Source organism: Saccopteryx bilineata, chromosome 11, assembly GCF_036850765.1.
Source record: "Saccopteryx bilineata isolate mSacBil1 chromosome 11, mSacBil1_pri_phased_curated, whole genome shotgun sequence".
NCBI classification, from domain to species: Eukaryota; Metazoa; Chordata; class Mammalia; order Chiroptera; family Emballonuridae; genus Saccopteryx; species Saccopteryx bilineata.
Window position 1 is genome coordinate 71042593 of NC_089500.1, and position 66925 is coordinate 71109517.

General features: G+C 54.3%; 6 protein-coding genes and 2 pseudogenes across 7 annotated transcripts in view; 4 read left to right on the top strand and 4 right to left on the bottom strand.

Annotated features, from left to right (window-relative positions):
• The window catches only part of LOC136315079 (ferritin light chain pseudogene), a 13992-nt pseudogene extending 13321 nt beyond the window's left edge, over nt 1-671 (top strand).
• An 8936-nt stretch (nt 672-9607) lies between these two features.
• Nucleotides 9608-23096, top strand: EPS8L3 (EPS8 signaling adaptor L3). Of its 2 annotated transcripts, none has more exons than XM_066247303.1 (19): nt 9608-9763; nt 11938-12003; nt 12158-12222; nt 14097-14255; nt 14518-14667; nt 14772-14827; nt 15184-15326; nt 15398-15507; nt 15799-15919; nt 16001-16062; nt 16298-16372; nt 16875-17023; nt 20248-20329; nt 20571-20605; nt 21062-21260; nt 21408-21536; nt 21830-21903; nt 22382-22514; nt 22781-23096. In XM_066247303.1, the coding sequence occupies exons 2-19, from the start codon at nt 11973-11975 to the stop codon at nt 22790-22792; spliced, it is 1785 nt and encodes a 594-aa protein (XP_066103400.1). In that variant the 5' UTR covers nt 9608-9763; nt 11938-11972; the 3' UTR covers nt 22793-23096. The 2 variants fall into 2 exon arrangements, with proteins under 2 accessions (XP_066103400.1, XP_066103401.1); XM_066247304.1 differs by having other exon boundaries at nt 15187-15326.
• Nucleotides 23097-25529: 2433 nt separating this feature from the next.
• Nucleotides 25530-28900, top strand: GSTM3 (glutathione S-transferase mu 3). Its single transcript, XM_066246471.1, has 8 exons — nt 25530-25649; nt 25987-26062; nt 26425-26489; nt 27181-27262; nt 27355-27455; nt 27737-27832; nt 27922-28032; nt 28707-28900. The coding sequence occupies exons 1-8, from the start codon at nt 25593-25595 to the stop codon at nt 28803-28805; spliced, it is 687 nt and encodes a 228-aa protein (XP_066102568.1). The 5' UTR covers nt 25530-25592; the 3' UTR covers nt 28806-28900.
• Nucleotides 28901-34274: 5374 nt separating this feature from the next.
• LOC136315080 (ferritin light chain pseudogene) lies at nt 34275-37169 on the top strand (annotated as a pseudogene).
• A 1494-nt stretch (nt 37170-38663) lies between these two features.
• LOC136315372 (glutathione S-transferase Mu 1-like) lies at nt 38664-44768 on the bottom strand. Its single transcript, XM_066246916.1, has 8 exons — nt 44427-44768; nt 44134-44209; nt 43681-43745; nt 43288-43369; nt 43092-43192; nt 42164-42259; nt 41969-42079; nt 38664-39659 (listed from the first exon to the last, which is right to left on the bottom strand). The coding sequence occupies exons 1-8, from the start codon at nt 44460-44462 to the stop codon at nt 39570-39572; spliced, it is 657 nt and encodes a 218-aa protein (XP_066103013.1). The 5' UTR covers nt 44463-44768; the 3' UTR covers nt 38664-39569.
• Nucleotides 44769-48746: 3978 nt separating this feature from the next.
• Nucleotides 48747-54008, bottom strand: LOC136315391 (glutathione S-transferase Mu 1-like). The gene is made up of 8 exons (XM_066246938.1): nt 53850-54008; nt 53557-53632; nt 53107-53171; nt 52714-52795; nt 52519-52619; nt 51586-51681; nt 51390-51500; nt 48747-49268 (listed from the first exon to the last, which is right to left on the bottom strand). The coding sequence occupies exons 1-8, from the start codon at nt 53883-53885 to the stop codon at nt 49179-49181; spliced, it is 657 nt and encodes a 218-aa protein (XP_066103035.1). The 5' UTR covers nt 53886-54008; the 3' UTR covers nt 48747-49178.
• Nucleotides 54009-58169: 4161 nt separating this feature from the next.
• On the bottom strand, nt 58170-63675 carry LOC136315383 (glutathione S-transferase Mu 1-like). The gene is made up of 8 exons (XM_066246933.1): nt 63281-63675; nt 62980-63055; nt 62530-62594; nt 62137-62218; nt 61942-62042; nt 61008-61103; nt 60813-60923; nt 58170-58691 (listed from the first exon to the last, which is right to left on the bottom strand). Exons 1-8 carry the CDS (start codon nt 63314-63316, stop codon nt 58602-58604), a joined length of 657 nt encoding a protein of 218 aa, XP_066103030.1. The 5' UTR covers nt 63317-63675; the 3' UTR covers nt 58170-58601.
• Nucleotides 63676-66724: 3049 nt separating this feature from the next.
• LOC136315384 (glutathione S-transferase Mu 1-like) overlaps nt 66725-66925 on the bottom strand; it is a 5537-nt gene continuing 5336 nt past the window's right edge. Inside the window, exon 8 of the mRNA XM_066246934.1 lies at nt 66725-66925. This exon is cut by the window's right edge and continues 322 nt beyond it. The gene's annotated coding sequence lies outside the window, so the exon portion shown is untranslated.

The following is a 66925-nucleotide window of genomic DNA, read 5'->3' on the forward strand; positions in this document are numbered from 1 at the left end:
CAGGGCCGCCCCTTCACCCCGCCTCCGACCACCCTCCGACCTCTTTCCGGGCACCGCCTTCAGAACAGCCTCAGCACCCTCCGCCAACACGTTTTCAGACCTCAGTGCCTTACTGCCCAACAACCATCAGCTCCCAAATTCGTCAGAATTATTCGCCAGGTGGAAGCTGCCACCAACCGCCTGGTCCGCCTGCATCTGTGGGCCTCCCACACCAACCTCTCTCTGGGCTTCTGTGTCAACTGCGACCATGTGGCTCTGGAGGGCACGGGCCACTTCTTCTGCGAGTCAGCTGAGGAGAAGCGCGAGGACGCCTAGTGTCTCTTGAAGATGCAAAACCAGCATGGTGGCCGCATTCTCTTCCAGGACGTGCGGAAGCCTTCCCAGGATGCAGTGGGGTGACACCCAGGACGCCACGAAGCCACCATGGCCTTGGAGAAGAACCCGAACCAGACCCTTTTGGATCAGCACCCCCAGGGTTCTGCCCGCACAGACCCTCGCTCTGCGGCTTCCTGGAGAACCACTCCGGGTGAGCAGGTGGGACTCATCAGGAAGATGGGTGACACCTGACACCCCCGCAAGTTGGCGGCCCCCAGGCTGGGCTGGGCGAGCATCTCTTTGAAAGGCTCCCCCTCAAGCAGGACGGGGAGCCTCTGGAGCCCAGAGGGCTTTGAGGGGACCCCTGCATCCCCCTGGAGTCTGGCTTCTGTCTGAGCCTCTCCCTGCAACCCCCAGGCATCCTTGTAACGCCCCTGGAGCCGCTCGCATGCATCAGACCAAATGGAAACAACAAAGCTGCTTGCAGGAAAAAGGGGGGCACTGGGACCATCCCACCTGACGCACTCCGCTGGGCCCACGTCACAGAGCCGGCGCTGAGGAACACTTAGATTCACATGCTGACGTTCTTTTCTATGTTTAGAATTTCATGACTACAATTCTTTTCTACAAAGTTGAGTATTACCATTTTGTTACAAGCCTCTTCACCCAATACTACATCAGGAACATTTTCTGTACTTAGATGTACCTGACAGCAATGTTTTCTGTTTAGATTTATAGAATTACAAGTTCTGTTTAGATTTTTTTTTCTATGTTTCCATTTATATGATTTCAGTGTATTTAGCAGACCTAGAACCTTACAGTATCTATTATTTGGGGCCTGCCTTCTCCATCTAAGGCTGCACGGTGCCCTTTGCCCTACATCACTGAATAGCTTTTGACTATGGTTTTGAATGGCTGCCTTGCGGTCACCTTGGGCAGCGGCTTGAAGAGGAGGCAGGAGCTGACGGGCACCATAGAAGCGCTGGTGGAGCCTCCGCCCCTGCACAGCCGTGGCAGTCGGCGAGGCCAGGCCCAGTGAGGGCCGCCGCGGACACTGTCCCTCATGAAGAGCTGAGCCCAGGGAAAGCCCCTCCCTCCAGATCACTGAGGGCCTGTCTTCCCCGAGGCTGGTCCCTCCTGAGCAGCCCTTCCCGGCCTGGCCAATAGTTCTCCTCAGCCCGCTGGCCTGCACACCTGCTCTGAATCACAGTCCAAGGTCCGGGCCTTTGGTCAAGGGACATACCTGAGGACAGTTCCTCCAGGGCTGTCTGGGCAAGGGGGATGGGGCGAATCCAGGCCCCTGGGACCACCTGCCGCCTGGATGAGCAGTGGGATGCAGAATGTAGGGGAGGGAGGAGGAGCATGTGCAGGAGCCATCCCGTGGATCCGAAGCTAGAGGGAGGCAGACCCAGAGTCACTGAGAGACCTCAAGAATGGCATCCTGGGGCCAGGGAGTTAGAAAAGGTAGGAGAAATAAGGCCTTAGCACTGACTTTGGGTCTGAGAGTTTAGGAGACAGGGACTTGGAGCAAACTAGGCAAATTGGGGTAGGTCTGAGGTTCCCGCCGGGGCTCCAGTCCCTGGAAGGAGCAGCTTCCAGGAGCATCTAAGGCTCGGCCTTCCACCCTGAGAACTCAAGCCCCTGCCACCACACTGGCCCCAGAGAGCCAGCCATAGACTTTCACATCGCCCCTCCCCCGGCCTCCTCCTGCTGCCAGACCCCTTCCTTCCTCTGCCTGTGTGCAGGGGGGGAGAAGAGGGGGGAAAAGGAGGGGGAGAAGGAGGGGGAGAATGAGGGGGAGAAGGGGGGAGAAGAAGGGGGAGAAGGGGAAGGGGAGAGGGCGGAGAAGGGGGGAGAAAGGGAAGGGGAGAAGGAAGAGGGAGAAGGAAGGAAGGAGGGGGAGAAGGAGGGGGGAAAAGGGGAAGGGGAGATGTAAAGCCAGTAGCCACGGCCAGGGCCACTATCACAGCAGCCTGACCCATGCAGGTTCGCATTGGATTCGGACAGTCGGTAAAGAAACAACGGAGCCAAGAACTGATGGGCTGTCATCTTTAATTCTAGCTTGCACCCGACGGGCAAGTAAAAACACACACTGGGCTCCAAAACCCACTCACATTCAGTGCTCACAAAGCTACTGACTTATCCGAGTTTCCTAGAATCAAAGGTTCCTAGCTCACCAGACTTATTCACCTCTGTTCCCCATCTCCTTCCTTCTCCAGTGTCAAACTTGGCACAAACTGGCCTCTCACTCAATACTCCGTCATCTTGGCTGCTTCTCCTGGCCACATGGCCTCTTTCTGCTCTCTGCTCTGCTCTCTTCTCTAAATGATAATCTCAGGAACCAAGAGAGCAAGCTCCCGTTCTGCCCCTATTTTATAGTGTAGAAATCCAAATCTTTAATCCAATATACAAAATAGGGAAGTCTCTAATACAAAGTCACTTCTCTGAGGCATGATTGGATTGTACCATCCCACATCAAAAAGGGTGGGATGCCTGACCTGTGGTAGTGCAGTGGATAAAGTGTCAACCTGGAAACACTGAGGTTGCCGGTTCAAAACCCTGGCTTGCCTGGTCAAGGCACATATGGAAGTTGATGCTTCCTGCTCCTCCCCTTCTCTCTCGCTCTCTCTCTCCCCTCTCCCCAAAAAGGAATGAATGAATAAAGCGGTAGAGCGTCGGCCTGGCGTGCAGGGGACCTGGGTTCGATTCCCGGCCAGGGCACATAGGAGAAGCACCCATTTGCTTCTCCACCACCCCCCCTTCCTCTCTGTCTCTCTCTTCCCCTCCTGCAGCCAAGGTTCCATTGGAGCAAAGATGGCCTGGGCGCTGGGGATGGCTCCTTGGCCTCTGCCCCAGGCGCTAGAGTGGCTCTGGTCTCGGCAGAGCGATGCCCGGAGGGGCAGAGCATCGCCCCCTGGTGGGCAGAGCGTCGCCCCTGGTGGGCGTGCCGGGTGGATCCCGGTTGGGCGCATGCAGGAGTCTGTCTGACTGTCTCTCCCTGTTTCCAGCTTCAGAAAAATACAAATAAATAAATAAATAAAAATTAAAAATAAATAAAAATAAAAAAAAGGGTGGGAAAGGCTTAATCCCAAAACCAAGCTCCAGGCTACAACGATCCCCAACACACATTAATATCACCTGGGCAACGGCCTCCACGTGGGCAGAGTCATCTTTAACAAAGTGAGCATAATACATTTTATCTGCCCAACAGGAGAGGAGGGAGAAGGAAGGAAGGAAGGAGGGGGAGAAGGAAGGGGGAAAAGGGGGGAGAAGGAAGAAAGGAGGGGAGAAGGAGGTGGGGAGGAGAGGAGGGAGCACAGCAGAGGCTGCAGAGGGCACCAGCCCCCGCTGGCTCCGGTCCCTTCTCTCCCGCAAGGCCATCACCGCCATCTAAACTCCGGACCCCATTCTCTGGCCCCTTCCCAAGGTCAGCGTCTTCCAGTGTCTCTGCTGTCTTGCTGGTAGCTTCTCCCCACTAGCAAACACGCTGTACTGTCTCCCCTCCTGAACACATCTACAATGAGTTTCTGTATCTCACCCCGGCCCCACCATCCCATTCCCAGTAAAACCTCTTGCACTACCCACCGTCTACACTCATTGTCCACACTCACCATCACAGGCACAGACGCCAGCTCCTCGCCCCCTCTCACTTTTCATCCCTCTCCGGTCCCCACTCCAGGGCACCGCCTTCATCCGGACCACCCATGACCTCCACCCACATGGTCAAGTTCACAGATAACTTCTCTCTCAGCATCTTCCTCCACCTCTCAGTTGCCCTTGACCCAGGTGGCTCCCTCCTTCTAGAAACACTCTCTTCTGGTTCCCCTCCAAGCTCAGGGGCTGTCTGCCAGTCTCCGTAGTGGGTTCCTCTTCACCCCCCAACCTCTTACTGTCCCAGCTCCTGGGCTCAGTCCCAGGTCACCTCTCCTTCTCTGTGTGTCTTCCCCAGGGGGCCCCTGCAACCTCGGGCCTCTGAGTCATTTGTGTACTTACAACAGCCAAGCATTCACCATTTTGCACCCTGCCTTCCTCATCTGATGCTCACGTGCACTTCCCCCTGGCACCAGCCTTTTGCCACAGGTTTTGAATGGCAGCAGCGTGGCCATCACTCCACCCTGAACTCTCACTCCGAGCTCCTGCGCCTTCCTGTCTGCATCTCCATCACAGGCCGCAGAAACCTCTTCCCTGAAGCCTCCGAGATGGAACCGGAACTCTTCATTCCTGCCCGGCTCCCACACCTTCTCTGCCCGTATTGCCCATTTCACCAGGTGCCACCATAACCCAGCCTGTTGTCCGAAGTCCTCTCTCCCCTCACCCGCACTCCATCCATAGCGCCTCCCACCCGCCCCGCCCACCCACGAGTCTCCACCCCACTGCCCCCCATGGCCCAGGCCTGTCACTGCGCTAGCTGCTCCTCGGTCCCCAACCACCCATTCTCTGGTTAGAGCATTGTCCCAGTGTGCCAAGGTTGTGGGTTTGATTCCCAGTCAGGGCACCTACAAGAGTTAACCAGTGAACGCATCAATAAGTGAAATGGCAAATCGATGTTTCTCTCTTTCTCAAATCAATAAGTAAAAATACGAAATAAATAAATAAATAAATAGATAAATAAATAAATAAAACACAAATCGGATCCTGCCACTCCTCTGCTTAGAGCCCTCAGTGTCTTCCAACCGTCCTTGCAATAAAAGCCCGACTCCTGGCCGAGGTCTGTGGAGTCCCGCTAGGTGGCTGCCCTCCGTGCCCCTGCCCCTCCCCCACTCGTTCCACTGGTCACCCTTCCCAGAGATAGGTCCTTTGTCTTGCTGGCCCCCTCCAGTGAGCACGTCACACCCTGGCTCCTTCCCACCCCCCATCTCAGCCCAGAGCGCCCCTCCTCAGGGAGGTCATCACCCATTGCACCCACCCAGAGTAGCCCCAGCCCCGTGCCCTCCGGAATACCACCCTCTTGATGACTGTCACTTATCAGGGCTTCGATTACCTTATCTTCACAGTTGTTTGTTTCTTCTGCCTCTGGAAGGTTGGCTCCAAGTGCAGGGCTGTCATTCCACATTGACTCTTCTGTCTGGCTCACAGAAGCCACGTGTCCCCAGGAGCCAGGGCTGGCATGGTGCGGTCTGTTTCTGTGACTCCCCAGGCATCATCCCCTGTCCGTGACCAGCAGAACTCAGGCCCCAGCCCCTGGTCTGACATCAAGGCCGCGCCTCGCCCACATGGTGCACCAGAGAGAGCGGTGGCTGGACCCTGCCCTAGCATTCAGTTCCATGAGCCTGAGGTGCTCCTGGCTGGCCACAGGGGCCCATCCCCAGGGGCCTTTTGAGCACAAGCAGGCCCCTTTCCCAAATAGCATAGTCCTGCCCTGCCTCCCTCCCTGCCCTTCATGAAAGCAGAGCTCTCGCCTGACCAGGCGGTGGCACAATGGATAGAGCGTTGGTCTGGGACTCAGAGAACCCAGGTTCGAAACCCTGAGGTTGCCGGTTTGAGTGTGGGCTCATCCGGCTTGAGTGCAGGCTCACAGCTTGAGCGTGGGATCATACACATGACCCCATGGTCACTGGCTTGATTCCAAATGTCGCTAGCTTGAGCAAGGAGTCACTGGTTCAGTTGAAACCCCCTTGCCCCCCCCCACCACTAGGTCAAAAAAAAAGAGAGAGAGAGAGAGAGAGAGAGAGAGAGAGAGAGGAAGAGAGAGGGAGAGGGAGGGAGAGGGGGAGAGAGGGGGAGAAAGAGGGAGAGAGGGAGAGGGAGAAGGAGAGGGAGGGAGGGAGGGAGGGAGAGAGGGAGGGAGGGAGGGAGGGAGAGAGGGAGGGAGGAAGGGAGAGAGGGGGAGGGAGGGAGGGAGGGAGGGAGGGAGAGAGAGAGAGAGAGAGAAGGTAAGTGTTGGGCAGATAAAAATATATTATGCTCACTTTGTTAAAGATGGCACTGCCCACGTGGAAGCTCGTCACCCAGGTGATATTAATTGCCCTTCTTACTTGGAATGGGCATGATAATATTAATGTGTGTTGGGGCTGGCTGTGGGTAGGCAGGATCCTTGTAGCCTGGGGCTTGGTTTTAGGACTAAGCCTTTCCCACCCTTTTTGATGTGGGATGGTGCAATCCCATCATGCCCCAGATAAGTGACTTTGTATTAGAGACTTCCCTATTTTGTATATTGGATTAAAGGTTTTGATTTCTGCACTATAAAGTGGGGCAGACCGGGAGCTTGCTCTCTCCATTCCTGAGATTAGGTTGATGCTTTATCCCATTGCGCCACCACAGGTCAGGCCGTTCCTGAGATTAGCATTAGAGCAGAGAGCAGGTTGGAGAGCAGAGAAAGGCCATGTGGAGGAGGCCAGGAGAAGCAGCCAAGATGGCGAAGTGCGAGTGAGACGCCAGTTTGTGCAGAGTTTGTGCAGGGAGAAGGAAGGAGATGGGGAACAGAGGTGAATAGGTCTGGTGAGCTAGAAACCTTTGATTCTAGGAAACTCGGATAAGTCAGTAGCTTTGTGAGCACTAAATAAGTGGGTTTTGGAGCCCAGTGTGTGTTTTTACTTGCCTGCCAGGTGCAAGCTAGAATTAAAGATGATAGCCCACCAGTTCTTGGCTTGTTATCTCATTACCGACTGTCCGAATCTAATGCGAACCTGCACTGGCCAGGTGGCTGTGATGATGGCTATGGCAACAGGCTTTACACTGCCCGAGGTTTCAGGTGCATCTCTGCAGGGGGGTGTGCCCCTGTCCCTACCCTGCTCCAGCCCCAGCCTCAGCCCTGCCCCTGCCTCAGCCCCTGCCCTTGCCCCTGCCCCTGCCCCTGCCCTGCCCCTGCCCCTGCCCCTGCCTCAGCCCCAGCCCTGCCCCGCCCCTGCCCCTGCCTCAGCCCCAGCCCAAGCCCTGCCCCGCCCCCCGGCCCCCCCCCCCCGGCCCTGCCCCCGCCCCTGCCCCGCCCCTGCCGTGCCCCTGTCCCTGCCCCTGCCACTGCCCCTGCCGCTGTCCCAGGCCCTGCCCTGCCCCTGCCACTGCCCCTGCCCCTGTCCCAGCCCCTGCCCCTGCCCCTGTCCCAGCCCCTGCCCCTGCCCCTGCCCTGCCCCTGCCCCAGCCCCAGCCCCTGCCCTGCCCCTGCCCTGCCCCAGCCCCTGCCCTGCCCTGCCCCTGCCCTGCCCCTGCCCTGCCCCTGCCCCTGCCCTGCCCCTGCCCTGCCCCTGCCCCTGCCCCAGCCCCTGCCCTGCCCCTGCCCCTGCCCTGCCCCTGCCCTGCCCCTGCCCTGCCCTGCCCCTGCCCTGCCCCTGCCCCTGCCCCAGCCCCTGCCCTGCCCTGCTCCAGCCCCAGCCCTGCCCTGCCCCAGCCCCAGCCCCTGCCCCTGCCCCTGCCCCTGCCCCTGCCCCAGCCCCTGTCCCTGCCCCAGCCCCAGCCCCTGTCCCTGCCCCTGTCTCTGGCCCTGCCCCTGCCCTGCCCTGCCCTGTCCCTGCCCTGTCCCAGCCCCTGCCCTGCCCCTGCCCCTGCCCCAGCCCCTGCCCTGCCCCAGCCCCAGCCCCTGCCACTGCCCCTGCCCCTGCCCCTGCCCCAGCCCCTGTCCCTGCCCCAGCCCCTGTCCCTGCCCCTGTCTCTGGCCCTGCCCCTGCCCTGCCCTGTCCCTGCCCTGTCCCAGCCCCTGCCCTGCCCCTGCCCCTGCCCCTGCCCCAGCCCCTGCCCTGCTCCAGCCCCAGCCCCAGCCCCTGCCCCAGCCCCTGCCCCAGCCCCTGCCTCTGCCCCTGCCCCTGCCCCTGCCCCTGCCCCTGCCCCTGCCCTAGCCCCTGCCCCTGCCCCAGCCCCTGCCCCTGCCCCTGCCCTAGCCCCTGCCCCAGCCCCTGCCCCAGCCCCTGCCCCTGCCCCAGCCCCTGCCCTGCCCCTGCCCCTGCCCCTGCCCCAGCCCTGCCCTGCGTCTGCCCCTGCCCCTGTCCCTGCCCCTGCCCCAGCCCCTGCCCCAGCCCCTGCCCCAGCTCCTGCCCTGCCCCAGCCCCTGCCCTGCCCCTGCCCCTGCCCTGCCCCTTCCCCTGCCCCTGCCCTGCCCCAGTCCTGCCCTAGGCCTCTACTGTGCTCACACTGACCTGGAGGAATGGCTGTAGGAAGGATGGGGCCTGGTCTGAGCTGGACAGAACAAGGTCTTGGCTGGGCACCCAGCCAGGGCTGGGACTGGGGGAGGCAAGGAAGGGACAGGCTGTCTTGTCCTGAAAGAAGCTGAAGGACCAAGAGACTAAGAGCCAGAGAACAGACAGCAGGGAGGTCAGGAGAGCTGGTTCCCAGAGGCCACGCTAGGGGCTGGCACCTGGTCCCTGGGCCCTTTAGCTGACTGCCCGACGGACTCTCACAGGTGGGGAAACCCTGACCAGGATCCAAGCCCTGGACTTGAGGCCTTCGGGAAAAGCACTGGCTGAGGTGGGGGCAGGGAGTAGGTTTTCCTGGGATGGCCCCGGAGAAGCCGAGGAAGGGGGTGAGGGTGTAGGCTGGGCTCCCAGACCACAGGACTCTCCGTCACAGGCCCTCCCACTCACTGGGGCCCTGACCCGCTCCCCCCTCCCCCACCCACAAGATCTGCCACCAGGCTGGCCCCTCCCTCCTCTCCTCTCCCTCCCACCCTGCGCCCTTGCTTCCCTCGTTAGACTGAGAGGGCAGAAGGCAGGCAGCGTGGCCCACCACGGGTACCAGGAGAGTTTCTAAATCAAATCAAGTATAGAGACTGGGCAGGCTCATGAAGAGGGACAGAGGCAGGCCTCAGTTTCCCATTCTCACTGAAGCCAGCCAGGCATCACCCAGAGGTCTGAGGGCATGGCTCTAGGGTGTGGCAGCTAAGAGAGGAGAAGCGCAAGAATGGGGGCGGGTCCCTGCTGGCGGGAGGGGACAGAAGAAAGGATGGAATGACTAGGCCCTGCCCAAAGCAACTCTCAGGCCTCCATGCAATGCCTACAGTGGTCCCAGTGCCCGTCCCCGTCTCGTCTCACGTGACCCAGGCCCCGTCCCAGGCCCCAGCTGGGCACACACGGTCACGCACCCACACACACACAGGCACACACACCTGCCTACAGCTTCCCTGAACACTGGGGCACCTGCAGCCGCCTGCCCCCTGACCGCAGAGGCCAGACTCTCCTGGGCCGTGGGTGCCTTCTCTTTCTGGTCCCTCCCCAGTGCCAGAGACAAGCAGAGGAGGCGGGACGCAGGGTCTCTGGCGGAGCTTGGGACACCTGTCAGTGCTCACAGTACCACGGTCCAGGCTCTGGAGTTGGACAGGTGGTGGCCCCACCTACCAGAGTCCAAAGAGCACAGGTGTGGCTGCCTCCTGACCTCATCACCATTAGGCCCGCCTGCTTGGCCAGGGCCTGCCTCATCACAAGGCACCTGTGGTCACTAGCAGAGCAGACGCTGCCCTCCTACCACCAGCCCGAACACCAGCCTCCTCGGGGGGGACCAGCCACCAGGCCCGACTGGAAGCCAGGTAAGGCCCGGCCCCCAGGAAGGTCAGGGCCCAGATAGCTACAGGGGTCCCCAGGGGGGTGGGGGCAGCTCTGTGGACTCCCAGGCCAGGGTCTCCAGCCTGCTTCCAGATGCAGCCAGGAGGAGCCCCAAGAAGGCGTGGGGCTCGGTCGGGGGCTGGATGGCTGGAGAGAAGGAAGGGAGCCAGGGCCCACAAGTTTCTCCCAGGGGCCGTGATGTAGACACCCCTTCCCTACTCCAAGCCTCTAAACGCGGGGGCAAGTGGAGGAAACGGGGCCACTGCAGCCTCCTTCCCCGCCAGGGACAAGACAGGCCAAAGCCAGCCTCTCCCTTCTCCTGGTGTCAGGACCTTGAGCGGCAGAAGCTGCGGCAGGACCCACGGGACCCTCAGGACCTTCGGGACCTTCCTGGTGTGGCGGGGAGTGGGGAGCAGGGTTGACCAGTGCAGGGTTATTTTCTCTTCTGGTGTGGCGGGGAGTGGGGAGCAGGGTTGACCAGTGCAGGGTTATTTTCTCTTCTTCCTCTTCCGTATCCAGAGGCAGGAAACGCTGCAGCGGGGGGAAGGGAAGGGCTGCGGAGAGGGGGAGCCGGCCTCCAGCACCCCTTACCCTCAGAGGGGAAGGGGGTCCTCCCACACAAGGAACACAGAGACCCAGGGCCTCCTCCACGGTCCCTTAACTGTTCAGTAGCAACTGTTTCTGTTTCCCCATTCTGAGTCATCTTATCAGATCCTCAGCTATTTTCATAACAGTCCCAGTAAACAGGGGTGTGGGCTGCTCTCTCCTTACACTTTGCCCAGGATACTCCACGGCTTCTGAACGGCCCCGGCGTAGCCTGCTGATGCATGGAAACCACCAAACGGATACCCAGTCGTGATGCATAGACACCTCATTCAAATGACGCATACCCTCCACCTACCCCCTCGACCAGGTCGCACCCCGCCCCGCACAAACACACACACACACACACACACACACACACACACACACACCTCCACCCACATCAACATCTGACTTCCAGGCCCCTCTGTGCCAGGACGACACTGGGGAGAGTCGGGGCAAGACAGGTCTGTCCTCAGAAGCTCACATCGCAGTGACAGGCACACATACGAACAACCCAAGCACGGAGCTGGCAGCCAGACAGCGGGGTCCATCTGCTATTAAATACTCACTTGTAACCTCAGGCCTATTACACTCTTTGAGCCTCAGCATCCTCATCTAGTAAATGGGATAATAGTACCACCTGGTGAGGATGTTCTGAGGATTAAATGAGATGATGAAGGTAAAGTCCGTAGAACAGTTCTGGGCACAAGGAAGTACGAGTGGTAGTGGTTATGAATTCAATGACATGATGTTCGTCGGGGCCTTGGCACCAGGCTCACAGCACCAACTGGGTGGCTTTTGTCATTAGAGAGGAACAGACAAGGTTCCAGGTGGCATTAGAAGGGTACTCTGGGATGTGGGGGAGTGGAGAGGTCAAGGAGGGCTTCACTGAGGAGGAGATCTTTGAGCTGGAATTTAGGGTTGAGTGAGAGGGGCTCTGGGCAGAGGGTTCAGAGTACGGAAAGACAAAGAGATGGTAGACTTGGTAAGACTTTCAGGGGAGGACAGATCACTGACACGGGCCCCACAAACGTGCGTGGACACTTGCGCACATGCACGCGCGCGCGCACACACACACACACACACACACACGCACGCACCCCTCCGGAGTGGCTCCCCAGCCTAAGAGCCAACATAGACCTCCTCCCAACTGCAGAATTGAAACAGGCTAGGACAGAGGCTGGTTCTGGCAGGAAGGCTGCTGACCCTATGCCTCGCCACAGAAGGTGGGGGCAGCCCACCCCTCTGGCATTTTCACACTCAGGCCCAGGATGGGATCTGGTCCCAGGTCCCTGTCCACCCAGCTTTCCTGGGTCCACGGAAATGAGTTTTATTGTCCACAAAATGGGAGGCCAGGAGTCTGGCTTGGGGCCTTCCAGGCCCAGCCAAGATGGAAGGCTTCTCCACGGAGGGCACGCTGGAGACGGCCCCCAAAAGGCTCCTGAGGCCAGGGCGTCAGGTCCCTGGCTGGCTGTAGGTGAGGGCCGGGTCAGGACCAGGTGAACCAGCAGCAGCCTGCTTCGCTCTGCCCTGGGGCCCCTCTCCCCAGCTCACGGCTGTCCCTGTGCTTCAGTTTGGGTTCTAGGCAGTCACCTCGGAGGTGTCACCATGTCCCGGCCCAGCAGCAGAGCCATTTACAGTAAGCTCTTCCTCTGCTCCCCCCCCTGCCCTCCCCCCCCCGAGTTGCCTGAACCCCAGCCCTGCGGTCTCTCCCTCCCCATGCTGAGTTCATCCTGCATGTGCCTGTCTCACCTGGTCCCTCTGCCCCCCCCCCGTCCTGACGCTGCCCCCAGTGCACCGGAAAGAGTACCTGCACAGCCTCGCCTCAGAGCCCACCGGCCTGCAGCACAGGGTGGAGGTGAGTACCCGGGCCCAGACAGGTTCCCGATTCAACCCGTTTTCCTGTGTGCCCAGCGCCCTGCCCCAGATCAGACATCTCTGCCAAGTCCCTGCTGGAGCCAATAGCTGAGCCCCCGAGGTCGCGGTCGGGTGGGGGGCAGGCGGGCGGCCAGGTGGAGGCAGGGACAAGCAGTGGAGAGTGGAGGGGTGGGATAGGAGGCCCGTGCACCCACCCTCACCCGGCCTAACTCCCAACCCATCCCTGCCACACCCACCGGGGTCCCCAAAGAGCTGCCCTTTGCCCAGGACCTGGCTTGGCAGGAGGAAGGAATGTGTGATCAGCGGTCCCTGCAAGGGAGGTGTCTGGGCTTGGACTCAGGGCAGGCAGGTATGAGCTGCTTGGAGGCTCTGGCCTGTCTGGGAGGAGGACACTGGCACTGCGACATTAGTTGCCTGAAGGGCTGTGGGCACAACCAACACAGCACAGACCAGAATGGCGTGGTGGGAGCAAACACCTGTCAGGCGGAGCATCTGGGCATAAACCACCCTGGGCACAGTAGACTCTGGCTGCCCCGGAGAAGGACAGAGGGACACAGGGCGATGGGCTGGAGGTTCCACAGGGCAAGAGGCGTAGGGCTCCCCCAGCCGGCTGGGTTGGGACCACAGGTCCTGGGGTTCATGGCAGGGGTGAAGGTTGGGAAAGGGCTTCACTGAGGCCCAGGAGGCGAAGGCAAGGGGAGGCGTGTCCAGGATGCCAGGGCATTTGTTCATGTTGTCAGGGGCCCCAAACATGCTGGCAGCTCCTCCAGCAGGAGCTGGGACCTGAGTGGGGGAGGGGCAGGGGCAGGGAGCAGATGGCCTCCCCAACAAGGGCCTGGGGCAAGGCTGTGACATGTGAAGGCTGCGTCAGGATGGGAGGAGGGAGGGGTCTCCACAAGGAGGGAGAACAACAGCGAACACCTGTCAGGTGCTCAGACCAGCTGAGTGGGGGGCCTGAGAGGAGACTGAGCTCACTACCCTCTCATCAAGAATCAGGGGATGGGGGCCCTGGCCGGTTGGCTCAGCGGTAGAGCGTCGGCCTGGCGTGCGGGGGACCCGGGTTCGATTCCCGGCCAGGGCACATAGGAGAAGCGCCTATTTGCTTCTCCACCCCCTCCCCCTCCTTCCTCTCTGTCTCTCTCTTCCCCTCCCGCAGCCAAGGCTCCATTGGAGCAAAGATGGCCCGGGCGCTGGGGATGGCTCCTTGGCCTCTGCCCCAGGCGCTAGAGTGGCTCTGGTCTCGGCAGAGCAATGCCCTGGAGGGGCAGAGCATCGCCCCCTGGTGGGCAGAGCATCGCCCCCTGGTGGGCGTGCCGGGTGGATCCCGGTTGGGCGCATGCGGGAGTCTGTCTGACTGTCTCTCCCCGTTTCCAGCTTCAGAAAAATACAAAAACAAACAAAAAAAAGAATCAGGGGATGGGGGTGGGGGACAGGGGATGAGCAGGAGTGGGAGGGGCTACGGGGACCAGCATGAGCAAAGGCACGGAGACAGGAATGCCAGGCCAGTGAGCAGGACCACACTGCATGGTGGATCCCCAGAGGAGCAAGAGAAGCCAGGGATGGAATCTGAGGGTCCTGTACCCCACCCAGAGGAGCCCACACTGACCACCATCCATCCCCCTCTGCTGGCCTTGGCTGAGAAAGGCCTCGTCCTTTCTCCAGAGTCCTCAGCCTACTCACGGGGTCCGTCCCAGCCAGCTTCTGGCCCTGACACCGGCCCTTGAAGGCTGCTTTATGAGATGGCCCGAGGCCTTCCCCGCTGCCTTTCCCCACCCTGCCCACCCTCCACCCCAGCCCCCCGTGGGGCCCTCTCCAAACCTGCTCCCAGTCCCGGGCCTCCTCCTCTGCCCTCAGCACCTGATGACATGTAAGCTGGGCACTCAGACGGTCCGGGAGCCCAAGGACGCCGTGCGGAAGCTGCAGGAAATGGACGCTCAGGGCCGGGTGTGGAGCCAAAACTTGTTCCTGCAGGTCAGAGATGGCCGGCTCCAGCTACTGGACATCGAGACCAAGGTCAGCCCTCTCGCCATACCCGGCAACGGGTCCCAGACAGCCCAGGCTGCGGAAAGCAGATACCGGGCACGAACTCCGCCCCTCCATGCTTCCAACAGCAGCTGCCCCTCCCCACATGCAGTACACGTCTGGACTAGGAAGGGACCAGGCAAAGGCACCCGGGTCAGGGGAGTTGACAGGGCTGGGGTGACCCAAGTCAGGAACTTCCAAGAGCCACCCTGGCTCTCAGTGACCTCACAGCCACCCTCTCTGCCTGACCTAGGAGGAGCTGGACTCTTACCGCCTGGACAGCATCCAGGCCATGACCGTGGTGCTCAACGCCTGCTCCTACAACTCCGTCCTGTGCGTCACGGTGCAGGAGCCCGCCTCGACGCGCAGCAGCACCCTGCTCTTCCAGTGCCCGGAAGTGGGAGTGAGTGGGAGGGCTGGGGTGGAGGAGAGTGGGCGTGGGGCCCGATGACCATCCCTGTGTCCCAAACGCACACACATGGCCCGCCTGATTGCTGCTCCCTCCAGGCAGAGGGACTGCGGAGCAGCCTGCAGAAGGCCCTGGAGGAGGAGCTGGAGCACAGGTGGGCAACCTTGCCCCGGTCCGCCTGCAGGATGTTAGAGCTCAGGCCTGGGTGGGCCAGACCCGGGCCCAGATCTGGGGGAGCCCAGGAGCCTGCAGCCAGAGGAACCTGGGCTGGAGCTGGGGAGGGGCCAGGCTGCAACCGAGACATAGACGGTGAGAGGGAGGGGCCGGGGCCTGGCCCGGGAGCCCTGGAGACCGTCCCTGGGACCCGACATGGGGCCTGAGAGGGCTCAGAGGCAGGCAGATGAGGCAGGGTAGAGTCAGGGAAGGTTCCAGATGGAGACCTGGAGAGAAGGGTGGGCAAGGCTCAGCCCCAGGTGCGCTGTCAGACCTGTGTCCCCACCACGTGCTCAGCAGATCCAGACTTGGAGCCCTGCACCCAGGCCAGGAAGGATGGAGGGGGACCTCTCTGGAAAAGCCGTTCCCTAAGGAGCAGGGACCCGCGCTGGAGCAGGGGTACCCTCCAGAGCAGCCCTACCGGATGGCCTCAGAGCACAGTGAGTGTGGGGTGTCGGGGCCGTGGGAGGAGAAGGGTTCCATCAAAGGTCATGGTCCCCTTACATTGCAGGCATACCACCATCCCCAAAGCCCCTGCTGCGACACTCCAGAGAGCCAAGCACCTTCCCTCCGCCTCCTGCACGGCGGCCCCCATCCCCCCTCAACCCAGAGAGAGACGAGGTAACTGCAGGTCGCCGGCTTGCTGTGGCTTTCCAGGCCCTCCCCTTAGGAAACCAGGCCCCTGTACGGCCAAGGCCGGTGGCTTTGGGCTGAGGAAGGACAGGGAGGTTCAGGCAGGGACAGGGAGGCTCAGGCAGGGGCAGGGAGGCTCAGGCAGGGGCAGGGAGGCTCAGGCAGGGACAGGGAGGCTCAGGCAGGGACAGGGAGGCTCAGGCAGGGGCAGGGGCAGGCTTGAGAGTGCCAGGATGGACCAAATTGTTTGCTCAAGGCCAAAAGCTGTTTGTGGTCCAGGAGGTGCTGAACCACACCCTGAGGGACATCGAGCTGTTTGTGGGACAGCTGAAGAAGGCCCAGGCAAACAGCAGTCTGAAGAAGAAGAGACTGGGGAAGAAAAAGGATAAGGACCAGTGGGGTGAGTGCGAAGGGCCAGGGAAGAGAAGTGGGGGTGGTGTTGGGATAACCTGTGACCCCCGCCTTCTCCCTTCCCCCATAGCGATGACAAAGGTGCAGTACATCGACTGCTTCCAGAAGTTCAAGTACAGCTTCAACCTCCTAGTATGTGACTCCCCAGAGTTCGCAAGCCCTTCCTTGTACCGCCACGCCCTCCTCTCTGGTCTCACAGGCATCCCAGTCTTCTCCAGCCACCCCCTACCCCCGTGCCCCCCGCCAGAACCTCGCCTCTCTCTGGAGAGCACCACTCCCACCCAAGGCCCAGAACAATCAGGGCCTTGGGGTCCTAGTGAGGGTGGGGTGGGATGAGCGTGGTGACAGCATACCCCTGTGTCCCCAGGGGAGGATGGCCATCCTTCTGAAGGGTACGAGTGCCCCTGAGTTGCTGCACATCCTGTTCCAAACTCTGGACTACGTGAGTTGTGGGAGGCCAGGATGGTGGAGGGGGAAGTACAGGCTGGGGTGCAGATGGAGCAGAGGCCAGGGTGGTGGAGGGGGAAGTACAGGCTGGGGTGCAGATGGAGCAGAGGCCAGGGTGGTGGAGGGGGAAGTACAGGCTGGGTGCAGATGGAGCAGAGGCCAGGGTGGTGGAGGGGGAAGTACAGGCTGGGGTGCAGGTGGAGCAGAGGCCAGGGTGGCGGGCACAGCGCAGAGGGCAGCTGTGGGGTCTGCCCCTCACCCTAACACACCCTCCTCCACCCCAAGACCCCGTCCCCGCTGGGTACAGCAGCCCTCAGCAGACTGGAGGGGCTGGAGTCAGAGAGAAGGAGACCAGGGCTCGGAGGAGCCGGGCACAGAGCAGCAGGCTGGAGGCACCGTGGCCTTGCAGAAGTGGTCACAGGGACTCTGGGTCCTTCCCCGCTCCAGCTGAGCCTGCAGGAACCCAGGCTCCCTGATACCTTCCATTCTTCCTCCAGGTCGTGACCCAGTGCCCCGAGCGGGGCCTCCCAGCCCAGGTGATCTCACCCCTCCTCACCCCCGAAGCCATCGACCTGCTGCAGACCTATCTAAGCCCAGCTGCCAGTAACCTCTGGAAGAGGCTGGGCATGGCCTGGACCATTAGCCGGTGAGTGAAGACAGGCCTGAACCGAATTGGGGGCCGGGCACACGGGGGCACAGGGCCCGACATTGGACGTGGCCAGCTCTGCACTGTCACAAAGCAGAAACTTCTCAAAACAAATGGGCAGCTCTACACAGAGTTCCCAACTCTTTATTAGACTAAGTGCAAACAATTTATTTTTAATTTATTTTTGTTTTGTTTTTTTCATTTTTCCGAAGCTGGAAATGGGGAGGCAGTCAGACAGACTCCCGCATGCGCCCGACTGGGATCCACCCGGCATGCCCACCAGGGGGCAATGTTCTGCCCCTCTGTGGTGTCGCTCTGTTGCATCCAGAGCCATTCTAGTGCCTGAGGCAGAGGCCACAGAGCCATCCCCAGTGCCCGGGCCATCTTTGCTCCAGTGGAGCCTCGGCTGCGGGAGGGGAAGAGAGAGACAGAGAGGAAGGAGAGGGGAAGGGGTGGAGAAGCAGATGGGCGCTTCTCCTGTGTGCCCTGGCCGGGAATTGAACCCGGGACTCCTGCACGCCAGGCTGACGCTCTACCACTGAGCCAACAAGCCAGGGCCGCAAACAATTTATTTATTTTTTTTTTCTTTTTTTTTTTTTTTTTTTTTTTTTTTTTACAGAGGCAGAGATAGACAGGGACAGACAGACAGGAACAGAGAGAGATGAGAAGCATCAATCATCAGTTTCTCGTTGCGCATTGCGACTTCTTAGTTGTTCATTGATTGCTTTCTCACATGTGCCTTGACCGTGGGCCTTCAGCAGACAGAGTAACCCCTTGCTGGAGCCAGCGACCTTGGGTCCAAGCTGGCGAGCTCTTTGCTCAAGCCAGATGAGCCCGCGCGCGACCTCGGAGTCTCGAACCTGGGTACTTCCGCATCCCAGTCCGACGCTCTATCCACTGCGCCACCGCCTGGTCAGGCAAACAATTTATTTTTAAAACAACCACTTGCCATCACCGGCCACTGAAGGAAGGGCATTATCTCAGAAGAAAAGGACAATTCTCCCCAAGAAAGTAGAGTTGGCAACCTTCTACTAAAATATGTTCTCATTTTCGTCAAGGACAAAGTGAAAACTTTGTCTCAATCCGACCCGGAATTTAAGAATTACTGACCTAAGAGATGCTGCAAATGTAACCTCAGTAAGACCCGGCAACCAGCTGGCCAAGTTGCTAAGATCAAGGTGGGACTGCGTGTCCGTGGAGGTGTGAGATGGGCAACTGGACAACAAGGCCAAACCAATGAGAGCCATGGGGAGTGGGGGGTAAAGCCAGCCTGGATGTTCTGAGCAGAGGGGTCAGCAGAACATTCCGCGGAGACAGGGTGGCCGGATCGCAGGTGAGAGGTCCAGGTGGCTATGCGGGATTGAGAACAGTCAGAACAGAGATGATGGTTGGAGCCCCTACGGGTAAGCCCTCCACTGGGCAGCCTGGAAACTCCCCTTAACGAGCAAAGTCCCATGAGAGAAGAGAAGGTGGAAAAGGAAAAAGTGTTAAGGAGGCAAAGAAAAATTTCTGAAAGTTAAAAGCAGAGACATGAAAACCAAAGGAAGAGAGTTTCAGAAAGAAACGCCAACCAGGAAATAAGCCGCTCGTTCTAGCGTCTGGCCCAGTGAGTTCTTTTCAATTCAGCCCCATTTAAGGGTTTGTTGTCCAACCCACCCAAAGACAAATTATAATTCAGTGTAATCTCTCTCTTTGTGATAGAATATATATAAGATAAAATTTACCATTTTAACATTTTTCAGAGTATATTTAATCCAATGGCATTAAGTACTTAACAGTGTTGGGCAACCATCACCACTATCCATTTCCAGAACTTTCATCCTCCCTAACAGCAACTCTGTACTCAGTGCACAATTAACAAACCTGAGTCCTCCTTCTCCCCAGCCCCTGGAGATAGCCTTCTATAATACTTTCTGACTCTGTTTATCACTTTAGATACAAAATTAGGTCATATGTGCCCTGAAATGTTTCCTAAATTATTTTTTGTTATATAATTTTTATTTATTGATTGTCAAGAGAGAGGAAGGAGAGAAACAGAGAGACAGAGACATCTATCTGTTCCTGTCTAACCAACTGAGCTATCCAGCCAAGGACTAATTTCTTACAAAAGCAAAAAAAAAAAAAAAATTACTGAATGAATGAATGAAAGACAAAAATACAGAAAATAGACTAAAGAGATGTAAAAACCCTCAAAGAGTTGAATTTCAGGCAAATTGTATATAGGTGATTGATTTTAGGCAAATCAACCCAAAGCTATACATAATGCTCAATGCCGTGGTTCAGAAGGATAGGGACCACACAAGGTCATTGGGTTTGGCAATCAGGAGATTGCCAGGACTTGAGAGGAACTGGTTTCCATAGAGGAATGGCAGAGGTAAAAATCAGATTCAAGAAGCAATAAAAGAGCTAGGGGAAAAAAACATAGGCAGGGCAAATAGAGACACTCTCAAAAAACTTGGTGACACAGCCAACGGCAGACCTGAGCATGATTTTACTGCAAAGAGAAGGAACCATTTAAAAAGATTCAGAAGAGCCTGACCTGTGGGGCGCAGTGAATACAGCACTGACCTGGACTGCTGAGGTTGCTGGTTCAAAACCCTGGCCTTGCCCGGTCAAGGCACATATGACAAGCAACCAATGAACCAACTACTTCTCTTCCCCCCCCCCCACCCTCCTTTCTCTGTAAAATCAATAAATCTTTAAAAAATATATTCAAAAGAAGGAACAATTTATTTGTTCCCATTGAATAAATATTTATTAGCTGCTGCCTGTTCCCTCCTCTGTACTCGGGATAACAGCTCGCAAGGAGTTCATTATTGTCAGAAACACGGGCATGCGAGAGTCGTGTGCAGTACAGTGAGAGAAGCAATGACCCAGGGTGGCCCAAGTTCAGTGACAGTGCCGTAGAGGAAATATTCACCTCTGCCCCTGCCACTTTAAGTTGAACGCCCAGTCATGTCATCAAAGACCCAGCATGTTTTTATGGAGTTGGTGTATCTGAACTTCACAGGCAGAGGTGAAGCCGGCCACAGTTACCTGCACTGTGGGATCTGCTCATGCCTAACTCTTTGCTCCTTTGTGGGTGTCCTGGGGCCTTTCATCTGCGCACGCGGGCTGCGTCCTCCTTTACCTGGAAGACCCTGAGGCTAGGCTCCGTCTACTCCTCCACCTCACATCCCACAGCCTGGCAGCACAGACTGGACTAAGTTTGGTTCTCTCCCCAGGGACAACTGGACAGACAGTGAGCCTCCACCCTACCGACCCACCTTCTATGATGGTTGGCAGTTTCCAGAACCTTCCTTCCAGGTAACGGGAGTTTAGCACCGAGCCCTACTCAAAGCCCTGGTCTCCGGCTAGTTTCTGCCTTCTCCGTCCAAACTATGGTCACGTGGCAACTGAGTACCCACATCTGGGTGGTGGGCAGGCAGGGAGGGGTTGAGGCAGCTGTGTAGGAGGGGGCCTGTGGTCGGAACCAGCACCGTCCTCCCCTGCCGGCTGACCCCTGCCGCTGACCCCTGCCCTCACTCACTCTGCTCTGCCCCCACAGGAACCCTCAGGACAACAGGACTCTCCCTCTGCCCAGTAAGCCTGGGGCTTAGTCAGGACCATGTGCTTGTGGGGAAGGAGGGACGGCCGACCCTGTGGATCTGGGGGGCTACATCTCAGACCCTCTGGGCTCTCTTAAGCCAGACTCGTGTGTGCAAGCACATCCCTCCCCCGCCTTGGGTAAAAAAGCAGGTTTTTACCTTCCCAGGCTCCAATCCCGCCTCTCACATTACTACCCACACACGCCTCCGATTTCCCAGAGCTCAGACAGAAAAGTCCACAGCTGAAAAAGCCTTCAGAAATCAGCCAATTTCAGACCCTGGCCGCCTGCACAAAACCCCACCTAACTCTCTGACCAGCCATTAAACCCTGTGGAAACCTAAAAGTCACCTCCAGATTCCAGGCAGGGGACACTTGGGCTCTGGGGCTGGGACAGGGGCTTGGTCTCTGCGACCCCTTCCCCAGCCGTCCTGACTCTTGTCTCTGGGGGAGGGGGGAGCGAGTTAGGTCAGCAAGCGCCTCACACTCCGCTCAGGAGGAGACACACGGCCATGGCCTGCAGTCTGGGGACCCCAACCACGTGCCCTTCAACACCAGACCTGTCAATCCAGCCCTAAGAATGCAAGTCTTGTATGAGTTTGAGGGTCGGAACCCAAAGGAGCTGACAGTCGTCCAGGGAGAAGTGCTGGAGGTGAGGCTGGGGCTCGGGCCTAGAAAACGGGGGAGTGGTCGGTGGGAGCCCCAGGCAGCCTGGGGTGGGCGGCGCAGGTGAGAGGCTGTGGGAGGGGGGCCTCGAGAGGGAGGGACAGAGGCTCATGTAACCGGGTGACTCTGGCAGGTTCTGGACCACAGCAAGCGGTGGTGGCTGGTGAAGAACGAGTCGGGACAGAGCGGCTACATTCCCAGCAACATCCTGGAACCCCTAGACTCGGGGGCCCCTGGGAGCCACAGCCAGACGCCTCCTTGGGTACTAGCTAGCCTAGACTGCCCAGAAGTCTGGGTCCTGAGCCAGGGGTGGGGCTGGGGAGGATTCAGGGACAAGAGGAGGTAGTCCAGGTTCGATTGAATCTATTATCACATGCGTACCGGGTGCCAAGTTTATCCTGAAGCTAGAGCAGAGATGAACCTGGCCCTTGCCAGACAAGCAACCCACTGAGTGACATAAGTAATTAGATGCAGCCCAGAGGAGGGCCCCAGATGTTGCGGGGGGGGGAGTCTGAAAGGCGATGACCTCTGACCCCCAGTATCCCCCAATTCTAGGCTCCAGTGCTTCGACTCAGCTCAAGGCCGGAGGAGGTCAGAGCCTGGCTGCAGGCAGAGAACTTCTCCACTGTGTGAGCGCCTAGCCCCACGGGTTTGGGGGGGGAACCTTTGTAAAGGGTTCAGACGACAACCAAGGAAACCCAGAGCCCCAGAACAAACCACCTGGCCGGCGCGGTACACGACGGTCCCACGGGCCCTCCCTGTCACAGCACCGCCACAGTGGAAGACGGGCTGTGTTCGTGCCTCCGTGAGAGCACTAAGTGGGGAGCCCTTGCCATGGGGAAGGCAGCAGGACCGGGGCCCTCAGGAGGAATCTCAACTGCCCCCACACCTCCGCCACCCGAGTCTCCCCAGGGCACGGCTCCCTTCCAAGCCGGGGGCTCTGAAATTGGTTTACACCAAAATGCACATCTTCCTCCTTCAAATACCCTAGTCCACGAATTCTCCTGTCACCCCAGCCCCCAAGCCCAAACAGCTCCTTCTCCACCCGAAGACTCGGGCCCAGGTCCTTCTGCCTGCGGCTGACAGCATCTCTGCTTCCGTTCCCAGCACGGTGAAGACCCTCGGGGCCCTGACAGGGTCCCAGCTGCTTCACATGAGCCCCAGGGAGCTACAGATGCTGTGTCCACAGGATGCCCCACGGGTCCTGGCACGGCTGGAGGCCATCAGAAGGACACTGGGGGTGAGGGTCCCCTGGGGTGCTGGCTCCAGTGGAGCTGTGGGGTTCCCCCTGGGTGACGGTGACAGTGCCAGTGCCGAGGGGGCGAGCTGGCAGGCCCAGCACTGGGGAGGAACTGAGTGTGGAGGGTCCTGGGCAGAGGCTGTTGCCCTGGGGACCTGACTTCATGTGCTCAGGCATGCCTGGAGGCTCCAAGCTGAGTGTCAGCATGAGCTCTGGGGGGGTCCCTTCCCTGCCCCCAGCCTCATCTCAATCCTTTTCTTCCTCAGATAAGCCCTTAGGCACTAACTGAGACATCTCCAACACCAAGGCCTTCTCACAGCAAGATGGGGGATGTGATACTCTTTAAAGCCCCGAGAATTCCTCTTCCAGGCGCCCAGTTTGCAGCGACCCCCGACACAAAGAGGACAGAGGACGGGCGAGCCCAGAGGCTGGGCGGGTGGTGCCCTCTCTTGCTGTGTTGGGAGCCCTCTCCGGTTACCATCTATAATATTTATTGTCTCTGTCCTAAGCCTGGGGCGTGTATGCCTAGATTTGTCAGGATTCTGTTCAATCCCTCTCCTCCCCAATAAAAGCATCTTCAGTCTTGGCATGTGCCTCCCTTGAAGCTTCTCCTGGGCCTGAGGGGGCCAAAGGCAGGGAGGCAGAGGGAGCTGGGACACCGGGCACGGCACAGCAGCAGCCTCCCCTCCGTCCCTGGACCAGACTGAGCATGACTGCAGCCGGGAGAGGAGTCAGAATTGGAAAATTATGGCCCGAGCTCCGTTTACCTTCTTTCTAAACAAACTCCCAAATAAGGGCTCTGCTCACCATCTTTGTCCTTCTGTGTGCACTTCTCCCAGTATGTTCCAAGGTGCCCAGCAGAGAGCCAAGGGCACAACACTTCAAAGGTGCAGAGAGCACCAGGGCTGCTGACGGCAGTAGGTTTTGATCAGCCGCACTGGCTGATGGTCCTGAGAAGCACTAAGAAGCATGTCAAGTGCTCTGGGCTCTACTTGGCAACTTCCTCCTTTCATACAACTTTTGTCCCCTCCTGCTGGGTGAGCCAGCCTTGGGCTTCCTCCTCAGGTTGTCTTTGGTGGCAGAGCATAGGGAATATTAGACTGGAAGTCCAAAGCCCACCAACTGCCTGGCAAGACATTCCACTCTCTGGGTCCCTATTTTCTTAGAGCAGTGGTTCTCAACCTGTGGGTTGCAACCAAAACACAGGGGTCGCCTAAAGCCATCGGAAAATACATAATGCATATCAGGTATTTACATTCCGAATCATAACTATAGCAAAATTACAGTTATGAAGTAGCCACCAAAATTATTTTTTGGTTTGGGGTCACCGTAACATGAGGAACTGTATTACGGGGTCACGGCATTAGAAAGGTTGAGAACCACTGTCTTAGAGGTTAAGTGAAGTTTCAGGATTGTCTGTGGCTTCTACGATTGGGTATACTTAGCAGTCTTTAATCTCATAAATGCCATGGAATGGACTCCACACATAACAGATCGTACTTTCAGTGATTCAGTCTACATAGAAGGCTTGATGTACCTGTGGATCAAGGGCCCCTTGGGGGTTCTTAAGATGTTTCCATAAGGATTTCTTAGCTGAATTTGTCAAGACCGTAACATTGCCGAGGCCCCAGATTACCCTCATTTATGGACTGCCTATGTCATTTCCTCAAGTTCCTGGCCTCAGAAAAATCACTTCTTTTCTCTCACGAAAAGAGAAAACAGGTAAGACTCTTGGGGTCTGTCAAGGGTAAAAAGTTAGTCAGAAATGTTCATTTCTTGGGATGGGGAGGGGAGATACTTACTCACTGTCCTCTGGGTTTCATGGAGTGGAAGGAGTCCTAGAAGCAAACAAACCCTCTAGGCCCAGGGGAAAAAAAGTATTTTATCCCAGAGCTCCCCAGATTTCTCAGCAAAAACTGAAATAAGTTGAGGGTCTGTCTGGAAGTCCAAGTTCAGTGGAACTGACACAAGTTTGGCAACTAGGCGGACCTACATTTGAATCCCAGGCCACCACCCATGAGAATGTGAGAATTTAGAAAGGCAACTCACCTAGTTTCTCCAGGTCTCCCTTATCTCCTTCTATAAAACCTACTTCACAAAGTTGTGAAGTCTGAATTAGAATAAATTGGCTAACATATAAGAAATACCTAGATCAGTGTTTTTCAAACGCTGCTCTGCCAAAAATTTCGTGCCAGTCTGTGAGTTAACCACCTTGATGTTGTTATATGAAGACTACAGACCCAATGATCTTAGTCAAATTTGCTTATACTCAGGGTGATTTCTGCCTTAGCAGTCCCCAAAATAATTCTATGGTCACAAGTCTTCGCGTATAAAGAGGTTGAAAACCACTGTCCTAGATGGCTGCCTGGCACATCATCAGTATTCAATGAATCTTATACCTCAAGCTAATTTGTGAGTGGCCTTTGTTATCTTGGGAGGAGAGATTCCGGCATTATTAATTTTTCTGCCCCTGCGCATTGATTGCACTTTCTTCCTTTCTTCTTTTCAGTGAAATGTCCTTCTAAAAAGTCCCAAGGTTGCTTCAGCCAGACTAACAGAGAAATGTGATTTCCCAGACGTGGGCAAGGCGGGGAAGAGGCTTCCGGTCCTAAGTGGTGGCCATGCTGCGCAGACCCTAGGGGCCAGGAACCTTGCAAGTAGCTCTGGACTCCTGTCCAGCCCCTGGTGGTCAGAGCCACGGTCTTGCTCACCTTCCCCCGACCCCCACACACTAGATAAATATTTAGAACATGAATCTCACTCTCTCCCGCGGTATCCAGGGCTCTCACTGCTTGGGCTGTGGGCAATCTCCTCACCCTGACCGGCAGAGTCTCAAGCCCAGGTCCCCCAGCACGTGCCACGCCCCCCTCCCTGTCTCACCTCGGGGTCACGGGGCCCCATCCCCAGGGGCTGCAGAAGTCGAGCCTGCGCGTGACCCAGTGGACACCCGTTAGGAGCGGCACCAGGACGGCGGGGCGGAGTCAGGGCTCCGTTGGCCCCGCCCACTCTCGCGGCTATAAAGTCCCGCCGCCGTTGGCCCTCGCCTTGCAGGTCCCCAGAGGCACGGAAAAGGGCATCATGGCCTCGTCTAAGACTAAGTCGGCTATGGTTCTGGGTTACTGGGATATTCGCGGGGTGAGTGTCCTCTCAACGGCCGAGCCGCTTGGTCAGGGGGACGGACGCAGAGGCAGCTGGGGCTCAGGGCCCGCGGTCCCCCCCAAAGAAGGGGCTGTCCCGGGGCCCAGCCTCCCTCGCGAGTGGCCAGCCTCCGCCCCTGGGACCCCGGGGCCCCGCGGAGGAGGGGCTGAGGGCTGACAGCCGCCGGGCCGGGCCGGGCTGGGCCGGGCTGGGGGTGGTTTAACGACCACGTCGGCAGGATGCAGGGTCTCGGCAGCCCGGGTGGAGGACGTTGGAGGGTGGAGGTTCGGGGCGGTGGGAGCTGCGCAGGCGCTGACCGGGCTCTCTTCCCCAGCTGGCACACGCCATCCGCATGCTCCTGGAGTTCACGGGTACAAACTATGAGGAGAAACGGTACACGTGCGGGGAAGGTAAGACTGCCCTGGGCGCCAGGCCGGCCAAACAGCAGGCCCTGTCTTCTTGTTCCCTGAAGGTGGCATCACGCTGATGTCAAGTAGCATTAGAGCCCCAGTCACCTCGAAGCCCTCTGCTTTGTCCTGTGTTGAGAGAGACTTATCCTTTATCTGGAGTTGGGATTCTCTCTCTGCCACAGCCCAATCCCATCTTAACACTTAACCAAATAGGCCCCCCGAGATTAAACGGTTAACCTTTCCGGGCCTGGGAATGGGAGCTGTCCTGTCTGGACGAGGTTATTTCTTTAGATCTTTTCCACTGTCCTCAGGTGGGATGTTAATTAAGGAGGTTGGGTCCCACTTCCTTCTCTCTCTTACAGCTCCTGACTATGATAGAAGCCAATGGCTGGATGTGAAATTCAAGCTAGACCTGGACTTTCCTAACGTAGGTGACTTTAGGGGCCAGAAGGGAAGGCTGTCAAGTATATCTTAGCTTCTTCCCTCTCTATCTAGAGGGATCTGGAATAGGGGCTCTTAACCTAGATAAAATAAATAGAATTCAAGGGTTCTTGAATTCAGATAGAGAAAAAAAAATTGCATTCTCATTTCCACTAACCACTAAATGCAAGTTAACAATTCTATTGTGAATACAGGCAGTAAGTGACACTGGTTGTCAGCTATGTCTGTCACTTTGTCACTATTAGAAACCAGGTGTTTTTTATATTATATTGGATATGTTGTAGATGTTGTAAATAAATATTTATATTCATCATACCTTGAAATTGTGATAGTTATTACACCTGCTTGTTGCTTAATTCACTAATAGGCACATAGTTTTCTGTTACAATTTTCCTAATGTTTTTATAAATTGTATAAATAGATATATATATATAATTTGTTTTATGTACTTAAAAACCTTATTCTGCAAAAGGGTACATGGCACGCATATACACGCACATGCACAGAGATTAAGAACCCCTATGTCAGTTCAGGTGGGGACCCAATAGCTACCGTCTACTTATTTTCTTCTTCCTTCTAACACAGCATCTTCTCTCCACTGTTCTCTTCCCTGCAAGTCTTGCCTTCCCCAGGAGAGAGAGTCAGGTGTTTCATTTGACCTGTGCTTTTCCTTGTAGCTGCCCTACCTCATGGATGGTAAGAACAAGATCACCCAGAGCAACGCCATCTTGCGCTACATTGCTCGCAAGCACAACATGTGTGAGTGGGGAAGGATTGGTGAGGGAGACAAGGCTGGTTGCTCACCTGGGAGTGGACATGCCAAAAGTGATTTCTTGTCGTTTGGCCTGCAGGCGGCGACACTGAAGAAGAAAAGATTCGAGTAGACATCATAGAGAACCAAGTTATGGACTTCCGCCTGCAACTGGTTAGAATCTGCTACAACTCGGACCATGTGAGTTCCCGTAGCAGCAGGCACCGTGGAGTCCGGGTTAACTCTCCATTCTGCTGCTGCTACCTTCCCACCACCCAATCTGTCAGAATAGGGAACAGAACTCATCTTCTGTGGGGATTTGTCATTAACTCTGGTGTTGTCCCTCTTCCTTTCCAAACCCCTCCTTTCCATCCTGCCACCCCTGCCTGGTAGCAGTGAGAGGAAGTCCCCTAAGTGTCCATCACTGGCCTGTGCCCTGATTAGCTATGAACATGATGATAGCTCTTGTCACTCTCTCCCAGGAAAAACTGAAGCCTCAGTACTTGGACCAACTACCTGGACAGCTGAAACAGTTCTCCTTATTCCTGGGGAAATTCTCATGGTTTGCAGGCGAAAAGGTAGGAAGAAAGGAAAGGGGAGAATGCCTTTCTGTGTCTGCAGGTGGCTTGTGACCTCCCCAGAGCTCACCATCTTGTTTTCCCTCCAGCTCACCTTTGTGGATTTCCTCACCTATGATGTCTTAGATCAGAACCGCATGTTTGAGCCCAAGTGCCTGGACGAATTTCCGAATCTGAAGGCTTTCATGTGCCGTTTTGAGGTGATGGATACTTCCTGCATCTTTCTCCTACAGAAACAGAGGCTCCTCTGGCCCCGAGGGACCCTGTTGTGGTAGACCCTTGCCCAGCACCAGCTTTTGCCTAAAGGGATCAATTGCTGGACATCTCCAAACCTTTAAGTGTTAAGAAAGACCTGGATTCTATACCCCGAAGGCACTGTTTACAAGAAAGGGTGGAGTGGACAGGCAGCATGTGACTGCTGCTGGTTTGGAATGGGTCTGTTGGGTTGTGCTAGTCTTTTTTTTCTTTTGTTTGTATTTTTCTGAAGTTGGAAACGGGGAGGCAGGCAGATAGACTCCCACATGCGCCCAACCGGGATCCACCTGGCACGCCTACCAGGGGGCGATGCTCTGCCCATCTGGGGCGTCACTCTGTTGCAACCAGAGCCACTCTAGCGCCTGAGGCAGAGGCCATGAAGCCATCCTCAGCGCCCGGCCAACTTTTTGCTCCAATGGAGCCTTGGCTGCGGGAGGGGAAGAGAGAGAGAGAGAGGAAGGAGAGGGGGAGGGGTGGAGAAGCAGATGGGTGCTTCTCCTGTGTGCCCTGGCTGGGAATCGAACCCGGGACTCCTGCACGCCAGGCCAACACTCTACCACTAAGCCAACCGGCCAGGGCTTGTGCTAGTCTTTATAACGTTTCTGTGCTTCCCCTTCAGGCTTTGGAAAAGATTGCTGCCTACATGCAGTCTGACCGCTTCTTCAAGATGCCCATCAACAACAAGATGGCTCAGTGGGGCAACAAACAAATATGCTGAGCAGGAAGCCTGCTCACACAGCTTCTTTGTCCCCTCCTGCCCCCAGGGGCCTGTGCGCTTTCTTCTCTGCTCTTAATAAATAGCGCTTGGGGCTACTGGTGTCCCACTGGGTTTTTCTTGGGAGTAGAGGCTGGAAGAGAACGAGGGTGCATGGAGAATTACTAAGATGTGATTCAGTCCCTGCGACATTGATACCCCCACCCCCCGAAGGTGTTCAGCGGCTAGAGGGTCCTGCCCAAGACTTGAGGGTGGGCGCTGGAAATCAGAGTGAGATTGCACAGATGTAGAGGACTGGTGTGTCATGTGGGACTGGAACCCCTGGGAAGACCTGGTGATGACATTGAGCAAAACTGTTTGGTACTGCGGACTTCACAGAACTGGAGTTCAGAAACAGACCCTTATATACGGAAATCTAGTGTGATGAAGACAGTATTTCAACCCGGTGAGCTAACTTAGCAATTAAAAATAACTGAACCCTACCTCACACCACTCACTACAATGAATTCATCTGGAATTTGAGGTCCAATGCTAAATACAAGCCAGAGAAGTATTAGTAAAAATGTAAGAATGTTTGTGATCAAAGGGTGGGAAAAGTTTTAATAAGACATCAAGAAAAAGCCATAAAAGGAAAGACTTGAACAATATCACACTTTTAAAACTCTCTATGATAGTGCCCAAATAAGCAAAATTAAATGACAAATGAGATAACAAGGGACTGATTTAAAGGACTATAAAAAAGACTATATAAAGGACCCCTCCTAAAAATCATTAAGACAACTCAGTTTTTAAAAATGGGCAAATATCTATGAACAAACAATTTATAGAAATAGGGACATTGATGGCCCCCCAAAAAAGTTAAAAAGATGTTTACAAGGTTGTGGGGTCAATCCCCAATCAGAGCACATACAAGAATCAACCAATGAGCGTATAGGTGAAATAAGTCGATGTTTCTTTCTCTCTCTCTCTCTCTCAAATAAAAAAATGTTTATTATCTAAGAAACTTCAAATTACAGCCGAGAACATTTTTCCACTTGTGACTTGCTTTGGCCAATGAAATACATTTTCCAGGAAGAAGCTTTCAGAGCCAGGGCGTGCGTTGCCAGTGTATGTGCTGACCACTGTGAAGAGCAGGTGCCCGCTGAAGCCTCCATCAGTCTAGCTCTCTGTTAGATCACAAACAGCAGAGCCCCTGTTGACTACTTGAGACCTGACTCTTTTTTTTTTTTTTTACAGGAACAGAAAGAGAGTTAGAGAGAGGGATAGATAGGACAGACAGACAGGAACGGAGAGAGGTGAGAAGCATCAATCATCAGTTTTTCATTGCGACACCTTAGTTGTTCATTGTTTGCTTTCTCATGTGCCTTGACCCTGGGCCTTCAGCAGGTCGAGTAACCCCTTGCTTGAGCCAGTGACCTTGGGTCCAAGCTGGTGAGCTTTCTTTTTGCTCAAGGCAGATAAGCCCGCGCTCAAGCTGGCAACCTCAGGGTCTCGAACCTGGGTCCTCCGCATTCCAGTCCAACACTCTATCCACTGCACCACCGCCTGGTCAGGCGAGACCTGACTCTTGAGTTAGAAAAAACAAAATGTGTATTAAGCCACTGAGATTTGTTCTATCCTGACCAACGTTTCTCCAGCACCCAAGGGTAATTTATTTTTATTTTTTTAAAGATTTTATTTATTCATTATAGAGAGGGGAGAGAGGGGGGGGAAGGGGGGGAGGAGCAGGAAGCATCAACTCCCATATGTGCCTTGACCAGGCAAGCCCAGGGTTTCGAACCGGCGACCTCAGCATTTCCAGGTTGACGCTTTATCCACTGCACCACCACAGGTCAGGCCCAAGGGTAATTTAAATGTACCTATTTTAAAATCTGTTCCCCTAGGATTCCACTTTTTCTTTGATCATTACTTACCACATTGAACTCTAAATGCTTGTTTAAATGTCTGTCTCCATCACTAAACTGTAAGTTGCCTGAGAGTAAGGACTGTGCCTCAAGCAAATTCATATAGAGAGAGAGCTTGTATTGAGCCCAGCACCCACACAATGTGTCTCTTGCCTTTGTTTTAATGAGAATTGGAACAAAAGAGTTTGCTTCAAATAAGTGCTTAATGCCCTGAAGGCACTTTTTAAAATTCTCCCTTCCGGTTGGGTGACAACATGGAAAAAAAGGCAGAGCCTGTTCTTAAAACAGGTAGAGATGGTTCAGATAGACATGCTTGGAGGCAGAACAGACGTTCAGGTCCAGGGAGGTCCCAAGGACCAGCAAAGAACTCTAAGGCTGTAGGCCTGACCTGTGGTGGCACAGTGGATAAAGCGAGACCTGGAACACTAAGGTCGCCAGTTCAAAACCCTGGGTTTGCCTGGTCAAGTCAATAAAAAGCTGAAGCCTAGAAAAACAGAAGGATCGCCTGACCAGGCAGTGGCGCAGTGGATAGAGCGTTGGACTGGGATGCCGAGGACCCAGGTTCGAGACCCTGAGGTTGCCAGCTTGAGCGCAGGCTCATCTGGTTTGAGCAAAAGCTCACCAGCCTGGACCCAAGGTTGCTGGCTCAAGCAAGGAGTTACTCGGTCTGTTGAAGGCTCGTGGTCAAGGCACATATGAGAAAGCAATCAATGAACAACTATGGTGCCGCAGTGCGCAACGAAAAACTAATGATTGATGCTTCTCATCTCTCCATTCCTGTCTGTCTGTCCCTGTCTATCCCTCTCTCTGTCTCTGTAAAATAAAATAAATAAATAAATAAATAAATAAATAAGAAAAACAGAAGGATTAAATGGATGTGTGTATACTCAAATTTCCAGTGAGTAGGTGCGGTGTGCAGCCCAACCTGGAGACAGAGGGTCAAGCCAAGGTTATCAGAAGGGAGCGTTTCACATGGTCCAGAGGGACAGAAATGCATCCAACAGGATCACGTTCGTGTTGTGGTAGAAGTCTGAGCAAAGTTAGAACAGGTCTGGATCTCATTTCTGTGGTGTAGTGTGTCCATTGTATTAACAAAAAAAAAAATTTTTTTTGAACTGTGACTGAAACTCTGTCCACTTCTTTCCAAAGTTTGTTTCAAATGGGAAGGGCCCTGGAAGGGGTTAGGAAACACATGGTGGCTGCTGGGCCTTTCAGACAGGAGGCTGCTTTACCAGGGGGGTGTTGGGGCCACCCCACAGAGTGGAGTCGGTGGGAGCAGCCAGGGCTGTTTCAGTAGAAGCATGACAACTAGTGTTCACAAGCGTTGTTCTGGGATCATCAGGATTGGCTCTTCTTAGTCTCTGCTCCCAGTCTTGAGTTACCATGTGGCAGCGGGCGGGTCTCTCTATGTCTGTTATCAATAAACACTTCACTCATCACGCCACAGGAGTTAGAAAAACACAGGCTGCCTGACCAGTGGTGGGACAGTGGATAGAGTGTCCACCTGAAATGCTGAGGTCGCTGGTTCAAAACCCTGGGCTTGCCGGGTCACGGCGCAAACGAGAAGCAACCATGAGTTGATACTTCCTGCTCTTCCACCATCCCTCCACCTTTCATTCTTTCTTTCTCTCCTCTCTCTCTAAAAAATCAATAAGTAGCCCTGGCTGGTTGGCTCAGCGGTAGAGCGTCGGCCTAGCGTGCGGAGGACCCGGGTTCGATTCCCAGCCAGGGCACACAGGAGAAGCGCCCATTTGCTTCTCCACCCCTCCGCCACGCTTTCCTCTCTGTCTCTCTCTTCCCCTCCCACAGCCAAGGCTCCATTGGAGCAAAGATGGCCCGGGCGCTGGGCATGGCTCTGTGGCCTCTGCCCCAGGCGCTAGAGTGGCTCTGGTCGCAACATGGCGATGCCCAGGATGGGCAGAACATCGCCCCCTGGTGGGCAGAGCATCGCCCCTGGTGGGCGTGCCGGGTGGATCCCAGTCGGGCACATGCGGGAGTCTGTCTGACTGTCTCTCCCTGTTTCCAGCTTCAGAAAAATGGGGAAAAAAAAATAAGTAAATTTTTAAAGAATAAAGTAGGACAGGCTCTGGCCCGTTGGCTCAGTGGCAGAGTGGCAGCCCAGCCTGTGGAAGTCTCGGGTTCGATTCCCGTTCTGGGCACACAGAAGAAATGCCCTTCTGCTTCTCCACCCTTCCCCCTCTCCTTTCTATCTCTCTCTTCCCCTCCTGCAGCCAAGACTCTGTTGAAGCAAAGTTGGCCTGGACGGGCATGCTGGATGGATCCCAGTTGGGCGCATGCGGGAGTCTGTCTCTCTGCCTCCCCGCTTCTCACTTCAGAAAAATACACACACAAAAAAGTAGGACGATAGTAAAACTGAAAATGGGGGATGGAGACAGGAACCAATGCAGAGATTGGCTAATACCAATAAAAATAAAAGCCTTACTTTGCAACATCTCTTCCGAATCATCTCACCAAGAGAGGGCATCCCATGAGCATTGTAAATAAACGCAGAACAGTTTATCTGCACCTCTGAGTGCAGGCTGTTTCCGACTACATCATAGAACTCACCTAATTTTCCCTTTTTCCACCTCCCATTCCCTTACTACTGTATGCAGGGTGAATTGGCGGTCATTGACGTTACGCTTTAGTCTGTTGTTTTCAAAATATCGATCTGAATGTTACCCAGAGACTCCCAAATTTGAAAGTGGGCACAGTAGTTGATGACACTTCGCATTGTCTCTGTTTGGGGCAAAAGAGAGTGGATGTGTTTTTATTTGTACAGGGATGGTCGCATTATGTTAGGCGGGAGCATTTTCTGGTGCTGGCTATTGTAGTGATTATTTAGAAATGCACATATGGCCTGACCAGGCGGTGGCGCAGTGGATGGAGTGTCGGACTGGGATGCGGAAGGACCCAGGTTCGAGACCCCGAGGTCGCCGGCTTGAGCGCGGGCTCATCTGGCTTGAGCAAAAAGCTCGTCAGCTTTGGAACCAAGGTCGCTGGCTTGAGCAGGGGGGTTACTTGGTCCGCTGAGGGCCCACAGTCAAGGCACATATGAGAGAGCAGTCAATGAACAACTAAGATGTCACAACAAAAAAGGGCTGATGATTGATGCTTCTCATCTCTCTGTTCCTGTCTGTCTGTCCCTATCTATCCCTCTCTCTGACTCTCTTTCTGTCCCTGTAAAAAAAAAATATATATATATATATATATATATATATATATTGAAATGCACATATGGAAAGAGTGTGTCTGCAGTGGGCATCTATTCTCTGCATCTTTGAAACATCCTTCTTATAGGTGGGGAATTTCTCTTGTTCTAAGTCCCACCAATATTCGCCTCCCCATCTTCTAGTTGTCACAGAATCTCTGCTAGGCACATTACTGCCCAAGTAAAAGATGTCATTTCCAACATGATTAAGTTCTAGCCATTGAGAATATGTAAGTAGAAGTGTCGTGTTACTTTGAGGAAGTCTCCTTAGGAGGGAAAGAACAACCCCCATTCTTCCTTCTGTCTCCTGCTATTTGGAATGCAGATGTGATGGGGCTCTAGCAGCCATTTTGCGCAATGAGGTGACATAGAGCATGGAGTCCTCCCGCTGAGGATGAGGAAGCAGAAAGTTAAGAAGCTGAGTCCTTAAGGCAACTATGAAGCTAACATTACCGTTGCTTAACTGTCCACTTCCAGAGCTTTCCTTACAAGAGAAATAAGCATCTGTCCTATTTAAGTCATTGTTACTATTTAGTTTTATCCAGGAGAACTTAATTCCTGCTAATTCACTTGCTCTTCCAGCCTTCCTTGTGGCTGTTAGGCCTGGAACCCCGGCTCTGCAAATTGCACACAGAGGTGCAGGACTTGAGTCTTAAAGAAGCAGGCCCTGAGAGTTTGTTTTCTGGAAAGGATCAGGATTTTGGAGGCAGCAGTGGGGAGACACTCACATGCAGTGTCATATGTCACAGATAGGGCCTCGGGTGTCTGTGCTCAGCAGTGGCTGTGGGGTGTTCTCTAGAACAATCCCACAGGTAGTCAGGCCCCTTCCTGGCTGCCCAGCCTCCAGGGCCAACCCCTGGCCTCCCAGGGAGTCCGTGTGCTACCTGACACCTCTACTAAACCATTTCCCTGTTTCAGCAGCAAGGAACCGTGAAATGCCACTCCCCTTGGGTATATCTGAAAACAACATCTTATCTTTAATTCCTTATCCTCTGTCCTCCCTGCTTTAAACCACTGGCATAACCCCACAGTTTCATCTGGACAGGGGTCAACCTTTATACTCGCTTCTCTGGGTGTGGGAGCAAGTGCAGTTGGCCATTAAAATCCATTATTTTAAAACATGGATCTACCTCCATGACCAGGTAGAACCACACAGCTGAGCCTCACGAGCAAAATGAGGGATTGTGACATAGGCATTCCGCCTCACTTGCATAGTGGGAAGTTGCTGCGTTGGGTTTTTGCTGTTTTCCTTTCCACACTCATGGTACGGCTTCAAGCAAGGAGACGAGTTGGGGATGTCAGAGCCACAAGATGGAAAGAGCCTGAATAACTTCGTGGAACAGGGCTGCCCCAACAGCCTGGACTCCTCCCCTTCTTGGGATCTCTGTCCGCTCTGCCTTTCTCTGCTAATAATGGAGGACTAGTAGGCAGGGACTTGTAATTATCAATGGGTGATTACAGACCTGTGCAGGAGACCCCCATGCTGTGTTCTCATTCTAGAAGGGGAAGATACTCACTGAATGATGGGTGAGCACGGTCACAAGGCACCAAAGAATCCTAAGTCTTGGGACCTCTACCAGCTCCAGCCACAATCAAATCATTTTTTGGTTTGAAGTACATACATTCTACTGTTTCTACCCCAGACTTTAACCAGTATGTTTTTAGTTTTTATGACTTTGACCACAATGTTTAGAAAATAGTGGGGTTTTTTCTTTGATAATTACCTACTATATTTCAAATCTAATATATAGGTTTTACTGTAGCTATGCCCTTTTTTTTTTTTTTTTTTTTTTTAGAGAGGAGAGGGAGAGAGAGGAGAGACAGAGAGAGAGAAGGGGGGGGAGGAGCTGGAAGCATCAACTCCCATATGTGCCTTGACCAGGCAAGCCCAGGGTTTCGAACCGGCGACCTCAGCATTTCCAGGTCGACGCTTTATCCACTGCGCCACCACAGGTCAGGCTAGCTATGCCCTTTTAATCTGAGCTTCCTAGATCAGGAGTTGGGAAATGCTAGCCATCTATCTTAGAAGTTCTGTGAGAATACAGCTCCCCCCCCCCCCCCATTCATGTATATATTGTCTCTGGAGGCTTTCACACTACAGTGGTAGGTGAGTAATTGACGGAGATCACGTGACCCAAAAAGCAAAAACATTTACTCTCTAGGCCTCTACAGGAAATATTTGCCAACACCTGTTCTGGACCTATATCCACTTTACTCTGATTTCATACTTTTATTCTCTCTGCTTATCTTTTATCATACTGTCACTCCTAATTTCCATTACTTCTTCTTTATTTTATTCGTTTAATTAAGTTTAGCGAGAAAGGAAGGGGGAGAGAGAGAGAGACAGGAACATCTATCTGTTCCTCTATGTGCCCTGACCGGGGATTGAACCACCAACCTCTGCATTACGGGAATGACACTAACCAACCAGGCTATCCAGCCAGGGCCATTACTCCTTTTTTATTCTTACCCCTCCTATCTTTAAGTTAAAGTGTATTAAATGCAGTGCCCTCGGCGGCCCCGGACCCCTCTCTTGCTGCCACAGTGTTTGGACGGGACAGACGCAGGGCAGCCCCTTCATCCCGCCTCCGACCACCCTCCACCCTCCACCCTCCGACCCCTTTTTAGGCACCACCTTCAGAACCGCCTCAGCACCCTCCGCCTACAACAACATTTTTTTACTCCAACTTCTTACTGCCCAACAACCATCAGCTCCCAAATTCGTCAGAATTATTCGCCGGGTGGAAGCTGCCACCAACCGCCTCATCTGCCTGCATCTGCGGGCCTCCCACACCAACCTCTCTCTGGGCTTCTGTGTCAACTGCGACCATGTGGCTCTGGAGGGCACGGGCCACTTCTTCTGCGAGTCAGCTGAGGAGAAGCGCGAGGACGCCTACTGTCCCTTGAAGACGCAAAACCAGCATGGTGGCCGCATTTTCTTCCAGGACGTGCGGAAGCCTTCCCAGGATGCAGTGGGGTGTCACCCAGGACGCCACGAAGCCACCATGGCCTTGGAGAAGAACCCGAACCAGACCCTTTTGGATCAGCACGCCCGGGGTTCTGCCCACACAGACCCTCTCTCTGCGGCTTCCTGGAGAACCACTCCGGGTGAGCAGGTGGAACTCATCAGGAAGATGGGCGACACCTGACGCCCCGCAGGCTGGCGGCCCCCAGGCTGGGCTGGGCGGGCATCTCTTTGAAAGGCTCCCCCTCAGGCAGGACGGGGAGCCTCTGGAGCCCAGAGGGCTTTGAGGGACCCCTGCATCCCCCTGGAGTCTGGCTTCTGTCTGAGCCTCTCCCTGCAACCCCCAGGCATCCCTGTAACCCCCCTGGAGCCGCTCGCATGCATCGGACCAGATGGAAACAATAAAGCTGCTTGCAGGAAAAAAAAGTTGAATAAACTTGTGGCTTAACTATCTTTTATCTTATCATTTCCATAAGCCTTGGTTAGTTTTGCTGAACTGTTATCTTACCAGTTTTATCTTTCATAATCATTTCTTTCTTAATGACTTTTAGCATTATTCCCATAGCTCCCTTTTTATTTAATAACTGCAAGAAGTACAGTTGCAGGCAGAAATCAGCTTGACAAAAACCCAACAAGACTCTTTTCAAATTTCCTGTTATGAGCTAAAGCCTCAAGACTGTACCTTAAAAGGACCCGACTCCACTATCCAGCCAGTGTTTGAGGAGCGTGCTGGTCAGATGGCTACCTGGTGACTCCTACACTTTTGCAGGTGTCCTGACATCCAATGCCCACTCCAGCTCCTGACCACACAGCTTGGCTAGCCTCTGGCCCACCACACTGGGCCTGCCCAGGTCAGTTGAAGTTATTCAGAGAGCAACTAAAACCTATTAAATGCTTAAGTTAGAAAGAGCTAAGGGTTCATTCTCCCAGACCTGTACATTGTAAATCTTTTGAGCTTTATTTTGTAACCATGGTGGCTGAGATGAACTCAGCCATCCCAAGAATGGCTGTAGAGTTTGCCAGGGTCTTACCTAGAAATAATTCAAATTTCCAACTTTTGTTGAATAAACATTCAGGCAGTGTGATAGACATTAGAGATAAAAAGTCCAGTAAGGCCTGACCTGTGGTGGCACAGTGAATAAAGTGTCGACCTGGAAATGCCCTGGGCTTGCCTGGTCAAGGCACATATGGGAGTTGATGCTTCCTGCTCCTCCCCCTGTTCTATCTCTATCTACCCCTCTCTCTCTCTCTCCCCTCTCTCTCTAATAAAAATGAATAAATAAAATCTAAAAAAGAAAAAAAAAAAGTAAATAAATAAAAAGTCCAGTAAGACATGGATTCTCGCCCTGGCCAGTTGGCTCAGCGGTAGAGCGTCGGCCTGGCATGCGGGGGACCCGGGTTCAATTCCCGGCCAGGGCACATAGGAGAAGTGCCCATTTGTTTCTCCACCCTCCCCTCCTTCCTCTTTGTCTCTCTCTTCCCCTCCTGCAGCCAAGGCTCCATTGGAGCAAAGATGGCCTGGGCGCTGGGGATGGCTCCTTGGCCTCTGCCCCAGGCGCTAGAGTGGCTCTGGTCGCGGAAGAGCGACGCCCCGGAGGGGCAGAGCATCGCCCCCTGGTGGGCAGAGCATCGCCCCTGGTGGGCATGCCGGGTGGATCCCGGTCGGGCGCATGCGGGAGTCTGTCTGTCTCTCCCCGTTTCCAGCTTCAGAAAAAAAAAAAAAAAAGACATGGATTCTCTCCTCAACGAATTTCTGATCGAGTGGGAGAGGAAAACAACAATTATAACACAATAGGGGGTGTTTTATTGAGATAAGTTGTAAGAGCACAGAGGAGAAGCATCCGCAGCAGGGAACACTCTGGGAAAGGGTGACAGGTAATCCACTAGGACCCCACTCCAGCCGCGGGCGGCTCAACTCCCTTCCTCACCCCTGAGAGCCCCCTGAACCATGACACAGAGTACTACAAGCTTATAAGAAGTACACCACAAATGCTGAGACTAAGGGGGACCCGGGTGTAGGAGCCCCCTCTTTTGCAGACACCCCAAGCTGAGGCACACAGTACGGGAAGAGAGATAGGAGCCTCATAAGCAGACCTGCCACCCTCCCTGCCAGCACCCCCCACACACATCCCCCCACTCCAGCCCTTACAGACAGCAGAGAGAAAATGGACACACCCCAAACTTCCAACGCGGTCATTTCCGAGTCTAGTGGCCGGAAAGGAGTAACAAGACAAGCAGGTGTGAGGAGGCTTTCCTGGGGATCAGGCAGGGCTGGACAGGGGCCACGCTGGTGGCGCAGGGCCTGCACACCCAGGCAACCATGGTCTTCAGGGCAGGGGCCGGAGCTCGGGGCTGAGATTTACAGGCAAGGGGTCCGGTAGGGCTCGTCAAGCAGAGTAACCAGTGAGGCGAAGGTCAGTCTCACTGGCTTCACCACAGGGTTCAGGCGAGTGGGGTGGGAGCATCAATAGGCACAGTGGGGAGCTGAACCTTCAGAGGGCCAGGATGACATGGGGGGTGGGAAGCAGATAAGAGGGCCAGTAATGCATCCGGTGAGGGTCGGGGGGAAAGAAGGGAGTTAAAAGAAGGAAAAAAGAGACAAAGCAGATGGTTCTAAGACTACAGAAACGTCCAGCTGTTCAGTAGGACTGCGAGCTCCTCACTCCGCAAACCGGACAGGACAGGCCCTACTTGTGGTTCCACACGGCCATCTTTAGAAACAGAGGCCTGGGGAGGAAGCGGCTGGACTTCATGTAGGCAGAGATCTTCTGCAGGCCCTGACAGTGGGAAAAGGCGGAGAAACATCAGGGTCTGCACCCCACCCGGGTCTCACAGCCAACCTGCAGGCCCTCCACGTTCACAACCACGCTGTGCTGTCTTAGTAAGTTACCTCGTGTAAGCCCACACTGTGCTCGGAGCTTTATTTCCACTAGACGTTATGAAACAGGTTTATAACCCTCTGCAAGGCAGGTGCTGCTACCACCATTTATCAAAAGGGAAATGAGCCCTGGCCGGTTGGCTCAGCGGTAGAGCGTCGGCCTAGCGTGCGGAGGACCCGGGTTCGATTCCCGGCCAGGGCACATAGGAGAAGCGCCCATTTGCTTCTCCACCCCTCTGCCGCGCTTTCCTCTCTGTCTCTCTCTTCCCCTCCCGCAGCCAAGGCTCCATTGCAGCAAAGATGGCCCGGGTGCTGGGCATGGCTCTGTGGCCTCTGCCTCAGGCGCTAGAGTGGCTCTGGTCGCAACATGGCAACGCCCAGGATGGGCAGAGCATCGCCCCCTGGTGGGCAGAGCGTCGCCCCTGGTGGGCGTGCCGGGTGGATCCCGGTCGGGCGCATGCGGGAGTCTGTCTGACTGTCTCTCCCTGTTTCCAGCTTCAGAAAAATGAAAAAGAAAAAAAAAAAAAAAAAAAAAGGGAAATGAGACACACAAGCTGAAGCCCCGCCCTCAGGCCACACTGGTCCTCAGGGGAAAGGGCGAGCAGCCCTGTTCTCTCCCCCACTCTGCGCTCGCTCTCTCCCTCTCTCTCGCTCTCTCTCTCTCTCTCTCTCTCTCTCTCTCACACACACACACACACACACACACACACACGGAGCCCTGCCTGCTGCACCTCCCTACCTCCCACACAGGCGGCCCTCCCCCTTCCAGTCTGCTCACTATCCCTGCAGAGGGACGCTCTTGGCTCTCAGAGGCTGCCAGAGGAGGGCCCTGGGCAGAACAAAGGGGCTCAGAATGTGCCTGTGCAGCTTGCAGAGGCCACAGCTCCCCCAGTGACTCAGCAAAACGGAGAGGAAAGCCGACAGGAGGAGGGGGAGCAGAGCACAGGCCAGGCCCTGAGAGCTCCACTTAAAGGAGAAAGTCCAACTGCGTGGCCTGGTACCTGAGCCCAGTCTCACTGGGTCCCGATCTACTCATTCCGGTCCTCCCACAGCCCACTAGGCCTTAGACACACAGGGGTGTGAAGCCATCTTCCCAGGGCAGGGTGCCCAGTGAGTCCCACAGCACTCAGAGGTCCTGGGACAGCCTGTGACCACGGCCCGGGCCCAACAGGCACAGATGGGAGCCCACAGCAGCCCCCTCCGCCCAGCCTGTCACTCCTCCCAGATCTTGGATAATATCCAAGGCTGATCACCTCTGACCAGACCCAGAGCTGATGGGAAACAGCTGACAGAGCAGATCTCCTGATGAGGGGGAGGGGACACACTGTAAGTGGGAACCCTCTTGGACTAGCAATGCCCCAACTCCCCAAATCCGTAATAAAGCTGACTTTGTTCCTCTTCTGGGAGTTGACTAAGGGTGACTGGGATGGGCTGTGTGGTGCGGTCCAGGCTGTGGCCCTCCATCACCCAGGTGGAATGCAGGACCACACCGCTGGGACTCCTGTGCTTCTCCAACTGCACTGAGACCCAAGAGGCGGGGCTGGGTCACCTCTGCACCCCGCTGTGCCTGACACAGTGCCTCACACAGAGAAGAAAACAGCTCAGTGAACACGACTGAGAATGAGTGTCCCACCCCATCCCCGTGAGACTATCTTGGCTAATGAGAGGGAAGAAGGAAAGGGAGACAGGAGGCAAAGGAAGGGTCCACCACTGAAGGAGTAACCCCTGTCCGTTTCTTTGGTACTTATTATCAGCCTACCGTGTCTCAATGCCACTAGTTCTGCTACAAATGAACATCTGAACACCCTGCTTCATCCACCATGTCCTGAGCTGGGACCCCAGGCTGGAGAAGGGCCTGAGCTCTTGTTTCTGGCACAGGAAACGGGGAGTCTCTGACTGCTGCTCACAGATGCCGGGGCTGACTGGGAGCCCAGCACAGCCGGTACTGGCTCTGTGACCTTGAGCAAATGACTCACCCTGTCACCTCAGTACATTATCTATAAAGGACAGGTGATAAGTGTTCAAATGTAGAAATGTTGTAAAGATTTAATTTCACCCCATATCTGCATAACGCTGTGCACAGGTCCTGGCATACACAAGTCCTCAGTGAATGCTACTTATGCTCCATTTTAGCCCCAGGACTGGGAAAGCATCAGGGATTTGCAGGAAGACAGAAGAGACCAATAGGAAGAGGATCAGAGCCATCACCTCAAAGCGGACCATGAAGTCCTTCAGGTTCGGGAAGGCATCCAGGCTCTTGGGCTCGAATATGCGGTGCTGGTCTAGTATGTCATAAGCCAGGAAGTCCACATAGGTGAGCTGCGGACAGGAAAGGCATGAATGGGCGCCAAACCCTGAACCCAGGACAATGTCAGCCACCCCCCCCCAAAGCCCACCCCTTACCTTGTCCCCTGCAAACCACGACCTCTTCCCCAGAAACTGCGAGAACTGCTTCATCTTGTCAGGGAGCCCCTTCAAGTAGTCAGGCTTCAGTTTCTCCTGAGGGACAAAGGAGTTGTCACCACCCTCAGACAGACTCCCTGGGCAGAGAGGCAGGTCCCCCAGGGCTGCTCAGACCCACAGCTGTCACAAATGAGCAGCCATGTTCCCAGATTATACCTGGGACGGGGCCCAGGGTATAATTTAACGTAAACTGTGTTCATTAGTCTCGCCTGGGTACCACCTCCCACCCGTGAGAGGCAGTTGGGAAGACAAAGGGAAACACCTCACTATCCCTGGACCCGTCCCCACTCATCTCCAAACAGCCCAACCCCGGGCCAGACCCCGGAGTGCTGGGAGAACTGGGCCGGGCGCTGGACTCAGACGTCAGGCAGAACAAAAGAACACAGATCCCAAGGACCTCGGGAAGGAAATGATAAGTTTCAGTTGTGTTTGTGTTGGGGGGTGTGACCAAATGGAAACCTGAGCACTTTCTGGACCAATGGGGAGACTCTGAGAGGCAGAAAGGGACCAGGGAGAGGCCCAGAGGCCCTGTGGCTGTCCCATGCTGCCTGATGAGAAAGTGTCCTGACGCACAAAGGAGTCAGGGAGGTGCTGCTGGGATGACAAGGTGAACACTGTTCGGAACTGAACTCCCACCTAGGGAGTCTAATCACTCTCCTAACATTAAAGGGAACCGGGTCAGATTTCATTTGAGGCACTGGGGTTATGAGGGTCACATGGCTGGCGGTTTGCGACCATCTTGGAGGATCAGAAGCTCCAAGGACCAACGTAGATGAGCCCAAGGACAAAAAGTACCAATTTAGATAAGACAAAAGATCCAGTCTTCTATCAAAAGCTATCCAGCCGAGCCCTGCAAGAGAGGACTCACAAAGTCAGGGTTGTAGCACATCAATGCCAGCTTTAGTCGGACGTCCATAAACTCATTCTCCAAAATGTCCATGCGAATATTCTCCTCTTCCGTCTCCCCACCTGTGGACACCATAGTGACCCTCACTCTGAGTCCCACCCCAGTCAGCACTGAGACACAACCGCCACCCACCTGCACCCACCACTGCCCCACTCACAGAGGTTGTGCTTGCGAGCAATGTAGCGAAGGATGGCGTTGCTCTGGTTGAGCCTGTGGGCCCCGTCAATTAAGTAGGGCAGCTGGAAGGGGGACAGGGACAAGTCAGCAGGTCATAGGCTCCCCTGAAACCTCTCCCTTCATTCAAGACAGAGACGAAATCTGACCTCTCACTAGCTAGCCCGTGGGAGGCACTAAGTGAATACACTGTAAAATTAAAGACTGAGCTGGAAGACAGAGCATGGTGGGAAAGCAGTGAGGAGAACCAGGAAGCGGAGAGGCCGAGCAGAGCACCCTGCATCCTGGAACCTCTGTCTAAGCTGGGAACGAAGATGTCAGAGTAGAGACAAGCTTCTCTCTGCCCACTGTGCCCACCGCTCACACCGGCACCTACATTGGGGAAGTCCAGGCCCAGCTTGAATTTTTCACTCAGCCACTGGCTTCTGTCATAGTCGGGAGCTGTGGTGGAGAAGATAGAGTGAAACAAACATCTCCCCCAGGCCAGCCCTCTTTCCCGGGACCCTACCAAGCAGTCAGTGGCCAGGCCCTGACTAGGGGTCTGCAATCTGAACACTAAGTCTTTCGCTCAGGTTGAGGAAAGAATGCTAAAAGTCTCAGGACGTTACATGAGCAAGGCTTCCATAAAGGGTAGGCCAGCACTAGGGGAGTCGTCGCAGTTACTGACAGGGACCCAGCAATCCTCTCTGCTGTCCTGCCTGGAAGGCCAAGGTCCACCCTCAGACGGTGGAGGGTGGCAGAGATAAGCAACAGTGGCCAGGGCAAGGGTACTTGCGACCAAATCAGCAGAGGTTGGGTCGTAGTCGGAACACCACGAGGATGCCATTACCGTCCCCCAACGAGTACTTCTTCTCCTCATAGTTGGAGTCTGTGTACTCCAGGAGCAGGCGGATGGCGTGCGCCAGCTAGAGAGGGGGACGGAGGGACAGAGGTCAGCGACCCGGGGTTCCGACTGCGGGACTCGCTCCGCTCCGGGTACTGCCCCTCACCCAACACCCGGCCAGGCGGGCGACAGGGCTCGGCTCCGCCAGCCGCGAGGAGGACCCTGCAGGGACCGCCCCGGAGCCCAGGCTCTCCCCGCAGCCCGCTCCATCCCACCCGCCCATGCAGACCCTCGCTCACCCCGCGGATGTCCCAGTAACCCAAGGTCATGGCCATGGTGCTGGTTTTCGCGCACTGAGTGGAGGTCTTGAAAATTAACTCTGCCGGAGCGTTGGGACAGTTCCTGCACAGTCCACGCGTTTCTGAGTCTAGGCGCCGCCTCTACGCCCCGCCCATTACACGCCCCCGAAACCAAGTGACTCCTGGGGAGGCCGCCGTACGCGGACCTAAGGAAATAGTCCATATCTACCATTCAGCCCTGGGGACCGGGGAGCCCAGACTGAGCTCCTAACGCCCAAGGACGCCGGGCTCAGACTCTTCTCGGTGTCATGGCCCGCTCCGCGACTCCGGGCCGCACTCAGACCTCGGCTCAGTCACCCGAGTGGGCAGTGAGCCTGAGAGACAAGTGTAACTGTATTATAAAATCCCTCTCCTCCCCCTCGCCGCATGGCTCAGCCTAGTCAGGGCCGCAGGCCGCCCAGTTCACAAGGTCTCAGGAGGCTCAGACTGCCCAGTAAAAGCCAAAGAGGGCCGACCCTTAAAGCAGCACCTGTCCCAGGAAGACAATCCAGATTCAAAACTCTTTCCAGACTTAGAATCCCTGAGGCCACGTATCTTCAAGAGCACTGGGGTCGGGGGGTGGGGGGGTTCGGTGGTGCTGGGTAGTCTCAGTGTTTTCCTTCCATGGACTTTGGAGGACCCAGCAATTCAGTCAAGTGTCTAAGGGTAATAAAGATAAAATGTAAATAAATCCATTGACTTGCCTGACCAGGCTGTGGCGCAGTGGATAGAGCGTCAGACTGGGATGCAGAGGACCTGGGTTCGAGACCCCGAGGTCGCCAGCTTGAGTGCAGGCTCATCTGGTTTGAGGGAAAGCCCACCAGCTCGAACCCAGGGTCCCTGGCTCCAGCAAGGGGTCACTCGGTCTGCTGAAGGCCCGTGGTCAAGGCACATATGAGAAAGCAATCAAAGAACAACTAAGGTGTTGCGGCGCGCAATGAAAAACTAATGATTGATGCTTCTCATCTCTCTCCGTTCCTGTCCGTCTGTCCCTGTCTGTCCCTCTCTCTGACTCACTCTCTGTCTCTGTAAAAAATAAATTTTAAAAATAATAATAAAAAAAAATTAAATCCATTGACTTTATGGTCTAAGTTGTGATTCTAAATCTAGAACCAGCCCCTTCAAAGAATCAGGGAACTGAGGCTTAACCCCGAGAAGTCCTGCCAGCCAGGTAGATGTGGCTGGCATGGACCAGACAGTGGTCAGTGGGGATGTGAGGGAGGGGGAAGAGCAGTCCTCTGAGGGGTCAGCCATGGAGGGTGGTCACTCAGGAGCCTGGTGGACTCCCCACAACCAGTGTGAGCGTCACAGAACCAGGCTCTCCCGGTCCACGGTTCCAGCCCTCACCGGCTCCTGTGTGCTTCCTGGTGTGAGAAGCTGGCTCCACAGAACAATCACCATCCACCCAAGCTTCCTCTCTGAAGACAACATTATTTCAAAATTAGGACTATAAGCAAAATTGGAACTGTCATTCTTTTCCTTTTTTTGAAAAGATTTAACAAGGTTGAGTGCATTTGTGAAAACAGATGAGCGGGACTTGAAACAACAAATGTGCTCACAAGGTAGAGGACAAGTCCAGCTAGCAGGAAGGAGACCAGAGCACCCACTCCCCAGGCCTCCAGCTGACAAGAGGGCCCTCCGCAGGGAGGACCTGGAAACAGCCTTGCCCTGGGTCTGTTCCTGCAGGCACCGGGCTGCAGGTCGGGGTCAAGCCAAGGAGACTGGGGCAGAGAACGGGGTCCGATGGGCTGGGCTGCCTCGTCCTCCAGTGTGCACCGATGGTGTGACTCTGGCTGTCAGACAGCAGACCATCTCCAACTACACATTAGCTCAGGGCCAGGCACACTGAGACCTGCCTCTGCCAAGGGGGGACACGGCTGGTATAGAAGGAAACACCAATAATATAATATACAAGATAATAAATAGGCATGACATGCAGTAAAGTGCCCAAATCTGACATGCACTACGTACTATGTGGCTTTGCACATCTGATACTTTTCGGGAAATCATCACCCAGAACAAACAGACAGTGTTTCCACCCTTCACAAAGTCCCTTCAATGAGTAACACCATACAAATAAGGACACCATTCAGCTGACCTCGCCAACCTTAAATACATGATTTGCGTGTTAACTTCAAGGTAAACAGAATTATAGACAATGTACTTTTTGCTATCTGCATCCTTTTGGTCTACACTGTATCTGTTAGTTACCAATGTCGTCACATGTAGAAGTAGGGCATTTCTTTTCCTTATCTAGTTACATCCACTGGAGTGTCCTAGTCCATCGCATCAATAATGGAATCATAGTAATAAGCCAAATTTATCCACCCATTCCCCAACTGATAAGACATTTCTCTGTCACCAGTAATTGGCTATTTCAAATAAAGCTGCCTTGAAGGTCACTGTACATGTCCCTGGAAGACATATACAAACATTCATCCCTGTTGGACTATAACACAGAATAAGATGCCAGGGTCATAAGGTAGATGTAATTTAAATTTCAATAAATATTGTGGGTATTCCAAAGTGGTTGCCCCACCAGCAATGAATGACAATTCCAGGGACTCCATGAATTAAACAGTTGTCAATCCTTTTAATTTTAGCCTGTGTGGGTATATAATAGGCTCCAACTGCATTCATAATTCCTCCACTATCTAATGATGTTCAGCACTTTGCAAATGATTCTGACCCAATTGAATAATCCCTCTTGGGAAACGCCTGATAAAGACTGGGACCTTTTTTCACTGAGTCGTATTTTGGAACAACCTTTTGGGAGAAGAGTCCTTTGAGGATTTGCAATATTTCCTCCCAGCTGAGCGCTCCCTGAATACCAGGTGCACAAAACAGGCAAGTATGCATCGTGGCACAATTGGGAATACTGGAGCAACTAGAAACCCCCTATATAGCAGCTCACTTTACGGTGCAATCTAATGTTACTTCCAGAAAGTGTGAAGCAAGAGGAAAGGTGAAGGTGGAGAAGGTGGAGGAAACCACGTGTTAGAGTGCTCGTGGGAGAGAGTGACGTCATCTGAGAAAGTAATAGATGGAATCCTAAGAATCATACAGATGTGATTAAGTCCGAAAGGGAAAAGAATCCCGGGTCCACCCCAGGGAATTTGCAATACCTGTAGTGGAATATCCCATTGCATGGCCTTCGATGGAAACATAGCCAACAAGAAAAGAATGTTTTGCCAAGAGAATTGTTTTGTGACTTGAAGGCAGGTCACTGAAACAGTTCTATATGACTTAAGGCAGTTGCTGGGCTTTTTTCTCAGTCAAAGATTCTCATAAGATTTCTGTTGCTTTCAAGGTTATCCCTTGAGATAAAGAGAGGAATGTTGTGGAAACCATAGAAGCAATAGCAATTAATGCCTTTTGATATTATATTGTTATTAAGCTATCATGCAGGTGTACTCCATGTATCTTTTTATTTTCTTTTTCTTTTGTATTTTTCTGAAGCTGGAAATGGGGAGGCAGTCAAATAGACTCCCGTATGCACCCCACCGGGATCCACCCAGCATGCCCACCAGGGGGCGATGCTCGGCCCATCTAGGGCGTTGCCCTGTCACAACCAGAGCCATTCTAGCACCTGAGGCAGAGGCCATGGAGCCATCCTCAACGGTCCGGGCCAACTTTGCTCCAATGGAGCCTTGGCTGCGGGATGGGAAGAGAGAGACAGAGAGGAAGGAGTGGGGGAGGGGTGGAGAAGCAGATGGGCGCTTCTCCTGTGTGCCCTGGCCGGAAATCGAACCCGGGACTCCCGCACGCCAGGCCAACGCTCTACCACTGAGCCAACCGGCCAGGGCCTTCATGTATTTTTAAGTAAAAGTTATGCTTGATGGTATGCCAATTTCTCAGTAAACAAGCTTTTTGAAGTCTTGTGAATAGAAATAGGACACAGCGCAAACTCGTGGCCATTTGCCTGAGCGAGCGGTGGTCCTTTCCTAGTCCTTGATGATTTTGTCTGCTGATCTCTCTCCCTGCGCCCCCGACTCACAACAACAAATACCCCTGGGCCCTACCCACTGAGCCACAAAGTTCTGTGCAGGGAGCCTCAATAACAAAGAGTGAAAGAATGAGACACAGGTCCACATAAAAGCATCTCTTCTTCAGAGAACCCACTCCCAGGGGTCATCAATGGGACCAAGAAGAGTCAATACACCTTACTACTACCCATGATCCCCATGCACCTAGCTACGGCCAGTATGAGCAGTAAGACCCATGGAAGCAGCAGGGCCCGCTGAGAGTTCAGGTGGCCAGGAGGGAATAAGACAAGACACAGCAGGTGTGAGGGGGCTTTATTGGAAATCAGGCAGGGCTGGGCAGGGGCCGTGTCGGGGGCAGGGCCTGCACACCCAGGCAGCACATGTCACCAGGGAAGGGCCGGGAGCCCAGGGCAGAGCATCACAAACCAGGGGTCTGGTCGGGCTCTTGACAGCAAAACAAGCACTGAAAGCAAGGTCTGTCTGCCTGGCTCTGATTTACTGCAGTCAGGGAAACCTCAGCGGGTGACCTCCCTGAGCACAGGGGCGCAGGAGAGCTTTAAACCCGGGGTGCACTGGGACGGGGGAAGCAAAGGGGCCAGACAAGACCACCATGGGAATGAAGGAAAGAAGAGAAAAAAAAGACAGCCGGTTCCATGGAGGCTCGGGAGAGCCTGCTGTTCCCCAGGCCCCAGCGTGCTCCTCACTCCCATCTTCCGGACCGGCACCCCTACTTGTTGCCCCACACGGCCATCTTTGAGTACACAGGTGTTCGGAAGAAGCGGCTGGACTTCATGTAGGCAGAGATCTTCTTCAGGCCCTGAGGGTGCAAAGGAGGCCGGACATCAGGCTCAGCTGCCCCACCTGGACTCTCACTGCCCCCAGCAGGCACTCCAGGTCCAGGATCCCACGAGACTTCCTTGTGGGCCAGGCACTGAGGACTAAGTGCCTTCCTGGGGTCCCCAATTCTAGTAATTTAATTCTTCCAGTTCCCTTTAACTGATGTGCTATCTTAGTAAGAATTACTACATGTAATACTATACACCTTGCTACGGGTTTTATATTCATTAATGCTTATGATACAGGTTTAGAACTTCCACACAACCCCTTAGTAACAAGGTTCTGCTATCACATTTTTCAGAAGGGAAACTGAGACACACAAGCTGAAGTCCCGCCCTCAGGCCACACTGCTCCTCAGGGGGAAGGGCGGAGCAGCACAGCTCTCTCCCCCACTCAGGCTGTCTCCCCTACTTGGGCTCTCCCCCCGACTCTGAGCCCTGCTTGATGCACCCCCCAAACACACCACCTCACTCCCACACAGGCGGCCCTCCCCCTCCCGGCTGCTCAGTCTCCCTGCAGAGGGAGGCTCCTGGCTCCCAGGGGCTACCAGAGGAGGGCCCCGGGCAGAATAAAGGGGATCAGAATGTGCCTGTGCAGCTTGCAGAGGCCACATCGCCCCCAGTGACTCAATCAAACAAGCAGGACAGCCGACAGGAGGAGGGGGAGCAGAGCAGCCAGGCCAGGCCCTGAGAACTCCACTTAAAGGGGAAAGTCGAACTGCGCAGCCTCGTACTTGAGCCCAGTCTCACTGGGTCCTGACCTACTCATCCCGGACATGATGCAGCCCACTAGGCCTTAGACACAGAGGTGTGTGAGAGCCAGCTTCCCAGGGCAGGTGCCCATGAGTCCCACAGCACTCAGAGGTCCTGGGACAGCCTGTGACCACAGCCCGAGCACAAAGGGCGCAGACGGGAGCCCACAGCAGCCCCCTCCGCCCAGCCTGTCACTCCTCCCAGATCTTGGATAATATCCAAGGCTGATCACCTCGGACCAGACCCAGAGCTGATGAGAAGCAGCTGACAGAGCAGATCTCCTGATGAGGGGGAGGGGACACACTGTAAGGGGGAACCCTCTTGGACTAACAATGCCTCAACTCCCTTAATCAGCAATAAAGCCGACTTTGTCCCTCCTCTGGGAGTTGACTAAGGGTGAGTGGGATGGGCTGTGCGGTGCGGTCCAGGCTGTGGCCCTCCATCACCCAGGTGGAACCGCAGGACCGCACAGCTGGGTCTCTCAGGACTTCTCCAACTGCACTGAGACCCGGGAGGCGGGGCTGGGTCACCTCCGCACCCCGCCGTGCCTGACACAGTGCCTCACACAGAGAAGAGAGCAGCTCAGTGGACACGACTGAGAATGAGTGTCACCCCCCATCCCCGTGAGACTATCTTGGCTAATTAGAGGGAAGAAAGAATTGGAGACAGAAGGCAAAGAAAAAGCCAACCTCTGAAGCCATCAGGATAAATCCTCCCTCAGGGCACCCACACCAGCACCCAGATCCCTATACCAACTGCAGCCCGGAAATCTCAGTCTGCCCTCAGGGGATCCCACGCTGCAGAGCGGTCGGGGACAGGAAGTAAACCATGTCTGTGTCTTTGGTACTTACTATCACCCTACCATGTCTCAATGCCACTAGTTCTGCTTATTATCACCCTACCCTGTCTCAATGCCACTAGTTCTGCTACATATGAGCACCTGAACGCCCTGCTTCATCCACCATGTCCTGAGCTGGGACCCCAGGCTGGAGAAGGGCCGGAACTCTTGTTTCTGGCTCAGGAATGGGGGAGCCTCTGACTGCTGCTCACAGACGCCGGGGCTGACTGGGAGCCCAGCACAGCCGGGACTGGCTCTGTAACCTTGGGCAAACAACTTACCCTTTCAACCTCAGTTTATTATCAGTAAATTGGAGGTAATAAATCTAACAGGAGAAAGGTTGTAAGGACTGAATTTCACCCTTATCTGCATAAGGCTGTGCACAGGTCCTGGCATAAACAAGTCCTCAGTGAATGCTACTTATGCTCCATTTTAGCCCCAGGACTGGGAAAGCATCAGGGATTTGCAGGAAGACAGAAGAGACAAATAGGAAGAGGATCAGTGCCATCACCTCAAAGCGGACCATGAAGTCTTTCAGGTTCGGGAAGGAATCCAGGCACTTGGGCTCGAATATGCGGTGCACATCTAGTGTGTCATAAGCCAGGAAATCCACATAGGTGAGCTGTGGACAGGAAATGCATGAATGGGCGCCAAACCCTGAACCCGGGACAATGTCAGCCACCCCCCCCCCAAAGCCCACCCCTTACCTTGTCCCCTGCAAACCACGACCTCTTCCCCAGAAACTGCGAGAACTGCTTCATCTTGTCAGGGAGCCCCTTCAAGAAGTCAGGCTTCAGTTTCTCCTGAGGGACAAAACAGCTGTCACCACCCTCAGACACAGACTCCCTGGGCAGAGAGGCAGGTCCCCCAGGGCTGTTCTCAACCCTCAACTGTCACGAATGAGCATCCGTGTTCCCCAACTGTACTTGGGTCGGGGCTAGGGTATTATTTAATGCAACCTGTGTTCATTAGACTCGCCTGGGTACCACCTCCCACCTGTGAGAGGCAGTTGGGAAGGCAAAGGGAAACACCTCACTGTCCCTGGACCCGTCCCCACTCATCTCCAAACAGCCTCCCGTGGGCCAGACCCCGGAGTGCTGGGAGAACCGGGCCGGGCCCGAGACTCAGACATCAGGCAGAATGAAAGAGCACAGATCCCACGGCCTCGGGTAGGAAATGATAAGTTTCCGCAGTGTGCTGTGGGGGGTAGTGCGGGAAAGAATGGACACCTGAGCACTTTCTAGAAAGATGGGGAGACTCTGGAGGCTGAAAGGGACCAGGGAGAGGCCCAGAGGCCCTGTGGCTGCCCCACGCCGCCTGATGGGAAAGTGTCCTGATGCACAAGGGTGTCAGAAAGGTGCTGCTGGGCTAAAGAGGTGAACACACTATTAGGAACTGAACTCCCACCTAGGAGTCTAATCACTCTCCTAACATTAAAGGGAACCGGGTCAGAAATTTCATCTGAGGCACTGGGGTTATGAGGGTCACACGGCTGGTGGTTTGCGACCATCTTGGAGGATCAGAAGCTCCAAGGATTAATGTAGATGAGCCCAAGGACAAAAAGTACCAATTTAGATAAGACAAAAGATCCAGTCTTCTATCAAAAGCTATCCAGCCGAGCCCTGCAAGAGAGGACTCACAAAGTCAGGGTTGTAGCACATCAATGCCAGCTTTAGTCGGACGTCCATAAACTCATTCTCCAAAATGTCCATGCGAATATTCTCCTCTTCCGTCTCCCCACCTGTGGACACCATAGTGACCCTCACTCTGCGTCCCACCACAGCCAGCCTAGGGACACGGCCCCATCCACCTGCACCCACACCTGCCCCACTCACAGAGGTTGTGCTTGCGAGCAATGTAGCGAAGGATGGCGTTGCTCTGGGTGACCTTGTGATCCCCGTCAATTAAGTAGGGCAGCTGGAAGGGGGACAGGGGCAGGTCAGCAGGTCACAGGCTCCCCTGGAACCCCTCCCTGCATTCAGAGCAGAGACCAAATCTGACCTCTCACTGGCTAGCCCATGGGAGGCACTAAGTGAATACACTGTAAAATTAAAGACTGAGCTGAAAGACAGAGCTTGATGGGAAAGCAGTGAGGAGAACCAGGAAGCTGAGAGGCCGAGCAGAGCACCCTGCATCCTGGAACCTCTGTCTAAGCTGGGAACGGAGATGTCAGAGTAGAGACAAGCTTCTCTCTGCCCACTGTGCCCCCCGCTCACACCTGCACCTACATTGGGGAAGTCCAGGCCCAGCTTGGATTTTTCACTCAGCCACTGGCTTCTGTCATAGTCGGGAGCTGTGGTGGAGAAGATAGAGTGAAACAAACACCCCCCAGGCCAGCCCTCTTTCCCGGGACCCTACCAAGCAGTCAGTGGCCAGGCCCTGACTAGGGGTCTGCAATCTGAACACTAAGTCTTTCGCTCAGGTTAAGGAAAGAATGCTAAAAGTCTCAGGACATTACATGAGCAAGGCTTCCATAAATGTAGGCCAGCACTAGGAGAGCTGTCGCAGTTACTGACACAGGGGACCCAGCAATCCTCTCTGCTGTCCTGCCTGGAAGGCCAGGGTCCACCCTCAAACGGTGGAGGGCGGCAGAGGTGAACGACAGGTAGCCAGGTCAAGTATACTTGCGACCAAATATCAGAGGTTGGGTCGTAGTCAGAACACGAGGATGCGATTACCGTCCCCCATTGAGTACTTCTTCTCCTCATAGTTGGAGTCTGTGTACTCCAGGAGCAGGCGGATGGCGTGCGCCAGCTAGAGAGGGGGACGGAGGGACAGAGGTCAGCGATCCGGGGTTCCGACTGCGGGACTCGCTCCGCTCCGGGTACTGCCCCTCACCCAACACCCGGCCAGGCGGGCGACAGGGCTCGGCTCCGCCAGCCGCCAGGAGGACCCTGCAGGGACAGCCCCGGAGCCCAGGCTCTCCCCGCAGCCCGCTCCATCCCACCCGCCCATGCGGACCCTCGCTCACCCCGCGGGTGTCCCAGTAACCCAAGGTCATGGCCATGGTGCTGGTTTTCGCGCACTGAGTGGAGGGTCTTGAAAATTAACTCTGTTGGAGCGTTGGGACAGTTCCTGCACAGTCCACGCGTTTCTGAGTCTAGGCGCCGCCTCTACGCCCCGCCCATTACACGCCCCCAAAACCAAGTGACTCCTGGGGAGGCCGCCGTACTCGGACCTAAGGAAATAGTCCATATCTACTATTCAGCCCTGGGGACTGGGGAGCCCAGACTGAGCTCCTAACGCCCAAGGACGCCGGGCTCAGACTCTTCTCGGTGTCATGGCCCGCTCCGCGACTCCGGCCCGCACTCAGACCTCGGCTCAGTCACACGAGTGGGCAGTGAGCCTGAGAGAAGTCTAACTGTATTATAAAATCCCTCTCCTCCCCCTCGCCGCATGGCTCAGCCTCCTCTCTGGCCGCCAAGTTCACAAGGGCTCAGGAAGGCTCCGACTGCCAAGTTAAAGCTAAAGAGGGCCAACCCTTAAAGCAGCACCTGTCCCAGGAAGACAAAGCAGACCCAAAACTCCTCCCAGACTTAGAATCCCTGAGGCCACGTATCTTCAAGAGCACTGGGGTTGGGGGTGGGGGGGTCGGTGGTGCTGGGTAGTCTCAGTGTTTTCCTTCCATGGACTTTGGAGGACCCAGCAATTCAGTCAAGTGTCTAAGGGTAATAAAGATAAAATGTAAATAAATCCATTGACTTGCCTGACCAGGCTGTGGCGCAGTGGATAGAGCGTCAGACTGGGATGCAGAGGACCTGGGTTCGAGACCCCGAGGTCGCCAGCTTGAGTGCAGGCTCATCTGGTTTGAGGGAAAGCCCACCAGCTCGAACCCAGGGTCCCTGGCTCCAGCAAGGGGTCACTCGGTCTGCTGAAGGCCCGTGGTCAAGGCACATATGAGAAAGCAATCAAAGAACAACTAAGATGTTGCGGCACGCAATGAAAAACTAATGATTGATGCTTCTCATCTCTCTCCGTTCCTGTCCGTCTGTCCCTGTCTGTCCCTGTCTGTCCCTCTCTCTGACTCACTCTCTGTCTCTGTAAAAAATAAATTTTAAAAATAATAATAAAAAAAAATTAAATCCATTGACTTTATGGTCTAAGTTGTGATTCTAAATCTAGAACCAGCCCCTTCAAAGAATCAGGGAACTGAGGCTTAACCCTGAGAAGACCTGCCAGCCAGGTAGATGTGGCTGGCATGGACCAGACAGTGGTCAGTGAGGATGTGAGGGAGGGGGAAGAGCAGTCCTCTGAGGGGTCAGCCATGGAGGGTGGTCACTCAGGAGCCTGGTGGACTCCCCACAACCAGTGTGAGCGTCACAGAACCAGGCTCTCCTGGTCCACGGTTCCAGCCCTCACCGGCTCCTGTGTGCTTCCTGGTGTGAGAAGCTGGCTCCACAGAACAATCACCATCCACCCAAGCTTCCTCTCTGAAGACAACATTATTTCAAAATTAGGACTATAAGCAAAATTGGAACTGTCATTCTTTTCCTTTTTTTGAAAAGATTTAACAAGGTTGAGTGCATTTGTGAAAACAGATGAGCGGGACTTGAAACAACAAATGTGCTCACAAGGTAGAGGACAAGTCCAGCTAGCAGGAAGGAGACCAGAGCACCCACTCCCCAGGCCTCCAGCTGACAAGAGGGCCCTCCGCAGGGAGGACCTGGAAACAGCCTTGCCCTGGGTCTGTTCCTGCAGGCACCGGGCTGCAGGTCGGGGTCAAGCCAGGGAGACTGGGGCAGAGAACGGGGTCCGATGGGCTGGGCTGCCTCGTCCTCCAGTGTGCACCGATGGTGTGACTCTGGCTGTCAGACAGCAGACCATCTCCAACTACACATTAGCTCAGGGCCAGGCACACTGAGACCTGCCTCTGCCAAGGGGGGACACGGCTGGTATAGAAGGAAACACCAATAATATAATATACAAGATAATAAATAGGCATGACATGCAGTAAAGTGCCCAAATCTGACATGCACTACGTACTATGTGGCTTTGCACATCTGATACTTTTCGGGAAATCATCACCCAGAACAAACAGACAGTGTTTCCACCCTTCACAAAGTCCCTTCAATGAGTAACACCATACAAATAAGGATACCATTCAGCTGACCTCGCCAACCTTAAATACATGATTTGCGTGTTAACTTCAAGGTAAACAGAATTATAGACAATGTACTTTTTGCTATCTGCATCCTTTTGGTCTACACTGTATCTGTTAGTTACCAATGTCGTCACATGTAGAAGTAGGGCATTTCTTTTCCTTATCTAGTTACATCCACTGGAGTGTCCTAGTCCATCGCATCAATAATGGAATCATAGTAATAAGCCAAATTTATCCACCCATTCCCCAACTGATAAGACATTTCTCTGTCACCAGTAATTGGCTATTTCAAATAAAGCTGCCTTGAAGGTCACTGTACATGTCCCTGGAAGACATATACAAACATTCATCCCTGTTGGACTATAACACAGAATAAGATGCCAGGGTCATAGGTAGATGTAATTTAAATTTCAATAAATATTGTGGGTATTCCAAAGTGGTTGCCCCACCAGCAATGAATGACAATTCCAGGGACTCCATGAATTAAACAGTTGTCAATCCTTTTAATTTTAGCCTGTGTGGGTATATAATAGGCTCAAACTGCATTCATAATTCCTCCACTATCTAATGATGTTCAGCACTTTGCAAATGATTCTGACCCAATTGAATAATCCCTCTTGGGAAACGCCTGATAAAGACTGGGACCTTTTTTCACTGAGTCGTATTTTGGAACAACCTTTTGGGAGAAGAGTCCTTTGAGGATTTGCAATATTTCCTCCCAGCTGAGCGCTCCCTGAATACCAGGTGCACAAAACAGGCAAGTATGCATCGTGGCACAATTGGGAATACTGGAGCAACTAGAAACCCCCTATATAGCAGCTCACTTTACGGTGCAATCTAATGTTACTTCCAGAAAGTGTGAAGCAGGAGGAAAGGTGAAGGTGGAGAAGGTGGAGGAAACCACGTGTTAGAGTGCTCGTGGGAGAGAGTGACGTCATCTGAGAAAGTAATAGATGGAATCCTAAGAATCATACAGATGTGATTAAGTCCGAAAGGGAAAAGAATCCCGGGTCCACCCCAGGGAATTTGCAATACCTGTAGTGGAATATCCCATTGCATGGCCTTCGATGGAAACATAGCCAACAAGAAAAGAATGTTTTGCCAAGAGAATTGTTTTGTGACTTGAAGGCAGGTCACTGAAACAGTTCTATATGACTTAAGGCAGTTGCTGGGCTTTTTCTCAGTCAAAGATTCTCATAAGATTTCTGTTGCTTTCAAGGTTATCCCTTGAGATAAAGAGAGGAATGTTGTGGAAACCATAGAAGCAATAGCAATTAATGCCTTTTGATATTATATTGTTATTAAGCTATCATGCAGGTGTACTCCATGTATCTTTTTATTTTCTTTTTCTTTTGTATTTTTCTGAAGCTGGAAATGGGGAGGCAGTCAAATAGACTCCCGTATGCACCCCACCGGGATCCACCCAGCATGCCCACCAGGGGGCGATGCTCGGCCCATCTAGGGCGTTGCTCTGTCGCAACCAGAGCCATTCTAGCACCTGAGGCAGAGGCCATGGAGCCATCCTCAACGGTCCGGGCCAACTTTGCTCCAATGGAGCCTTGGCTGCGGGATGGGAAGAGAGAGACAGAGAGGAAGGAGTGGGGGAGGGGTGGAGAAGCAGATGGGCGCTTCTCCTGTGTGCCCTGGCCGGAAATCGAACCCGGGACTCCCGCACGCCAGGCCAACGCTCTACCACTGAGCCAACCGGCCAGGGCCTTCATGTATTTTTAAGTAAAAGTTATGCTTGATGGTATGCCAATTTCTCAGTAAACAAGCTTTTTGAAGTCTTGTGAATAGAAATAGGACACAGCGCAAACTCGTGGCCATTTGCCTGAGCGAGCGGTGGTCCTTTCCTAGTCCTTGATGATTTTGTCTGCTGATCTCTCTCCCTGCGCCCCCGACTCACAACAACAAATACCCCTGGGCCCTACCCACTGAGCCACGAAGTTCTGTGCAGGGAGCCTCAATAACAAAGAGTGAAAGAATGAGACACAGGTCCACATAAAAGCATCTCTTCTTCAGAGAACCCACTCCCAGGGGTCATCAATGGGACCAAGAAGAGTCAATACACCTTACTACTACCCATGATCCCCATGCACCTAGCTACGGCCAGTATGAGCAGTAAGACCCATGGAAGCAGCAGGGCCCGCTGGGAGTTCAGGTGGCCAGGAGGGAATAAGACAAGACACAGCAGGTGTGAGGGGGCTTTATTGGAAATCAGGCAGGGCTGGGCAGGGGCCGTGTCGGGGGCAGGGCCTGCACACCCAGGCAGCACATGTCACCAGGGAAGGGCCGGGAGCCCAGGGCAGAGCATCACAAACCAGGGGTCTGGTCGGGCTCTTGACAGCAAAACAAGCACTGAAAGCAAGGTCTGTCTGCCTGGCTCTGATTTACTGCAGTCAGGGAAACCTCAGCGGGTGACCTCCCTGAGCACAGGGGCGCAGGAGAGCTTTAAACCCGGGGTGCACTGGGACGGGGGAAGCAAAGGGGCCAGACAAGACCACCATGGGAATGAAGGAAAGAAGAGAAAAAAAAGACAGCCGGTTCCATGGAGGCTCGGGAGGGCCTGCTGTTCCCCAGGCCCCAGCGTGCTTCTCACTCCCATCTTCCGGACCGGCACCCCTACTTGTTGCCCCACACGGCCATCTTTGAGTACACAGGTGTTCGGAAGAAGCGGCTGGACTTCATGTAGGCAGAGATCTTCTTCAGGCCCTGAGGGTGCAAAGGAGGCCGGACATCAGGCTCAGCTGCCCCACCTGGACTCTCACTGCCCCCAGCAGGCACTCCAGGTCCAGGATCCCACGAGACTTCCTTGTGGGCCAGGCACTGAGGACTAAGTGCCTTCCTGGGGTCCCCAATTCTAGTAATTTAATTCTTCCAGTTCCCTTTAACTGATGTGCTATCTTAGTAAGAATTACTACATGTAATACTATACACCTTGCTACGGGTTTTATATTCATTAATGCTTATGATACAGGTTTAGAACTTCCACACAACCCCTTAGTAACAAGGTTCTGCTATCACATTTTTCAGAAGGGAAACTGAGACACACAAGCTGAAGTCCCGCCCTCAGGCCACACTGCTCCTCAGGGGGAAGGGCGGAGCAGCACAGCTCTCTCCCCCACTCAGGCTGTCTCCCCTACTTGGGCTCTCCCCCCGACTCTGAGCCCTGCTTGATGCACCCCCCAAACACACCACCTCACTCCCACACAGGCGGCCCTCCCCCTCCCGGCTGCTCAGTCTCCCTGCAGAGGGAGGCTCCTGGCTCCCAGGGGCTACCAGAGGAGGGCCCCGGGCAGAATAAAGGGGATCAGAATGTGCCTGTGCAGCTTGCAGAGGCCACATCGCCCCCAGTGACTCAATCAAACAAGCAGGACAGCCGACAGGAGGAGGGGGAGCAGAGCAGCCAGGCCAGGCCCTGAGAACTCCACTTAAAGGGGAAAGTCGAACTGCGCAGCCTCGTACTTGAGCCAAGTCTCACTGGGTCCTGACCTACTCATCCCGGACATGATGCAGCCCACTAGGCCTTAGACACAGAGGTGTGTGAGAGCCAGCTTCCCAGGGCAGGTGCCCATGAGTCCCACAGCACTCAGAGGTCCTGGGACAGCCTGTGACCACGGCCCGAGCACAAAGGGCGCAGACGGGAGCCCACAGCAGCCCCCTCCGCCCAGCCTGTCACTCCTCCCAGATCTTGGATAATATCCAAGGCTGATCACCTCGGACCAGACCCAGAGCTGATGAGAAGCAGCTGACAGAGCAGATCTCCTGATGAGGGGGAGGGGACACACTGTAAGGGGGAACCCTCTTGGACTAACAATGCCTCAACTCCCTTAATCCGCAATAAAGCCGACTTTGTCCCTCCTCTGGGAGTTGACTAAGGGTGAGTGGGATGGGCTGTGCGGTGCGGTCCAGGCTGTGGCCCTCCATCACCCAGGTGGAACCACAGGACCGCACAGCTGGGTCTCTCAGGACTTCTCCAACTGCACTGAGACCCGGGAGGCAGGGCTGGGTCACCTCCGCACCCCGCCGTGCCTGACACAGTGCCTCACACAGAGAAGAGAGCAGCTCAGTGGACACGACTGAGAATGAGTGTCACCCCCCATCCCCGTGAGACTATCTTGGCTAATTAGAGGGAAGAAAGAATTGGAGACAGAAGGCAAAGAAAAAGCCAACCTCTGAAGCCATCAGGATAAATCCTCCCTCAGGGCACCCACACCAGCACCCAGATCCCTATACCAACCGCAGCCCGGAAATCTCAGTCTGCCCTCAGGGGATCCCACGCTGCAGAGCGGTCGGGGACAGGAAGTAAACCCTGTCTGTGTCTTTGGTACTTATTATCACCCTACCATGTCTCAATGCCACTAGTTCTGCTTATTATCACCCTACCCTGTCTCAATGCCACTAGTTCTGCTACATACGAGCACCTGAACGCCCTGCTTCATCCACCATGTCCTGAGCTGGGACCCCAGGCTGGAGAAGGGCCGGAACTCTTGTTTCTGGCTCAGGAATGGGGGAGCCTCTGACTGCTGCTCACAGATGCCGGGGCTGACTGGGAGCCCAGCACAGCTGGGACTGGCTCTGTAACCTTGGGCAAACAACTTACCCTTTCAACCTCAGTTTATTATCAGTAAATTGGAGGTGATAAATCTAACAGGAGAAAGGTTGTAAGGACTGAATTTCACCCTTATCTGCATAAGGCTGTGCACAGGTCCTGGCATAAACAAGTCCTCAGTGAATGCTACTTATGCTCCATTTTAGCCCCAGGACTGGGAAAGCATCAGGGATTTGCAGGAAGACAGAAGAGACAAATAGGAAGAGGATCAGTGCCATCACCTCAAAGCGGACCATGAAGTCTTTCAGGTTCGGGAAGGAATCCAGGCACTTGGGCTCGAATATGCGGTGCACATCTAGTGTGTCATAAGCCAGGAAATCCACATAGGTGAGCTGTGGACAGGAAAGGCATGAATGGGCGCCAAACCCTGAACCCGGGACAATGTCAGCCACCCCCCCCCAAAGCCCACCCCTTACCTTGTCCCCTGCAAACCACGACCTCTTCCCCAGAAACTGCGAGAACTGCTTCATCTTGTCAGGGAGCCCCTTCAAGAAGTCAGGCTTCAGTTTCTCCTGAGGGACAAAACAGCTGTCACCACCCTCAGACACAGACCCCCTGGGCAGAGAGGCAGGTCCCCCAGGGCTGTTCTCAACCCTCAACTGTCACGAATGAGCATCCGTGTTCCCCAACTGTACTTGGGTCGGGGCTAGGGTATTATTTAATGCAACCTGTGTTCATTAGACTCGCCTGGGTACCACCTCCCACCTGTGAGAGGCAGTTGGGAAGGCAAAGGGAAACACCTCACTGTCCCTGGACCCGTCCCCACTCATCTCCAAACAGCCTCCCGTGGGCCAGACCCCGGAGTGCTGGGAGAACCGGGCCGGGCCCGAGACTCAGACATCAGGCAGAATGAAAGAGCACAGATCCCACGGCCTCGGGTAGGAAATGATAAGTTTCCGCAGTGTGCTGTGGGGGGTAGTGGGGGAAAGAATGGACACCTGAGCACTTTCTAGAAAGATGGGGAGACTCTGGAGGCTGAAAGGGACCAGGGAGAGGCCCAGAGGCCCTGTGGCTGCCCCACGCCGCCTGATGGGAAAGTGTCCTGATGCACAAGGGTGTCAGAAAGGTGCTGCTGGGCTAAAGAGGTGAACACACTATTAGGAACTGAACTCCCACCTAGGGAGTCTAATCACTCTCCTAACATTAAAGGGAACCGGGTCAGAAATTTCATCTGAGGCACTGGGGTTATGAGGGTCACACGGCTGGTGGTTTGCGACCATCTTGGAGGATCAGAAGCTCCAAGGATTAATGTAGATGAGCCCAAGGACAAAAAGGGCCAATTTAGATAAGACAAAAGATCTAGTCTTCTATCAAAAGCTATCCAGCCGAGCCCTGCAAGAGAGGACTCACAAAGTCAGGGTTGTAGCACATCAATGCCAGCTTTAGTCGGACGTCCATAAACTCATTCTCCAAAATGTCCATGCGAATATTCTCCTCTTCCGTCTCCCCACCTGTGGACACCATAGTGACCCTCACTCTGCGTCCCACCACAGCCAGCCTAGGGACACGGCCCCATCCACCTGCACCCACACCTGCCCCACTCACAGAGGTTGTGCTTGCGAGCAATGTAGCGAAGGATGGCGTTGCTCTGGGTGACCTTGTGATCCCCGTCAATTAAGTAGGGCAGCTGGAAGGGGGACAGGGGCAGGTCAGCAGGTCACAGGCTCCCCTGGAACCCCTCCCTGCATTCAGAGCAGAGACCAAATCTGACCTCTCACTGGCTAGCCCATGGGAGGCACTAAGTGAATACACTGTAAAATTAAAGACTGAGCTGAAAGACAGAGCTTGATGGGAAAGTAGTGAGGAGAACCAGGAAGCTGAGAGGCCGAGCAGAGCACCCTGCATCCTGGAACCTCTGTCTAAGCTGGGAACGGAGATGTCAGAGTAGAGACAAGCTTCTCTCTGCCCACTGTGCCCCCCGCTCACACCGGCACCTACATTGGGGAAGTCCAGGCCCAGCTTGGATTTTTCACTCAGCCACTGGCTTCTGTCATAGTCGGGAGCTGTGGTGGAGAAGATAGAGTGAAACAAACACCCCCCAGGCCAGCCCTCTTTCCCGGGACCCTACCAAGCAGTCAGTGGCCAGGCTCTGACCAGGGGTCTGCAATCTGAACACTAAGTCTTTCGCTCAGGTTGAGGAAAGAATGCTAAAAGTCTCAGGACGTTACATGAGCAAGGCTTCCATAAATGTAGGCCAGCACTAGGAGAGCTGTCGCAGTTACTGACACAGGGGACCCAGCAATCCTCTCTGCTGTCCTGCCTGGAAGGCCAGGGTCCACCCTCAAACGGTGGAGGGCGGCAGAGGTGAACGACAGGTAGCCAGGTCAAGTATACTTGCGACCAAATATCAGAGGTTGGGTCGTAGTCAGAACACGAGGATGCGATTACCTTCCCCCATTGAGTACTTCTTCTCCTCATAGTTGGAGTCTGTGTACTCCAGGAGCAGGCGGATGGCGTGCGCCAGCTAGCGGGGGGGGGGGGGGGACGGAGGGACAGAGGTCAGCGATCCGGGGTTCCGACTGCGGGACTCGCTCCGCTCCGGGTACTGCCCCTCACCCAACACCCGGCCAGGCGGGCGACAGGGCTCGGCTCCGCCAGCCGCCAGGAGGACCCTGCAGGGACAGCCCCGGAGCCCAGGCTCTCCCCGCAGCCCGCTCCATCCCACCCGCCCATGCGGACCCTCGCTCACCCCGCGGATGTCCCAGTAACCCAAGGTCATGGCCATGGTGCTGGTTTTCGCGCACTGAGTGGAGGGTCTTGAAAATTAACTCTGCCGGAGCGTTGGGACAGTTCCTGCACAGTCCACGCGTTTCTGAGTCTAGGCGCCGCCTCTACGCCCCGCCCATTACACGCCCCCGAAACCAAGTGACTCCTGGGGAGGCCGCCGTACTCGGACCTAAGGAAATAGTCCATATCTACGATTCAGCCCTGGGGACCGGGGAGCCCAGACTGAGCTCCTAACGCCCAAGGATGCCGGGCTCAGACTCTTCTCGGTGTCATGGCCCGCTCCGCGACTCCGGCCCGCACTCAGACCTCGGCTCAGTCACACGAGTGGGCAGTGAGCCTGAGAGAAAGTCTAACTGTATTATAAAATCCCTCTCCTCCCCCTCGCCGCATGGCTCAGCCTCCTCTCTGGCCGCCAAGTTCACAAGGGCTCAGGAAGGCTCCGACTGCCAAGTTAAAGCTAAAGAGGGCCAACCCTTAAAGCAGCACCTGTCCCAGGAAGACAAAGCAGACCCAAAACTCCTCCCAGACTTAGAATCCCTGAGGCCACGTATCTTCAAGAGCACTGGGGTTGGGGGTGGGGGGGTCGGTGGTGCTGGGTAGTCTCAGTGTTTTCCTTCCATGGACTTTGGAGGACCCAGCAATTCAGTCAAGTGTCTAAGGGTAATAAGGATAAAATGTAAATAAATCCATTGACTTGCCTGACCAGGCTGTGGCGCAGTGGATAGAGCGTCAGACTGGGACGCAGAGGACCTGGGTTCGAGACCCCGAGGTCGCCAGCTTGAGTGCAGGCTCATCTGGTTTGAGGGAAAGCCCACCAGCTCGAACCCAGGGTCCCTGGCTCCAGCAAGGGGTCACTCGGTCTGCTGAAGGCCCGTGGTCAAGGCACATATGAGAAAGCAATCAAAGAACAACTAAGGTGTTGCGGCGCGCAATGAAAAACTAATGATTGATGCTTCTCATCTCTCTCCGTTCCTGTCCGTCTGTCCCTGTCTGTCCCTCTCTCTGACTCACTCTCTGTCTCTGTAAAAAATAAATTTTAAAAATAATAATAAAAAAAAAATTAAATCCATTGACTTTATGGTCTAAGTTGTGATTCTAAATCTAGAACCAGCCCCTGCAAAGATTCAGGGAACTGAGGCTTAACCCCGAGAAGTCCTGCCAGCCAGGTAGATGTGGCTGGCATGGACCAGACAGTGGTCAGTGGGGATGTGAAGGAGGGAGAAGAGCAGTCCTCTGAGGGGTCAGCCATGGAGGGTGGTCACTCAGGAGCCTGGTGGACTCCCCACAACCAGTGTGAGCGTCACAGAACCAGGCTCTCCCGGTCCACGGTTCCAGCCCTCACCGGCTCCTGTGTGCTTCCTGGTGTGAGAAGCTGGCTCCACAGAACAATCACCATCCACCCAAGCTTCCTCTCTGAAGACAACATTATTTCAAAATTAAGACTATAAGCAAAATTGGAACTGTCATTCTTTTCCTTTTTTTGAAAAGATTTAACAAGGTTGAGTGCATTTGTGAAAACAGATGAGTGGGACTTGAAACAACAAATGTGCTCACAAGGTAGAGGACAAGTCCAGCTAGCAGGAAGGAGACCAGAGCACCCACTCCCCAGGCCTCCAGCTGACAAGAGGGCCCTCCGCAGGGAGGACCTGGAAATAGCCTTGCCCTGGGTCTGTTCCTGCAGGCACCGGGCTGCAGGTCGGGGTCAAGCCAGGGAGACTGGGGCAGAGAACGGGGTCCGATGGGCTGGGCTGCCTCGTCCTCCAGTGTGCACCGATGGTGTGACTCTGGCTGTCAGACAGCAGACCATCTCCAACTACACATTAGCTCAGGGCCAGGCACACTGAGACCTGCCTCTGCCAAGGGGGGACACGGCTGGTATAGAAGGAAACACCAATAATATAATATACAAGATAATAAATAGGCATGACATGCAGTAAAGTGCCCAAATCTGATATGCACTACGTACTTTATGGCTTGGCACATCTGATACTTTTCGGGAAATCATCACCCAGAACAAACAGACAGTGTTTCCACCCTTCACAAAGTCCCTTCAATGAGTAACACCATACGAATAAGGACACCATTCAGCTGACCTCGCCAACCTTAAATACATGATTTGCCTGTTAACTTCAAGGTAAACAGAATTATAGACAATGTACTTTTTGCTATCTGCATCCTTTTGGTCTACACTGTATCTGTTAGTTACCAATGTCGTCACATGTAGAAGTAAGGCATTTCTTTTCATTATATAGTTACATCCACTGGAGTGTCCTATTCCATCTCATCAATAATGGAATCATAGTAATAAGCCAAATTTATCCACCCATTCCCCAACTGATAAGACATTTCTCTGCCGCCAGTAATTGGCTATTTCAAATAAAGCTGCCTTGAAGGTCACTGTACATGTCCCTGGAAGACATATACAAACATTCATCCCTGTTGGACTATAACACGGAGTAAGATGCCAGGGTCATAAGGTAGATATAATTTAAATTTCAATAAATATTGTGGGTATTCCAAAGTGGTTGCCCCACCAGCAATGAATGACAATTCCAAGGACTCCATGAATTAAACAGTTGTCAATCCTTTTAATTTTAGCCTGTGTGGGTATATAATAGGCTCCAACTGCATTCATAATTCCTCCACTATCTAATGATGTTCAGCACTTTGCAAATGATTCTGACCCAATTGAATAATCCCTCTTGGGAAATGCATGATAAAGACTGGGACCTTTTTTCACTGAGTCGTATTTTGGAACAACCTTTTGGGAGAAGAGTCCTTTGAGGATTTGCAATATTTCCTCCCAGCTGAGCGCTCCCTGAATACCAGGCGCACAAAACAAGCAAGTATGCATGGTGGCACAATTTGGGAATACTGGAGCGACTAGAAACCCCCTATATAGCAGCCCACTTTACGGTGCAATCTAACGTTACTTCCAGAAAGTGTGAAGCAGGAGGAAAGGTGAAGGTGGAGAAGGTGGAGGAAACCACGTGTTAAGAGTGCTCGTGGGAGGGAGTGACGTCATCTGAGAAAGGAATAGATGGAATCCCAGGAATCTTACAGATGTGATTAAGTCAGAAAGGGAAAAGAATTCTGGATCCACCCTTGGGAATTTCCAATACCCCTGGGCTCTACCCACTGAACCACAAAGCTCTGCGCAGAGAGACTCAATAACAAAGGGTGAATGAATGAGATACAAGTCCACAAAAAAGCCTCTCTTCTTCAGAGAGCCCACAAGGCCTCGAGCTCCAGGGTGTCAGAAATGGGAATAAGAAGAGTCAATATACCTTACTGCTACCCACGGTCCCCATGTACCTAGCCACTGCCAGTATGAGCAGTCATATCTGTGGAAGCAGCAGGGCCCGCTGAGAGTTCAAGTGGCCAGGAGGGAATAAGACAAGACACAGCAGGTGTGAGGGGGGTTTATTGGGAATCAGGCAGAGCTGGGCAGGGGCCGTGTCGGGGGCAGGGCCTGCACACCCAGGCAGCACTTTCTCCAGGGAAGGGCCGGGAGCACAGGGCAGAGCACCACAGACCAGGGATCTGGTCGGGCTCTTGACCACAAAACAAGCACTGAAAGAAAGGTCTGTCTGCCTGGCTCTGATTT

Bases quoted from the DNA above. Each gene is read 5' to 3' on its own strand.
- LOC136315383 (XM_066246933.1), bottom strand. From the start codon at position 63,316: ATGGCCATGACCTTGGGTTACTGGGACATCCGCGGG. The intron at 63,056-63,280 runs GTGAGCGAGGGT...CCCCCCCGCTAG, and splicing joins GTTACTGGGACATCCGCGGG to CTGGCGCACGCCATCCGCCT. The intron at 60,924-61,007 runs GTAAGGGGTGGG...TCCTGTCCACAG, and splicing joins CGTGGTTTGCAGGGGACAAG to CTCACCTATGTGGATTTCCT.
- GSTM3 (XM_066246471.1), top strand. From the start codon at position 25,593: ATGGCCTCGTCTAAGACTAAGTCGGCTATGGTTCTGGGTTACTGGGAT. The intron at 26,063-26,424 runs GTAAGACTGCCC...TCTCTCTTACAG, and splicing joins ACGGTACACGTGCGGGGAAG to CTCCTGACTATGATAGAAGC. The intron at 28,033-28,706 runs GTGATGGATACT...CTTCCCCTTCAG, and splicing joins CTTTCATGTGCCGTTTTGAG to GCTTTGGAAAAGATTGCTGC.
- LOC136315391 (XM_066246938.1), bottom strand. From the start codon at position 53,885: ATGGCCATGACCTTGGGTTACTGGGACACCCGCGGG. The intron at 53,172-53,556 runs GTAATCGCATCC...TCTCCACCACAG, and splicing joins GAAGTACTCAATGGGGGACG to CTCCCGACTATGACAGAAGC. The intron at 52,796-53,106 runs GTAGGTGCAGGT...TCCCCCTTCCAG, and splicing joins TGGGCCTGGACTTCCCCAAT to CTGCCCTACTTAATTGACGG.
- EPS8L3 (XM_066247303.1), top strand. From the start codon at position 11,973: ATGTCCCGGCCCAGCAGCAGAGCCATTTACA. The intron at 15,508-15,798 runs GTAACTGCAGGT...TTTGTGGTCCAG, and splicing joins TCAACCCAGAGAGAGACGAG to GAGGTGCTGAACCACACCCT. The intron at 16,063-16,297 runs GTATGTGACTCC...CTGTGTCCCCAG, and splicing joins AGTACAGCTTCAACCTCCTA to GGGAGGATGGCCATCCTTCT.
- LOC136315372 (XM_066246916.1), bottom strand. From the start codon at position 44,462: ATGGCCATGACCTTGGGTTACTGGGACATCCGCGGG. The intron at 43,370-43,680 runs GTAGGTGCCGGT...TCCCCCTTCCAG, and splicing joins TGGGCCTGGACTTCCCCAAT to CTGCCCTACTTAATTGACGG. The intron at 39,660-41,968 runs GTGATGGCTCTG...TCCCACTGTCAG, and splicing joins ACTTCATGGTCCGCTTTGAG to GGCCTGCAGAAGATCTCTGC.